The 72,089-nt window shown below is 39.2% G+C and overlaps 1 long non-coding RNA gene and 1 pseudogene across 1 annotated transcript; one reads left to right on the top strand and one right to left on the bottom strand.

The window, feature by feature from the left end:
• Positions 1–29,056: 29,056 nt before the first annotated feature.
• Positions 29,057–29,870, top strand: LOC140515399 (small ribosomal subunit protein eS6-like; annotated as a pseudogene).
• A 1,606-nt stretch (positions 29,871–31,476) lies between these two features.
• On the bottom strand, positions 31,477–70,610 carry LOC140515409 (uncharacterized). Its single transcript, XR_011971014.1, has 5 exons — positions 68,301–70,610; positions 67,902–68,069; positions 66,707–66,839; positions 65,065–65,321; positions 31,477–31,642 (listed from the first exon to the last, which is right to left on the bottom strand). It is a non-coding gene; the product is annotated as an uncharacterized lncRNA (long non-coding RNA).
• Positions 70,611–72,089: the final 1,479 nt, after the last annotated feature.

The raw sequence follows: 72,089 nt of genomic DNA, 5'->3' as shown, positions 1-72,089 counted from the left end.
AACCGAGGTTTAAAACCAAGTATGATTTCTACAAGTCCAGACTCTTGCCTTTGCCTTGTACTGCATCTTGTTCACAAAGAGAGAGCTTTCTCATCTGTAAAATGGTGATTGTGGGGATTCCATGAGATCAGTTATGTGTATTCAGAATTGCACACATGTCAGTCCTTAGCATTGTTATCATCTTCAGTATTTCACTCTCTTGTCTATAGTCTCAAGTGTCCCCTGTTCTTAAAAACAAGCCTTTCTTTCTACCCCGAAACAGACAAATTCATGAAAAACTTGTCTATACCTCAGTCCTTTACTTCTTTTTATTAATTTATTTAACTTTTGACATTCATTTTAACAAAATTTTGGGTTCCAAATTTTCTCTCCATTTGTTCCCTTCCCCCACCCCAAAACACTGAGCATTCTAATTGCCCCTATCACCAATCTGCCCTCTCTTCTATCATGCCTCCCTTCCCATTGTCCCCATCTTCTCTTTTGTCCTGTAGGGCCAGATAACATTCTATACCTCTTTACCTGTATTTCTTATTTCCTAGTAGCAAGACAGTTGTTCCTAAAACTTTGAGTTCCACCTTCTCTTCATCCCTCCCTCCCCACCCATTCCCTTTGGAAGGCAAGCAATTCAATACAGGCCATATCTGTGTAGTTTTGCAAATGACTTCCATAATAGTCATGTTGTGTAAGACTAACTATATTTCCCTCCATCCTATCCTGCCTCCCATTGCTTCTATTCTCTCTTTTGATCCTGTCCCTCCCCAAGAGTGTTGACTTCAAATTGCTCCCTCCTCCCATTGCCCTCCCTTCCATCCTGCCCCCCACCCTGCTTATCCCTTTCTCCCCCACTTTCCTGTATTGTAAGATAGGTTTTCATACCAAAATGAGTGTGCATTTTATTCCTTCCTTTAGTGGAATGTGATGAGAGTAAACTTCATGTTTTTCTCTCACCTCCCTTCTTTTCCCCTCCACTAAAAAATCTTTTGCTTGTCTCTCGTATGAGAGATAATTTGCCCCATTCCATTTCTCCCTTTCTTCTCCCGATATATTTCTCTCTCACCTCTTAATTTCATTTTTTTAAAGATATGATCCCATCCTATTGAATTCACTCTATGCTCTCTGTCTCTGTGTGTATGCATGTGTGTGTGTGTGTGTGTGTGTGTGCGTAATCCCATCCACTACCCAGATATTGAAAAGTTTCAAGGGTTACAAATATTTTCTTTCCATGTAGGAATGTATACAGTTCAACTTTAGTAAGTCCCTTATAACTACTCTTTGCTCTTTACCTTTTCATGATTCTCTTCATTCTTGTGTTTGAAAGTCAAATTTTCTTTTCAGCTCTGGTCTTTCCATCAGGAGTGCTTGAAAGTCCCCAATTTCATTGAAAGACCATTTTTCCCCTGATGTATTATGCTCAGTTTTCCTGGGTAGGTGATTCTTGGTTTTAGTCCTAGTTCCTTTGACTTCTGGAATATGATATTCCACACCCTTTGATCCCTTAATGTAGAAGCTGCTAGATCTTGTGTTATCCTGATTGTATTACCACAATACTTGAATTGTTTCTTTCTAGCTGCTTGCAATATTTTCTCCTTGACCAGGGAACTCTGGAATTTGGCCACAATGTTCCTAGGAGTTTCTCTTTTTGGATCTCTTTCAGGCGGTGATCTGTGGATTCCTTGAACACTTATTTTGCCCTCTGGTTCTAGAATCTCAGGGCAGTTTTCCTCGATCATTTCATGAAAGATGATGTCTAGGCTCTTTTTTTGATCATGGCTTTCAGGTAGTCCCATAATTTACAAATTGTCTCTACTGGATCTATTTTCCAGGTCAGTTGTTTTTCCAATGAGATATTTCACAATACCTTCCATTTTTTCCTTCTTTTGGTTTTGTTTTGTGATTTCTTGGTTTCTCATAAAGTCATTAGCCTCCATCTGTTCCATTCTAATTTTGAAAGAACTATTTTCTTCAGTGAGCTTTTGAACCTCCTTTTCCATTTGGTTAATTCTGCTTTTTAGAGCATTCTGCTCCTCCTTGGCTTTTTGAACCTCTTTTGCCAATTGAGTTAGCCTAGTTTTGAAGGTGTTATTTTCTTCAGCATTTTTTTGGGTCTCCTTTAGCAAGGTGTTGATCTGCTTTTCATGCTTTTCTTTCATCTCTCTCATTTCTCTTCCCAGTTTTTCCTCCACCTCTCTTACTTGATTTTCGAAATCCTTTTTGAGCTCTTCCATGGCCTGAGCCCATGGTATATTTATTTTGGATATGTGGGGTACAGAAGCCTTGAATTCTGTATCTTTCCTTGATGGTAAGCATTGTTCTTCCCCATCATAAAGGAAGGGAGGAATTATCTGTTCACCAAGAAAGTAACCTTCTATAGTCTTATTTTTTTTTCCCCTTTTCTGGTCATTTTCCCCGCCAGTGACTTCTGAGCTTTCTTTCCACACCCACCATGCCTCCACATCTGCTCAGCCAGCGCTTGGGGTCTGAGATTCAAATGCTGCTTCCCAGCCTCAGGGCTTTGGGCGGGGTCAGGGCTGCTATTCAGTGTGAGATTAAGTTTAGGTCCTCAGGTGGGGGCAGGGCCTCCACATGGGGCTCAGTTCCCTCAAGGGGTTTATGCTAAGACCTTCAACAATGGATCCAAGCTCCTGCCTGCTTTGGGAGCCCCTGTCCGCCACCCCACTGCTGCCTTCCGAGGGGGCCTGAGCCACGGGAACACCCCACTCCCCTCTCAACCCGCCAAAGAGACCCTCTCACTGACCTTTGTCAACTGTGGGTGGAGGGACCCGCGCGGCTACTGGAGATTCTGTCCCTGAAGCCTGCTCGGATCTTCTCCTCTCGGTGCCACGCAGCCAAGGCAGGGCTGGGCTCTGCTACGAGTCTGGTGTGCAACGGACCTTTCACGTCAGGTGTTCAGGGCTCCCTGGAACAGAAATATCGTCTGCTCTGTTGTTCTGTGGCTTCTGCTGCTCCAGAATTTTTTGGGAGTTCTTATTTACAGATATTTTATGGGCTGTGGGTTCGGAGCTAGCATATGTGTGCCTTTCTACTCTGCCATATTGGATCCTCCTCTCAGGCCTTTACTTTGGCAATAAGGAGGATCTCCTTATATCTTTACAATCAGATTCCCCATCCCACGACGCTAGTGAAACTGCTCTCTCCCAAATCGTCCATGACCTCCTATTGGACAAAAGAAATGACTTTCTACTCTTTCATTTTTGAAAATAAATTTGTTTATTTTTAATTTTGAACACTCACTTCCATAAGTTTTAAATTTTTTCACCTCTCTCCCCCTCTGAACACGGAGTGCAATCAGATATAGGCTCTATATTCTAATTAAACATGTTTACATATGTTGTAATATACACATATATATCTATATACATTTTAATTTACCATATTTTCACATTAGTCATGTTGTACAGAAGAATTAGAACAAATGGGAGGAACCACGAGAAAGAAGAAAAGTAAAGAGAGAGATCAAATAGTGTGCTTCAATCTGCATTCAGATTTTATATTTCTTTCTCTGGATGTGGATGGCATTTCTCATCAGGAGCCTTTCGAGTTGTTGTAGGTCATGTATTCTCGCGAAGAGCTAATCAATCAAAGTTAGTCATCGAACAATGTGCCTGTCACTGTGTACGACGTTCTCCTTGTTCTGCTCCCTTCACTAAGCATCAGTTCATATAAGTCTTTTCAGGTTTTTCTGAAGTCTGCCTGTTCATCATTATTTACAACACAATAGTATTCCATTACATTCATGTACCACTACTTGCTCATCCACTTCCTAAAAGACTGGCACCCCCTTAATATCCAGTTCTTGGCCACCATGAAAAAAGCCACTACCAGTATTTTTTTGCATCCTTTTCCCATTTTTATGATCTCTTTGGGACATAATTCTAGAAGTGACATACACATTTTTATGTTCCTTTGGCCATAGTTCCAAATTACTCTGAAGAGTGGTTGGATCAGTTCATAATTCCACCAACAACGCATTAGTGTTCCAGTTTACCCACATCTTCTCCAGCATTTATAATTTTCCTGTTTTGTCATGTTAGCCAATCTGACAAGTGTGATGTGGTACCTCAAAGATACTTTGATACACATTTTTCTAATCAAGTGATTTATTCAATTTCCTCTTTGTATTCTTCCAGATTTAAAAAAAAAATGTATTAAATGGCTCCTGTATGCCAGTAACCAAGTCATGTCGCTTCAGTCTCTATTGCACCCATCATCACTCTCCCAAAGTCAATTTTCTATTATATGCCCTCATTACTGCAATGGATGATGTCCTTTGTTTTCGAAGAGGATCAAAATCACATCACTATCATAAAGTGAAGTGTCAGTGTATCTGACTTTGGCTGATCAGACCAATACGAGCCCGGAATGCTCTATCACAAGTTGGACACAGAAAATCCATGTGAATATTTGAAGCAAATACTCCAAATTTGCGCCTTCTACTTTACTTTTTGCTGTCTCAGTTCTGCTTTGCTCCTAGAGCACAGCACCATTTCTGATGTGAGCACACCGTACTGAGTCGTCCTGTGCCAGTGACTCCCTTGTTGTACAGTCAAATCCAAAGTTCTTGAGACACTGAGAGTGTCCTTATGTTGCTTCTTCTGACCACCATGTGATCTTCTGCCCCATGTGAGTCCTCTCTAAAATAGCCTTTCCATCATCACTGATGATGGAACCACGTTGATTACAAACTGTTGGGAGGGTTGGTTTAACGTTAACTGCAGATCCAGACCTTGATCCAATCTCAAGCTCACTCCTTGTGACTCTCATCTGCATTGGGGATTATTATTATTTAGCCTACGTGACGTCGTATTGGAGCCACTCTCTCTTCATGGGACACAAAACTACATGAAGTTCAGAGTGACCATAATCCTCTCTCTTGGCTCCAAAGACCGTTAAACTAACAATAACTGGATAATGAGTTTTCCTAAGGATTTCAGAGAGAAACTTGGTGGCGATAGTCCACAAAACCTAATGACCTTCTCTAGCAGACCACCAGCCCAGCGGTCCCACCTCGTCCATCTCTCCCCAGCAGCAGGATTCCGGGAAACAGACACTAATCCGAGGACAGTGCCAGGGCTGAGATCATTGGAAACTTCTCAAAGCCATTCAGTCCTTAGTTTGTCTGGTCCAGTCCAACATCCCGAGTGTTTGGCCACCCCATGCTTCAGCAGGCACTCTGCAATAGCCCAGCAGAGAAGACCTCAGCCCTATTTAGGCGAAGAGCTCACAAAGTAACCCTCAACACCCCCTCCCAAGCTCGGACCTGGCCCTCAGCACGGCCCCCCGCTGCCACAAGCCTCCCCGCCAGTATTGAACCTGGACTGGTAACTCTAGGAGCGAACCACCTGAGTGACCCATGGTCTTAGTCACTGGACTCTCCTGCCACCTTCCTCGACCTCGGCAGGCTAGGGCTGAGGTCAGCAGTGGCCCCTCTGCTCTATCTGGGCTCCCTACTCAGTGGTGGCTCAGGGTCCCTCTCCTTGGTTCCAAACTAGATCCAAGTCCCGGGGAAAGGGCAGGGCTGGGGCGTGGGGAGAGCCCAGGGAAAGTCCTTAGGACAGGAAATGAGGTGGACCAAGGGGAGTGGGGCTGGGTGGCAATAAAGGTCATTCCCTTGTCCAGAGACAAGGAGAGGCCAGAACTAGCCTTTCCGATGCTCACGGGATGGACTTGAGTTCCCGGGACCTTCTGTAGTCCTTAGCTGGTCTGGTGGCTACCTGGTCAATTGTACAACTCACTGCACTCTACAGGAGTTCTGAGACGTTTGCCTCCTTAGGGCCGGGAGAGCCTGGGAAGGAGACTTGCGGAGGCCAGGCTGGCCAGGCCTAGCACCCAGGCATCGTGGTAACCATCGTGACGGGAAGGGAGGGGGTAGGGCGAGTCATGCTTCTCTTTGTCTGAGCTGGGTACGGAACGTTGAATCCACCAATCCCGCCACCTCTGGGAGTCGCTAAGGCAACCTCAGGTGCAGGAGTGGGGCGAGAGGAAGGTGGAGTTCAGGTTGGACTGTGAGGGCAGAGTTTCGGCTCCTATTCTGCCCTCAGGAAGGCTGGCTGGCAAGCTGCCTCAACTTGGAGCCCCTGAGTCTGCAGATAGTCGCCCTACAGGAAAGGCTTATAGCTTGGAGGGGCACTGCCTCACTGGGGCAGTTGGCTGTGCTCAGGCAGCGGGGGGCTTGGGGAACCCACCAGTCTGGAGAGAGGGATTATCAGCTGACCCTTGTGGAGGTTTTCTCGGGGCCACTGTGTCCTGATTCATAGTCAGACAGAGAGACTTACTCTATTTGTTCATGTGCTCCCTGAATACAAAAGCAGGTAAGTAATCCATCCCAGCCGTGCTCTCTGAAACCGTGGGAGCTCTAAAGGTGCTCCCACCACCCACTGGTGCCATTCAACAGGATAGGAACAGAGGGCAGTGTATCGTCAATACCATATGAGCTACTGCTATAAATTTCTTCAGACATCAGGGTGTGTGTGCGTGTGTGTGTGTGTATTTATATACACACACACGTATATATATATATATGTATATATATGTATGTATGTATTATGTATATGTATATAATGGATGCAGATATTAAGAATCTAATAGCTTAGTACAATAAGCAATCTTCATTCAAAACCAAACCAGCATAACATTTATTCTGCACACAAGGACAATATAAAACCTCATTACAGAAGTATAGAAAAACAAAGCTTAACAGAATAATGAAAATAGTTACATACATGACCACACTTGGTATACTTCTGAGTTCTCATTCACTGGAGTGGGGTAAGTGTATGAGGAATCTTGATACCGGCTACTCTGTGTCCCTAATATCTTAAATCAAAAAGATGTCAGGTGAACCACCCTTCCCTTCTGTGAGCCCCTAGGCAAAACCAAGCTTCAAAATATATATAGTTTTCAAACAAAGACTTGGAACCTGATTGGCTCAGTGCAGAAAAGCTTGAAACCCTACTCGGCCTAGCACCTTATTGGCTTAATCCCAAAAGGTGCAAGTGCCTACATGATTCACTGCCTAATTGACTCAAATTGACTCAGCACTTGATATATACCAACTATGAACTAGACCAGAGGTCAAAGGACTAAGACTTCTGTGATTGCTGGGGCAAAACACCTGTGTACCTTCAGACCTGGGAACACAGAAGGGAAGATATGGAGTCACACAGGCCCATAAATACATAGGGAAGATCTTTATGTTCCATTAACCCTTCACCCAGTCCTAGCCAGTGCACAGCCGGCACTGGTACCCTGGGCGTTCCTGCAGGTATCACTTGGTACCACTGGTTCCCCTCAATGCTATCCTATAGCAACCATAGAATTCAGACTACAGGTCCTATAGGAGGACCAAAAGAGGAAAAAAAAAACACAAAAAGGTTGTCAGGGGAAGCTGGAGAATAAAGTATTGGAATGCTTCCAAAAACACAGTTAGGTACCACACCTCATCCATGCCTGGCCTGAAGGGCATTAGCTGAGATGACCCAAGTGGTAGGGTATGAGAGGTTTTAGAAAAGTCCTTTCCCTTCTGTTTATCCTGCCTGAATTAGACTGACAAAGAAGGGTTAGAGTTGGAACATAGCATAAATGACTGGGCAAACATTTCTTCCTTTGTTTTAATATCGATCTTCTGCCTTCTCCTCCTAAGAATTATGCTGTGTAAGAAGCCATCCTACACCCATAGATAAGACAAAATATTCATAGACAACAAGAGCAAGAGCCGTTTTTGTAACTATAGATGTAACTGGCTTTTATTTACCCTATACTCGTCTCTGAGTACACCTAGTATAGAAGAGAGAAACATTGTGGTTTCTTCTTGTTTTACTTTTCTCTAAGATATTTCACAAATTCATTCAAATGGAAGAATGTCATTTGCATGGAAATAAGTTTTTGTTTGCGGACTATGTTTAAAATTCATACTATTATGATAGTATTATGCCTGATTTCTTCCATTGTGATTTTGGGAAGCGTTATGTAAGAAATAGGACTAATTGGAGAGAATGATACCTGGAGTGAAATGCCTTTATTGGAGGTTAGCTGATGTTTGGATCTAAATGCTGAATACAATGTTGTAGTTCAAGGTTGTCCTTAAAGCAGAGAGGGCTGTGCTCTGGTTTGTATACTTGGGGAGAACTGGTAAATCTTTTATCTAGATAGCCCTGTTCTCCCTCTACCTGCATCACACAGCAACCTTTCCTCCTTTCAGATTAATGAAATTTATCTTTACCAGCTAATCAAAATCCTGGTACCTATTGTTTACAGCCCTGCGTCTGGGTCTCACACCCCCACTAGGTCATTCGACTTCCTTCTTCAGTTCAGTTCATTTTCTGCTTCGCAATCTTACTCTCCTCCCCAACTTCTGCCCTCACTCTATGGGACTTCCCTATACGTGTGTCTGTCTGTCTGTCTGAGTCTAGGTGTGTATGTATATAATTATTGTTTGTTTTCTTTTCTCTCAAAAACCCTACCCACACAAGGAGTACGCTTTCCATGACTCCATCCCACTTCAGCCACACACAAAGATGGTCAAACTTGTGATCTTGCCATTACCCACAAATGCATGACCTCCCTATTCAAGAATTCTGAAATGTCTTTATCTTTCACCTCTCCCACTACTTTCCCTTACAAAACCCTGCTCTTCTTCCACACCATGACCTTTAATTCCTTATTATCTCAGAAACCATTTCGTCTGCACTGGCCACTGTATCTTGACCACTTGGAAAATCAATTCAGCCGTACATTCTTCTTTTCTCTTGAGTCCCTAGCCCGGATCATCCTTCAAATATTCCCACCAACCACTGCTGCTGAATGAAGTAGGGGAATATCTGGAAACCATTTTGACTGGGTCTACTACAAATGGGTTGCCCAACATCAACTAACCTAGGTGTCCCTTGGACCCCTTCCTTATCAACTCCCTCTCCCTCTCTCCGTAGTGGCTCTTCCAAAGAACACCTCCTCAACCCTCCCATGGCTCCCCTTCCTCTGCCCTACTAGCTCAGAACCTTGCTCGATATTTTACATAAAAGTGGAATCCATTGGCCATGATCTCCACCTTTTCCTCTCTTTTCCATGGCCTGTCACACAGATGCTTTCTGCTATCTTTACTCCTATTTCACATGAAAAGACAAGACCAATCTTCTACCCTCCCTCTATGTATCCTTCCATACCATCTACTCCAACATATTGCTCCTTCTCTGTCACTTACTGGCACATTTCCTAATGCCTACAAAGGTGTCATGTACAAAGGGAAGTAAGTTATTAAATCCTCCAGAGTCAATATGAAATCAGACCAAATCATCTACATTAAAACTGCCAGTTGCATTCTTATCACTGTCAAATCTGATGTAGGATTAGGCTCCAAGCCAGTGGAGATGATATTGAACTGATTCCTGTCTGATGTGAAGAAAATTAAAACACAAATATCACAAGTTTGACTGAGACTTCACCAGTGTTAGATCAGACATGGAGGTGAACATTTCCCTAGGTGCACAAGACTTATCAAAATCTACCTCGACCTATTTTGGAATATTCCAGGATGAAAAGTCACATATTAAGTGAGGTTACTGCTGTAGTCATTGTCCTTGGTAGTCAACTCAATTTCTCCTCTGGTGACAACATTCTTCATTTTCCTCCAACACAGAAGCCAGCACTACATACCGAACACCTCTCCACCTCTCTCTCTCTCTCTCTCTCTCTCTCTCTCTCTCTCTCTCTCTCTCTCTCTCTCTCTCTCTCTCTCTCTGTCTCTCTGTCTCTCTCTCTCTGTCTCTCTCTCTGCCATTTTAAATTTAGTGACCTATAGACAACGTAGTCTTCACAGAATTCATTATCTTTTCCCCAAATCTATTCTCTTTGGACTTTCCCCCTCAAGGATACTCCATCCTTCCATTAAAGCAGTATTGCGGTCTCGAAGTCACCTTCCCATAGATGACCTACTCTCACTTAATCTTACATGGAATCAAGTCTTTACCTCATTTCCCAGTCATCAGCTCTAAACCACCCTGCTTCCCTTCCCTGTTTGTAGCTATCCTTTAGACAGTCTCCTCACTGACTAGAGAGTGAACTCTTTGAGAGTGAACTCTTACTTGTGGGCATTTATTTTCTCACTGCTTTGCAGAGCATCTGGTATGTAGTAAGGAGTTAATCAGTGTGCTCTCTTATATAAATTCCCTCTCCCTTCCCCTTCCTCCCTCTCTTTCTTTTGCTCATTCCATCACTTGCTCCTCCTCCCCACATTCAACCAGTTGCCAACCCCTATCATTGCCATCCACACAATATCTCTGGCGTCTCTGGCATTCTCTCCACTCACAGAATCTCATCAGTTTTCACCTGACATACTGGATATTCCTGGTGGGTCTCCCTGCCACTACTTTCTCCCTCTCCAATTCATCTTACTCTCAGCTGCAAAAGGGATGTTGTTCTTAGAGCCCATGTCTGACTGCGTACATTCCCTGCTCAGTGAGCTCCAGAGGCTACCTAATAATATATCCAAGATCAAATAAAAATTCCTTAGTCCTTTAATATGATCCAAATCCTGGCTATGCCCTTCCTTTCTAGCCCTGTCCAATATTATTGCCCTGCATGCAGTCTGCAATTCAGCCAGATTGGTCTTTTTCCCTGTTTCAAATGCAAAAAACCCCCAAAAAACTGCCATTTAGCGGCCTTGGCAAAGGCTGTCCCCTATGCTTGGAATGCATTCCATCCTCATTTCTGACTACGAAAGTCCTGAATTTCCTCAGTGGCACCACTTATGTGAAGCTTTTTCTAACATGCCAACACCCAGTGGTTGGATCTCTCCTACTTCACATCTGCCTTCCCTCCACCTTGCATTTTGTTTATGTTTTGGATCTATTTCTACATGTACCTGCTGCATCCAACACTGGGATGTAAGCTCCTTGAGGACCAGGGCATTTTGCTTTTTGGCTGTGTATCCCCAGCACCCCGGGACAGGGCCTGACATGTACTAGGGGCTTAATAAATATTCTTTGACCAAGTCCCACAAATACTGGAGTATTTGGTAGATATCTAGAGGCTATACCGGATATTGCAGTTTGACTTTTTCCCTCATCTCATTCAAGAACTGCAGAATCCCACAACTAGAAAGGATTTCCAAGGCCACTATTGCAATCTAAATGAGAATCTCCTCTAGGCTATCCCCTAGGAAGTGGTCAAACAGCTTTAGTCCCCATCTCCCAAGATACCTAATTCCACTTTGAGACAGCTTACTAGGTATGTGACTCTCAGAAAGTCACTTCACCCTGTTTGCCTCAGTTTCCTCATCTATAAAATGAGCTAGAGAAGAAAATGGCAAAGCACTCTGGTATCTTTGTCAAGAAAACCCTAAAAAGGGTCAAGAAGAGTTGGACACAACTGAAAATGATTAAAGAACCTCAACCTGTTTAAGGCAGTTTGAGGTCTGGAAGGATTTTTACGCATTTTCCATTAATTCTTATCATCTGCTCCCTTGGTGTTCTCCTTCCCTTTAAAAAAAAAGTATTTGTGCTATTTGCCACGGTTATTTTTTGAGGGGTCAACAACCACTTTAATCAAACACATTTGTCATTGATGTAGTTCAGGGTGAGAAGTCGGCACCCTCAACTTCAGAGAAAATACAGAGAAATAAAGATCAACAGATTGGGCTTCCAACTGTGTGACCATAAGCAATACATACATAGTTACCAGAGAGAGAAGCAACAACATTTTGGTTGTCAAAGCTAGGGGGTTCCTTAGCAGCTTCCCAGAGTCTCATATGGCCAAATAAACACTTGCAGTGTGTAAGCCACAAAGCACAACTTTACCTCAGAGTATTTATATATCCTTCAGAACCAGAGAACAGGACACTCTGACCTAGTGTCTCATTAGAAATTTTTTTTTATCATTTTTTATTATTATTTTTACTTTATTTCTTATATTTATTTTCAGTGTTCTACAATCACTACCATGTAGCTTAGATCTTTTTCCCTCCTTCCCTTTTCTTCTCCCCTCCCTCCACCCTCCCCCTCGAGAATGCATGCAAATTTATGTAGCTTCTACACATACATTCCTATTCAATACATTTTCACCATAATCATGTTGCATGGAAGAATTCAAATGAATGGGAGAAATCATATAACAAACCAAAATGCAGTACAAAAGAAAGTGTTGTGCTACATTCTGTGATTGAATTCCATAGTTCTTTCTTTGAACGTGGAAGGCATTTTGCCTTAAAAGACAATTGGGAATTATTAAAGTCCTTGCATTGCAATGAAGTTCTAAGTCTACCAGAAAAAATCCTCGCACACTGTGGCTGTTTGTGTGTATGAAGTTCTCGTAGTTCTGCATTTTTTACTCACCATCAGATCATATAAGTCTTTCTAGGCCTCTCTGAAGTCTTGCTCTTCATTATTTCTTATAACACAATAGTATTCCATTACATTCATATACCATAATTTACTCAGCCATTCCTCAGCTGATGGGCATCCCCTTGATTTCCAGTTTTTGGCCAACAAAAAGAGTGCTCCTATAAATATTTCTGTACATGTGTGGCCCTTTCACATTTTTATGATCTCCTGCGGATATAGACCTAGAAAATATATTGCTGGGTCAAAGGATATGCACATTTTTGTAGCCCTTTGGGCATAGTTCCAAATTGCTCTCCAGAATGGTTGGATCAGCTCACAGCTCCACCAACAATGAATTAGTGTTCCAACTCTCCCACATGTTCTCCAACATTTATCATCTTCCTGTTTTGTCTTGTTAGCTAATCTGACAGGTGTGATGTGGTATCTCAGAATTGTTTTGATTTGTATCTCTCTAATCCCTAGTGATTTAGAGTATTTTTCCATATGACTACAGATATTTTTAATTTCTTCCTCTGAAAAGTGCCTGTTCATGTCCTTTGACCATTTATCAATTGGGAAATTCGTCAAGGTTTAAAGTATGCCTTTGATAATTTGATCGGCATAGCACGAAAAGTATGAATTGACTTTGGTACTACATCTAGGATCTGACTAGTTGGAAAAATGAATGTCAGGCAGTTGTATGTCCTGGAATTTGCACTATTAGAAGGTACAGTGATGCAAAATATGATTAAGTGGTCCCAGTTCAATCAAATATGCGGTGCAAATTCACACAATATGACCACTTCACGAATTTTTTTCTTTGCACTAATCTGCACCTCAGTTATATTGTCATTTCTACTAGACTGGTATAGCTCAGCCATGAGCATGGAAAGTTCCTTCAATTATTTCCCCTTGTTCTTTACATCTTCAACGATCATTTTGTAATTGAATCTATACAAATCTTTTCTGTGCTTTGGCAGATTGACTGTCAGACACTTTATGCATCTTGAATGTATCTGGAATGGGATTTCCCTGTAATGGCCTCCGACTTTTTGTTACTATTTAGAAATGTTGTTAATAATTGAGTATTTATTGTGTAGCCTATATCTTTGCTGAAGCTATTAATGGTCTCTATTTGTCTTTGCTTGTACTCTAGGATTTTACAAAGAAGCTACACTGTCAGCAGTTCTCTTTTCTGGCTCCTCAGGAAGTCATGGGCTATTTTCCTTACATGTTAAGGCACCAGAAGGAGTCAGAATAGCTGTAAGCAGAACCCTTTCATTGCATGCCATCATGCCTTTTTATAAGCAGCTTCTCCCACATGTACTAACAGCAGGAAGAACATGTTGATCTTGGTTTTTGGAAGGAGTTGCCACTGGCTACCACCCTAGATCTAAGATGGTAGATTAAGAACAATTGGTTTTTAAAAATCCATATCCTTGTCTCCTCATATTGTGGTTGTTAAGTCGTTTTTCAGTCATAGCCAACTCTCCATGACCCCATTTGGGGTTTTCTTCTGTGAGATAATGGAGTCGTTTTCCATTTCGTTCTCTAGTATACAGATATTAGTGTGTGTGTGTGTGTGTGTGTGTGTGTGTGTGTGTGTGTGGAGAGAGAAAGAGAGTGCGAGAAAAGTCAGAGGTGGAGATATATGTATATATATATGTATGAATATGTATTTGTATAGACACATATGTATATATGCACATACATGTTCCCTAAGCAGAAACATGCTCTCTGGTGAGTATATGCAGAGGCAGTGGAATGAGGGCTACAGGTTAGATAGTACGTGTGACAAAATGAGTCATTACTCCCAGCTCCTGTTTGCTGGAAGTTTTTTTTTCCCCATTTGTAGGAGCCTCACACATTTTCCTATCAGAATGCTGTAGCTTTCTGCTGGGATCTTTGTAGATTCTAGAAGGGTGCTTTTCTAGAGAAAGTGTACTCTGTCTTCAATACGATTTCATATGCACTTCATAAGCTTTCAGTGCAGATGTGGTTTTGGACACAAATCTTTCCTGTCCTTGAAATAAGGTAAAAGGTCGTATCTGATCTATCAAGCTTGAGGGTGGGAGTGAGACAGAGAGTCTCTCTCTCCCCACAAAAAAATTCCCTCTTAGAGCTTTAGCTGAAGCTTCTCCATTAGTAGGATCTCTTGCCACTGGTATGCTGGGTTTCATACTATCTTGTTGCTGTTATCCAACCTCCATAGGGCGGGATGAACTCTTCGATCAGTTCCACTTTCCCCTCCCTAGCTTTGCATCTAGTGTAAATGTTTGATTGATTGGTTCAACATAGTTCTGGAGCTTGTTCATGACTCTGATTGATTGGCTCAGTGGAGAAGCATTGGCTTTCTATTTTTGACTGCAGGGGAGTGGGTGGCAACCTTCATATGATTATAGTGAAGAAAATCAGACTTATTTTGCATTGTTCACGACTGAAAATGCTTCCTCCTTCTGGATATACAGGACATTACTTCCTTGGAAAGAGGCAGAAATCATATTTTATCATCAGTCTTCTGAAGGTATCATTAAACATTGCAATACATATCTGTAATGGGTTTGAAATTTATTGCCTAGTCATTGGGCAGGGGATGGGGTAGGAGGAGGGAGAGAATTTCGAACAGTAAAAAAAATAAAATACAAGAAAGTCTAAGTGCTTTGAAAACAAATGTATAAAAATAAAATGTAATGCATTTTAAAAGTAAAGTGCAAGTGTGAACATATCAGCTCAATAAACCCCAGAGGTTCTCTACTATCTCCAGGATCTCATAGAACACCTTGATGTATTTGAAGCCTTTTGTAATCTTGCCTCTTCCTTTCCTTCCAGGCTGCTTATCCTCCCTGAAAACATCTTGGTTTTCTTGCTGTTGCTCACACACAGCACATCATCTCCTGACGCTGTACTTTTTCTATGGCTGTTCTCCCTGCCTGGAATGCCCTCCCTGCTCACCTCTGCCCCCTGAATACTATCGCTTTCTTTAACATTCAATTCAAATGCCACTTTCTGCAAGAGGACGTTTTCTGCCACAGCCCCTTTCCCCTACCCCATCCTGGTGCTTTCCTTCTGAGACTATGTCCTGTTTACACTGTACATATCTTATGTGTGCAATAGTGGTTTGCATGTTCTGCTTTCCCCTATCCCTCCATTGGAATGTAGGCTCCTTGAGGGCAAGGGTGGCAGTCTTTTGCCTTTCTTTTTCCCTTGAGAGTTTAACATGATGACTGGCAGTTGGTCAGATAGTCAATACACATTTATGAAGCACCTAGTATGTGCCAGGCACAGTGGTAAGTACGAGGGATACAAAGAAAGGCCAGGGAGAGTGGAGAAGGTGGAGACAAAAAGCAAATAATGGTGTAGCAAAAGTTATATACAGCATAACTAGGAAATAAGTAGAGAAGACACTCGATTGTGAAAAGTTTCTTGTAGAAGGTGGGATTTTAGGTGGTACTTAAAGGAAGCTGGGGAGGTCAGTAGAGTAGTGGAGGAAAAACTTTAATGAGATGAGAGATAGAGTGCCTTGCTTGTGAAACAGCCAGGGGACCAGTGTCCCTAGCCAACTCATAATGTGGTTGGGGGGTTGAGGAGGGGGAGGTTTGGATGTAAGGAATAAAAAGATCAGAAAAGTAAGGTCACAAAAGTTCCCGTAGAGAGTTTGATATTTGATCCTGGCTATGGTAGGGAGCCACTGGAGTTTACTGAGTAGTTATGCGAGTGTGACCTGCTCAAACCAGTGCTTTAGAAAAATGCCTCTGGTGACTGAACAGAGGATGGGTTGAAGTCAGGAGAGATCCGAAGCAGACCAACCCCCAGCACGCTAATACAGTAGGTCAAGTGTGAGGTGATGAGGACGTGAAGCAGGGGAGTGGCAATGTCGGAATAGGGATGAGTTGGAGACATGCTGTTGCAAAGGTGAGAGGAACGGGCCATGACATCAGATTAGATTTGGGGCAAGGGAAGGGGAGAGAATATGAGGAGTCCAGAATAACACTTAGGTCCCAAGTAGATGACTGGGAGGATGATGGTACTCAGTACAGTAAGAGAGAGGTTAAGTGAGTGAGGGGGGTTTGTCTGCATGGATGATGATAAATTGCATTTTGAAGATGATAAGTGTAATATGTCTTCTGGGACTTCCAGGTTGCAATGTCCAGTACTCAGTTGGAAATGTGACCCTGGAGATCAGGAGAGAGGTTAGGGTTGGATAAATAGATCTGAGAACCGTTAGAACAGACAGTTGGGCAATAAAAATATATAAAGTGCCTACTGTGTGCCAGGCTAATCCCCGAGGATATAAACATGAAAAGGAGAGAAACTTTATTCTGAAAGAGTCTACAATTGAATGGAGAGGGAGACAATACCAAAAAGAAAGCTGAAAGTGCATGGGGGGTTGGAGGGAGTGGTGTGGCAGCCTAATGTAGAAGCCCAATGCAACATATCTAGATGGGAAACGAAAAGATGGCTAGCCTGGCCTCTTTTCTTCAGTGGCGATTGTGTTAGGAAGAGATGACAGATAAACCTGTGGGAACTGATGAGAATATCAAATGAAAAAGTATAGATGTAGAAGAGGGCCAACGATGTTACAAAGTTAAAATCAGCAAGTCTTGGTCATTTTGAATATGGGCAGGAGTGTGGTGGCATGTGAGAGACAGGGAGGAATCCAGGATGACTTCTAGGTTGGGAGCACAAGGAATGGGAAGATGGCGTTGCCCTTTAGGGAAGGTAGTGGTAAGGGGAGAGTTTTGGGGAAAGAAAATGAATTCCATTCTGGACATCTTTAGTTTAAAATGTGTACTGGTCATGTAGTTTGAGATGTGTGAAACGCAGTTGAAAATATGAGACTAGAGGTCAGCAGAGAGGTTAATGAAGGATAGGTCAGTCTAAGAATCATTAACATAGACATAGTAAATAAATTCATGGAAACTGATGAGAGCACCGAGTACAGTACAGAGAGGGAGAAGAGGAGAGGACCCAGGAAAGGGCCGTCGGGGTCATCTATAATTAGAGAGCATGATCTGGAGGAGAAAGGCGAGGTCTGGAATTCCCCCACCTGGTGAACTGTGTACCTCCCCTGTAACTGTGTGGTGTTGTTTACATAACAAAGGAAGAAGACAAGGAGCTCCATACTGATTATTGATAGTAGTTTAATCAGTTGGGGTTACTTACATCTGAGGCAGTAAGATATTAAGTAAGATATTAATCATCCTCAGTATGGGGATGGCAGCCAGACCAATTCTGTGAATCTCCACTGAAGAACCCCCGAATTGCTGTGGCGATTATAGAAAACAGACAAAGGCAGCAGGAGCTAGAGAGCACAACGCTATTGATTGGTGGTCGTTTTTGGTTTTCTGCTTGGTAACAAGCTTGGTCAATGAGCCAATGTTATGCCCAAACATGCATTTGCGTATTGATTAGTATTGACCTGTCATATATGGGTCACGATATTCTTCTGTGACTTTTGAGGATCATAGTATCTAAAGTTTTGACTCAATGACTAAAATATAATTTAATTAGGTCCCCAAGTTTAGGTTTTCGCCTTTTACAGAGTTTAAATTTTTATGGCTTTTCCCTTGTGTAACACAGGAAGTCAGCTTGAAGCAGGTTCACACTGGATTCAGCCACACCAAAGAAAGGCAATGGAGGAATGACAGATGACAAGGAGAAGTGTGGAAAAGACACCCACGACCCTTATCCTGTGTCGACTTAACTTATAGGGTAACAGCCAAAGAAGATATTTTGCCAAGGAGTAGCTTCATAAGGTAACTTTAAATTTAAGCAATATCATGTGAATTCAGCATAGCACACACAAACAGGACATGTTTATATCTTTAAGTAAAAATGTTTGTGTTTTGCAGGATCACATAAAAATGTGGAAGTGTAGTAAAACTTTTTCAGGCCAGAAATCCTGGACAAATTGTCTGAAAAAGTGTAACAAAAATCGACGTTGCACACGCTAAAATCCACCTTACGTTCAATTTAATTACTGTATTTTAGGACTTTTTTAAAAAATTCGAACCCTACAAAGATGCAGCAACGCAGAGTGAGAAGGAGCTGTCATATAGGTAGGAAGAGAACTAGAATAGATTAGTGCCCCTCACACATAGAAACAAGACAATATCAAGGACAATGAAAAGGGAACAAGTTCGTATTGATCACGTTGATTTATTTTAGTTTGATTATAAGATAAACCTCCATTCTTTAGGGAAAGCTAAAGGATGGCAACTAGAAGATGGGGGAGGGGTGAGGTAGGGGATGACTGCTAACTCCAAACAACGAGTTCCTCTTTCCACTTGAGCTTTGTATCTTCAGACAAATTCTAATTCCGTGTTCTAAGGTTTTAGTTCTAATTCTGTGGTCTAAGACTAATTCTATTTCTGTTTTCTAGGGCTAACTCTGATTCTCTATTCTTAGACCTTCAATCTAATTGTGTTCTAAGATTTTAATTATAGTTCTTTGTTATAAGATTAATTCTAATTCTGTGTCTGAAGACGTTAATGAAACAGACCATAGATTCTTGCTTTCTTGGTGAAGAGGTATTTTCTTATGACACTGGTGACAAGGAAGATCAAAACATCTAGCCAGAAGAAGACAGCAGATCCAAAGCTCCTGTATTCAAAGTCTCCAAGAAAAATGCTAATTTGTCTCAGGCCATGGAAGAGCTAAAAATGGATTTTGAAAATCAAGGAAGAGATGTAGAAGAAAAATTGGGAAGAGAAAGGAGAATGATGCAAGATAATAGTGAGAAAAAAGTCAACGACTTGCTAAAAGACACCAAAAACAAATGCTGAACAAAATGACGCCTTTAAAATTAGACTAACGCAAATGCAAAAGAGGTCCAAAAAGTCAATGAGGACAAGAAAGCTTTAAAAAGCAGAATGGGTCAAATGGAAAAAGAAGGCCCAAAGCTCACTGAAGAAAATAATTTCTTATGAAGTATAATGGAGCAAATGGAAGTTAATGGACTGTATAAGTAATCAAGAAATTTTAAAATAAAGCTAAAAAAATGGAAAAAAAATAGGCGACAATGTGAAGTGTCTCTTTAAGAAAACCAACTGAGCTGAAAATGGATCCAGGAGAAATAATTTAAAAACTATTGGACCACTTGAAAACCATGATAAAAAAATAGCCTTGACATCATCTTTCAGGAAATTTTCAAGAAAACTGCCCTGATATTCTATAAAAAGAGGGTAAAAAAGAAATGCAAAGAATCTGCTGAACTCCTCCTGAAAGAGATCCCAAAAAGAAAACACCTGGGAACATTGCAGCCAAATTTCAGAGTTCCCAGGTCAAGGAGAAAATATTACAAGCAACCAAAGAGAAACAATTCAAGCACTGTGGAAATACAATCAAGATAACACAGGATTAAGCAGCTTCTCCTCTAAGGGATCAGAGGCCTTGGAATTTGATATTACAGATTTCAAAGGAGATAGGATTAAAACCAAGAATCATCTATCCAACAAAACTGAGTATAATGCTTAATGCAAAAAAATAATGGAACTTCAATGACATAATGAACTTGCAAGAATTCTTGTTGAAAGGACTAGAAATGAATAGAAAGCATAATTTTGAAATACAAAAATCAAGACGTGTGTGGAAAGGTAAACAGGAAAGAGAAAACATAGAAGGCTTATTAAAGTTTAACTGTTTATATGCCTACATGTAAAGATGATATATATAATTCATGAGACCTTTGTCAGTATTAGATACATCGGAAAAGTTGAAAGGAAGGTGCTTATGTCTACATATGTGTGTGTGTGTGTGCATGGTATATGGCATACATACACATACGTATGTATATATGAAGAGAGGGAGAGGGAGAGAGAGAGAGAGAGAGAGAGAGAGAGAGAGAGAGAGAGAGAGAGAGAGAGAGAGAGAGAGAGAGAGAGGGAGGGAGAGGGAGAGAGAGAGAGAAACGGCATAGAGTGAGTTGAAAAGGAATAGAAGATATCTAAAGCAGACAATTAAGTGTTGATCGAAATATGCTAGGAGAAAGAGAAAAGGAGAGGTAGAGTGTAGTCAAGCATGCCTCATAAAAGAGGCAAGAAAGAGATTTTCCAATGGAGGGGAAGAAAGGGAATATGAGAGGGAATAATGAGCCTTACTTTCATCATATTTGGTTACAGGAGGAAATAACATCCACACTCATTTGGGGATGGAAGTTTATCTTACCCTACAGGAAAGCAGGGAGTAAGGGGTAAGAGAGGGGGCACAGTAGAAGTGACTGTAGATTGGGGGAAGGAGTAATCAGAAGCAAACACTTTGGTGGAAGAAGAAGTTATAGGAGAGAATAGATTAGATGGTGGGTGGGACAGGATAGAGGAAAACTCATAGGAAAAAAAACTCCCAGCTCAAGGATAAAACATTACGAGCAAAAAGAAAAAAATTACATTAGGTAATACCACAACTGTAATCACACAAGACGTGGTGGTAACTACACTAAAAGATCATAGGTTTTGGAACACTGTATATCAAAGAGTACAAGCACTGTGTTTCTGGACGAAAATATGAAACTCAGCCAAGTTAAGCATAATTCTGAATGAAAAAGGGGATATTTAACGAATTGTCAGATTTTAAGACTTGGTTTAAAAAAAACCTGAACTTAATAGAACATTTGACATAAAAAAGTAAAAAGAAATATCGTATATATACCAGTGACCAATTATAAGGGTCTCAATAAGAGCAGACTATTTTGATTTTATGCCTGCCAATTCTGTGTCGTAAATTATTAGTTATTAGTAACTATAAACAGTTAGTAATTTCTCACAAGAAAGTTGAAATGATACGGCCTTATTGAGCCCTGGCAGCTTTTGAGTGATCTCAGTCCAGTAGCTCCAATTTCCTAGGTCAACTCTCCAGGAACCAGGTTCTCTTTCATTTAAAGCAGAGGTTGCACCCTTTGATCTGACAGGAGCCATCCACTTTGTGGAGGATCTAAAAAGTCTCTTCAGTCCTCTGAGACTCCGTTTCTCTTTCTGTGATAGCATCAGGTTGAAAACTATGATTTCATAGGCACTGCCAGTTAATGGGGGATCTCATACTAGTCTCTTCAGCTTCCCAGGCCTGAGTTATTTTTGGTAACATCAGGGAGTTGGACTTCATGGACTGAGATGTCCTTCACTGCCACTCTCTGGGGGATATCATGCCATTCACCTGAGCATTCTAGGCCTCAATTTTCCTTTCAGTAACAGCAGGGGGTTAGACTCCATGATCTTAAATGCCCCTCCTTCCCACCCTCTGAGTGATACCTCACCAGTAACTGCAACTTCTTTGGCCTCAGTTTTCTTTTCAGTAACAAGAGGGATTGGGCTCCAAGGTCTGAGATGCCCCTCACAGACCCCCTTTGGGAGATATCACTCCATTTCCCTCAGTTTTCTAGGCCTCTGTTTCCTTTTTTGTAACAGCAAGGAGTTAAATTGTATGAGCTGAATGGGCCCCCTCAGTTCACATACTTAAAGCATGCAAGGTAATGAAAGGGAAGGTGACATCTACAACCTGAAGTCATGGGTGTAGGATCAGGAAGTATTTGGCAGACCCCTCTCACATAATGGACTTCTCAGCCCTGTTTCCACTGAAAGTCAGACTACTCAGCCCTGTTTTCACTGAAAGTCAGACTAAACCCTCTTAAGCTGAAGTGACTGTTGTGAGATCACTCAAAGGCTGCCAGGGCCCATTCTGCTCATATAATTTAACCCTTTGCTGTTCCTGAAAGGGAGACTGAGGTGTAGAAAGCTGAGGTGAATAGCCTCACCTGGCCGTGAATTTAATGCTCTCTAGTCTAGACTATCCCACAGCCTTGCTTCACTGGTGACAGGAAGTCTCTTAGCACCATGTCAGGTCTTTGTCTACAACTATCCCTAAATTGGAGCCCTGAGGAAGTGTCTTTGGGCCTTGCATTGTTGTGCTGCTCATCCTGCCAGGCTCCTAAGTCTCCTGTCTCCCATGGAGCAGGGAGCAGTAGGAGATGTCCATTTCCCACTGGGTTATGCTATCCTTCTGTGGCTGCTGTCCCTGCACTTTAGAGTCATGCTTCAGAAATGGTTCCCTCCCTTTCTGCCCTGCAGGGACATAAGAGGTCATCTAATACAGAGCACTCATGAGGTAGCTTGGTGAGACGGTGGATAGAATGCTGGATCTGGAGTTAGGAAGATCTGAGCTCAAATCTAGCTTCAGATTTATAATTGTTGCATGACCCTGGGTAACTCACTTAACTGCTGCCTGCCTCAGTTTCCCTATCTGTAAAATGGGGGTGATAATACTAATTAACTCACAGGGTTGGTGTGAGGATCAAGTGAAATATAATATTCATTAAGAGTTTAGTATAGTGCTTGCCACATAGTAGGTCCTTTATAAATTCTTTATTCTCTCCCCTCCCCCTTCTGTACCCTGCCATGGGGTTTTTTTCAGAGTCGTATAACTAGACAATAGCGGAGCCTTTGTAGGAATTCAGACCGTGTGATGCCAATCACATGTTCTAGCTTATTCTGTAAGGAGATGCAAGTGGAGGATCCCAGAATATGCTAATGTCAAAGGGATCCCAGTATTATAGAATGTGAATGACGAAAAGTACTTTTAGAGATCGCTAAACATAGTCCTCTTATTTTAGAGAGGATGCCACTGAGGTCTGAGATGGAAAGAGACTGAGTTAAAGATATGCAGCTAGGGCGATGCAAACCCAGGCCCGTTTTCTTCAAATGCAACAGCCCTTCCCTCTGTGCCCTATCTCTAAGAGTCTGCCAGTCTTGAACCAAAGTGGGAGAAATTAAGGGGTCCTATGAGATGATATAACCTACCCCTTCCTCAATTTTTTTACTTTACAGAATTAAAATAGTTTTCTTTTAGCCTCCCTGATAGAAAGATGTATCATATTTAAACATGAAATGAGAAGACATCTCCACTGGGTAATCTGCATTATATTTTCAACTTTGTAAGGCTTCAAAAACTGTATTTATGACCTATAGTTTTTTACAAAAATGCTTTAATCTGGAGTGGAGATTTCTTTTTAATGATCCCCTGAATGACAATGAGGCAACATGTCAAAACCTATAGGATGCAGTAAAAACAGTAATCGGAGGAAAAGTTAAGTCTCAAAATGCTTATATAAAAAAAAAATTGTGAAAGAGCAGACCAGTGAATTGGGCATACAATAAAAAAAAAAAACTAGGAAAAGAATCTGTTAAAAAAAACCCAGTTAAACATGATAAATCTTAAAAACTAAAGGTGAGACTAATAAAATTGAGTGTAAGAAAACCATTGAATTCATAAATAAAACTAGAATTTGGTTTTAAGAAAAAGAATACATAAAACATTGGTTTATATGAGTAAAACAGAGAAAAAAAACAAACCACCAATACTAAAAACGAAACGAGTATATACTCTGCTGATGAAGATGAAATCAAAGCAATTGCAAGAAAGCATTTGAATAAAAACTGCAATTTTACCTGAATTAATCTATTTATTCCATGTCATCTGAATGAAATAACCAGAAAATTATTTTATTGAGATGAAAAAGAGATAATCAAATTCATTTGGAAGAAAAAAAGATCAAGACTATCAAAGGAATTAATGAAAAGTGTAAAGAAAGTAGGTTTAGCGGTGCTGGATCTTAAGCTACGCTATGAGGCGGTAATTGTAAGGATTGTCTGGTACTGGCTGAGAAATAGAAAGGTAAATCAGTAGACGTGCAATACACAGTAGCAAATGATTACAGTAAGTTTCCTAGCTGTGTGACCTTGGAAAAGTCACTTTGCCCATGTCTGCCTTAGTTTCCTTTACTGTAAAATGGGGATAATAATACCACCCAGCTGGAAGCATTGCAGTAAGATCAAATGGGATGGAAACTTGAAAGCTCTTAGCACAGTATCTGGCACATTGTACGTACTGTAGAAATGCTTCCCTTTACAGTTTAGGGGCCATTCGAAGTAACTGTCCTAATTATGCATACACTATTACACTTTCCAGTTATAAAAAATAATTTGACTGTCCCCACTCTTACTTGACCCATTTTTAGCAGGTGAAACTCAGGTGCTTTACAGTGAGGAGTGTGTCGTATTTTTGTTGGGGAGGGACCCAGATGGACATATCTAAAAGTGATCATAAATCTGAAGCCTTTCAAGGGAAGACTTATGGGAGTAAATGTGGAGGGAAAAAATCAGAAACAGAAAAAAAATATACATAATGACCACAGTGATGGAAGAGGAAAGAAGAAAAGAAAGAGCTCTATAATTATGAGCAAGCTTAACCCTAGTGAAGGGATGAGAAAATCCATTTCCCTCTCTTTTTTGCAAAAGCCATAGACTATGAGTGTGGAACACTGAAGTGTCTGACACCCAGTAAGTGCTGTATAAAACTTATCCCCTTCAAACCTCCTGTTAAACTCAGATATTAAATTTGCTAAACAAACATTTTTATTCAATTCGTTTTGCTCACTGTTACAAGGGATAGCATCCTGAGATGAAATGGGACCACCTCTTCTGTTTCCTGAGAACAGCAGGAAATTCTGGTCTATGCCCAGTTTCTGTCAGACTGCCTTTCAGTTGTCCCCAAAATTTCTACCAAATATTGAATTCTAATCCGAAAAGCTTAAATCTTTACTTTTGTCAAACACAAGTCATTCAGAAATAAGGGTAGTGAATAAACAAAAATTATGAATAAGAAGTTTAAAAGCAGAGGAAAAAAAGCACAGAGCTTTGGTAAAAAACAAAAAACAATTGCAGTGTGAGGCTCTAGGAAGAACTCAGCAGTAGGCTGACCTCTGAGCTGAGCAGAAGAGTAGAATGAGAGAGAGAGAGTGTCAGTCCTCTGGCATAAAGCTTCTGTCTCTGGGCAGAGTCCAGCACAGTAGCAGCCCTGAGTGCCTTGAAGGAATGGCCTCTTCGTGACCACACTCAGAACCAGGCATGACGATCCATCACGCTGGTGTGAAGTTTGACCTGAGCACAGCCACATCCCTCCTCTACAGCCTAGACACTGAGGATGCTCAGACAAGCAAACCAACCCCACCCACTCACCAGAATACTGTAAAGAAATACCTTGAAGGCAGAGAGGCCCAACGGCTCAATCTAAGGAACAAGAAGGCTAGTGATGTCTCTACAAGTGAAATGTTAGGGGGGGGAAAGTATCTTGGCCCAAAGGACTGTGATAGCATTTCGAAGAAATAAAAGAAGAGATGCATAATGAAATCTATAGAGAGGATAGAAGCCAAGGAGAATTGATAACTTAGGTAGGAGCTAGATTCCCTGGAAATTACAACAGATCAAAGAGAAAACAATGACTTAATAAGATAACAAAAACATTAACTGGAGTAACTAATAAGAAATAAATCATATGTAAAAATAAATGAATAATAAAAAGAAATAAATAATAAGAAAATGTAAGAAACAATATGAAAAACAAATAAACTGGCCAAGGAAAGATAATCTAAGACATATCAGACCATCTGAAGACTACGATTCAAAAAGTCTTGACACCCAAGTAGACATTGTGAAATTGAAATATTAGAGTCAAGAGAAACATAGAAAGCTACACATATTTGTTTAATTGAAAGGGGATTACGTGAGGAGGAATTGTATGTATACTGATGAAGGGATGGGAAACAAATGTGTCCTCAGAATACTAATATCTTTAGTGGTCATAAGAAAGGAAAATAAGACAGAGGGCCTGTGAATGTTTTTCTTCTGTTTTGATGGTCTCAGGGGTAAAAATAGGAGAGAATGGGGGAATTGTACTTGGAAGGAAAGGAGAAGGAAATCACCACCATGTATACAATAGAAAAACGAGATGAAAAGTATTTAATTATGGAGGAAAGGGAGGGAGAAAAGTGTGTACCAGAAACTTCACTTTCATCTGAAATCGATAAAGGGAGTTAAACACAATTACATCCCACCCCCAAACACAACACACACACACACACACACACACACAAGCATACATACACACACAGATCTCAGTACAGAAATACAATAAACTGAAAATAAAAATAGCAAGTGACAAGAGAATATCAGAGAGTAATTTTAAGAGAGAGGGCAGGATAGGTAAGAGAATAATCAAAAGCAAAATAAACTGAAATGCCGGAGAGGCGAACATGAAGGTGGGGTTAAAAAGAAGAGTAAGAGCCTGGGATCCTGGGTGAGACAAGGAGAAAAGAGGGTCAAAGCAGAAGTTTAATCTCTAGATCACAATTGAAAGGAAAATCAGTATTAATACTTAATTGCTTCAAGGGTAGGTAGACCTAATATAATAAAAATGACAATACTAACATAATTATTCTAGGTTGTACCAATACAACTCCCTAAAGAATAGATTGTAGAGGTAGAAAAATAACTTAACCATCACTCTGGAGGTACAAAGCAGTCAAGAATCTGAAGCATAATAATGGAAAAATGGGAAGTGAGGAGGCCTATCTGTCCTGGATAACCAACTTTATTACAAATCAGTAATTATTAAAGCAATTTGATATTGGTTAAGAAAAGGTCTATCAGCAGAAAAGTTTAGGTACAGAGCTTAGAGAAACAAATCGTTTGATAAACCCAAAGGTCCCAGGTTATGGGAGAAAGGACATAATAGTTGACAAATACTTCAGGAAAAATTAGAAAGTAACCTGACAGAACTGAGCTGTAGACCAACATTCACAGCGTCCACCAAGGTGAGCTTCAAATGGATGCATGAATCAGATATAAAAGGTCAAAGTATAAACAAATTAGGACAAAGGAAAATGGTACATATGGCATCCACAGAAAGAGTTTTTGATGACAAAATGAGAAACCACTAATGAATACAGATGTAACCTGCAACTAACGTTCAGACAGAAAGATGATGGACTTAAAGTGTAAAAAGAGGAATATATTTTTAGACATGGCTTATGGGGGAACATTTTTTTTTTGGCCAGACAGTGTAGTGATGCCGAGGATCTCCAACAGGATTCCACCCCAGGAAGACGTGAAGTCCAGGTCGACTTGCCCATGTCCCTGAGGCTCGTGCTAGACTGGGACATGGTGACCCTCAGGAAGATGCTCTGCAACCTGCCAGCCAAGGTCAGCGCCCATGCCATCCTCTTTGAATATGCTGCCTTCCCTCTGAAGGACCGCACCAGAGATCACAACTGCGCTGTCTGGGGCCTGGTGGCTGTGCTCAAGGAATACTTTAATGTACTCTTAAGCACCCAGCTGCTTTATGATTTCGAGAGGCCACAATATGATGAATTGGTGGTCAGCTACCCCTCAGGCCAGATGTGTGAGCTCTATGGAGGTATCCACCTGTTGCCCCTCTTTGAGCATCTGGGCCCAAGGCTCACCTGCACTGCTCTGGATGAAAACAGCATGAATGTGCTGCTGAGCCATTTGCAAGTTTTCCTAGATTATATTGCCGACAACATTTCCCTGCTGTTTTTTGATGCCAGCGACTACCAGTCGGCCTCTGAGGAGCGCCTGAAAGTAGTTCCATAAAGGCATGGTGGTTTGGGCTTCTGCTGCATGAGCATTTCCTGGAGCCAGTTCATTGGCTATATGAGCAAATATCTTGCTGAAATGATCTGTTCCTATAACGTGCTTTGGGGGGTTGATGTTTACTTCTTTAATTTTTACCTTAACTGCTTCCTTGGAGGAAGCCTCTTCTTGCAAAACAGTCACGAGTGTTTGCAGCAAGGGACATAGAGACTGAGATGTCAAGTGAGACCTTTCCCGCCTGGCTGGAGGACCACATTGGACACTGTCGACTTTGCATTCTGATGGCTCCAGCTCTAAGGACCTGTGGGAAAGTTCAGCGTCCAACAACCTTGACTGATGATTGTTAGTGTCAAAGATACTGACATGTTAACAGAGTTACCTTTGACATGGGCTGGTTACCTGCCCCTTTTGTAACGTGGCTATTTTTCTCTCCCAAGTGTTTTATCTCTATGTGCCAGTGACTGAACTGGTCTGAGATTTGCCATGGTAAAATTCCAACGAATAAGTGGATGATAAGAGAAAAAACACTCATCTGAATTGAGGGATGTATAGCAAAGTTCTTCCTTCAGAGGACTTTTAAAAGCGTCCAAAAATGCATTGATTTTCCTGCCCAAAAAGGGTATGCATATTTTGGTGGTTCTGTGCTTTTAAATCCCCAAGCTTAGAAAAGTGAGCTGGAGAGAGAAATGGCAAGCCATTCCAGTGTCTTTGTCAAGAAAACCCCAAATAACTGAACAACCAAAAGTAGTAGTAGTAGTACAAGTAGCAGTAGTAACTAGCATTTGTAAAGCAGTGAACAACCACAATGTAGTAATAGTAGTGACAACTAACATTTATAAAGCACTGACAGTGTTGATAAGTACTTTATCACCATTGTATCATTTGATACTCACAACAACCCTGGGAGGGAGGTGCTAATATGATCCCCGTTTTATTGTTGAGGAAACTGAGGCAGGCAGAGGTTAAGCGACTTTCCCAGGGTCACCAGCTAATTAAGTGTCTGAGACCAAATTTGAATTCAGCCCTTCCTGATTCCAGGCCTGGTACTCTATGCCCTGTAGGATGCAGCTGTCAAAGGTACTAGGAACCCTTTGTGGGAGGGTTTGGAGTAGGCTACCCAATGAAAAAGTGAAAACAAGCTGGCAGTCACCTCCTCCTCCTATACTAAATACTTTTCTGAGTGCTGCTATATTGGAGAAGAGAAACCCTGCTGACTGGGGGACCTAGGACACGCAGTGTGATGTCATAGAATGGGTTCTGGCTCTTTCCTGTGGCAGGTCTGAAGCATGTGGCTGTGCAAAGATGAAGCTCAACATCTCTTTCCCAGCCACTGGCTGTCAGAAACTCATCGACGTCGACGATGAGAGAAAGCCGCGAACCTTTTATGAGAATCGGATGGCCACTGCAGTTTCTGCTGGGGGATGAATGGAAGGGTTATGTGGTCCGAATCAGTGGTGGGAATGACAAAGAAGGCTTCCCCATGAAGCAGGGTGTTTTGGCTCATGGACGTGTCCGCCTGCTGCTCAGTAAAGGCCATTCCTGCTATCGCCCTAGAAGAAGTGGAGAAAGAAAACGTAAATCTGTTAGGGGCTGTATTGTGGATGCCAACCTGAGTGTCCTCAACTTGGTTATCGTGAAGAAGGGTGAGAAAGATATACCAGGACTGACAAACACCACTGTGCCTCGTCGTCTGGGGCCCAAGAGAGCTAGCAGAATCCGAAAACTTTTCAACTTGTCCAAAGAAGATGAAGTCCGGCAGTACGTTGTGAGAAAGTCCCTCAACAAGGAAGGTAAGAAACCCAGGACCAAGGCTCTTAAAATTCAGCGTCTGGTGACTCTCGGTGTTTTGCAGCACAAACTTAGACGCATTGCTTTGAAGAAACAACGTACCCAGAAGAACAAGGAAGAAGTAGCAGAATATGCTAAGCTTTTGGCCAAGAGAATGAAGGAGGCTAAAGAAAAAAGACAAGAACAGATCACGAAGAGACATCGTCTGTCTTCCCTGAGAGCCTCCACCTCGAAATCTGAGTCCAGTCAAAAATAAATTTTTTAAAATTGTGCTAGAAATAAATAAATAACTTTTGTCAAGTGAAAAAAAAAATAGAATGGGTTCTGGTGCAGGAGGCCTGGGTTGAAATCTCACCTCCTTGTTCTTAATTTATATATCCAGATCTTGTTTATGTTGTTATGGGGAAAAGAGTGCTTTGAGACTGCGTGGCAGGTTACTACTGCTGAAATAAATCTACCACGATGTTGAAATTACACACGTAAAAACTTAGGTTTTATTAGGCTTAAGCGCAGGTTCAGGAGGTGGAAAAACAATCCTGAGAGAAAACTAGGATTCTAAAGAGTCTTTTTTACAGACATAATTATGCCAGGGGCAGAGAAATAATTCTTTCACATATCATAATCTTCGACATTCTTTTAGTATGGAAAAGGTTTTTTTTTTTCTTTATGTTTTTAAAGACTGCTAAGTCACACAATGGATAGAGCAGCAACCTGGCCTCAGACGCTTACTAGCTGTGTGACCTTGGGCAAATCCCTTAACCTCATTTGCCTTACCATAAATAAATAAGTAAATGAATGAATGAATGAATGAATGAATGAATGAATGAATGAATAAATAAATAAATAAATAAGTAAATAAATGAATGAATGAATGAATAAATAAGTAAATAAATGAATGAATGAATGAATGAATGAATAAGTAAATAAACCAGCAAACAAACAGACACATAGACTGATGGATAGATACGTAGATAATTAGTAATAGGAAATGAAACATGAGTTTCTATGACAATTTCCCCCATTTTTATGGATATGTTCACATTTGACTACGGGCACATACCTCTGCAGGTAAACAGAAGAACAGGAAATATTAAACAAAAGTCATATAATGATTATCCATATTAAGTAACGCAAGGTTTCCTTGATCAGCTTGTTCCTGGTACCTCACTCCAAATGTGCATTTCATCAGTTTAGGATTGTTGTCGAAGAAACACTACATCGCCCCCTAGTGCTTGGAAACATTATCCTTCAGCAATTCTGAAACAGACCTCAGCACCAGGGCAGGTGCAGGGGTTCTTCCTAGTAGATCTGCCTCCCTACTTCTAACTCACTTGCTGAGGTTGTCAGGTTAAGGTTGCTAAAATCTGCTAGTGATTAGACTTACGACAATTTAGCAAGGCCTAATATAACTTCCTAAATTTGGTTTTCCAGTAATTAGCTCATATGGTGAAATCCAGTTTAAATATTGTTGGGGTAATTTTATTAACAACAAAGCTACATGAAGAACATTATAATCATCAGCAACCCGGAATTTTTCTGAAAAGGCAGAGAATTTCAGTTTTACACGCTTGCTCATTCTGTCTTTACTTGAACCCTGTACCTGATATGGACAATGCCATTAATGCGATGCAAGAAGAGTCTTAAAAAGGATCCTTGAGGGCCTGACTTGGAAAATAACCCTTTCTGTCTCTTAATATTACCTAATAATATTAGTCTGCCTGTAAATAGGAAAAAAATACAATTTATAATTTTATTTTTATTATTATATATATTTTAGAATTATAATATATAATATATACATGTTATATATCATATGTAATCACATATAATACATTTTTTCTGTATTATATATTAAATATATTTTTAAAAATTATTTGTAATTTGTATTTAATTATTTTTAATGAGATTTTACACTTAAAATACTTAATTCAATTTTGAGAACTTATCAGTAAATATGACAAATATCTGTAGATTCCAGAAGAAAGAAAGAAGAAAAATTTTTAAAAATTCATCCAAGTATATTCACTTGAACTTGAAGGATGTTTGCCACCTTTTTCAATACCTTTTCAGTCTTCTTCTTCATTACTGTCAGGAACAAAAGAAAAAATATTTAAAACATATCATCCATCATGTTTATTTGTCTTTTTGTCATTATTCTTAGTGGAAACAGTTTGGGAATACAATCACATACGATACAATCATATAGTGAGTGTGTATGTATATATACATATGTATGTATATGCATGCATATATATAGTATTTCTTAAAAACAGTCAAATTTTGTTGCTTTTCTCAAAGTGAAGTTTACTCTTCAATTAAAATTGGACATTTTTACATAAAATTTGAAACTTATGCCCTCTTTTTACATCTTGATCATATCATATTTTTGTTTTAATGTCCACTTTTAGGATATATCTGTATCTTTCCATCTATCCATCCATCTATCCATCCATCCATCCATCTATCTATCTATCTATCTATCTATCTATCTATCTATCTATCTATCTATCTATCTGTCTGTCTGTCTGTCTGTCTGTCTGTCTGTCTGTCTCTCTCTCTCTCTCTCTCTCTCTCTCTCTCTCTCTCTCTCTCTCTCTCTCTCTCTCTCTCTCTCTCTCTCTATTTCATTACACCATGCAGAAAAGAGGTGATGTTGTGCAGACCTGATCCTAATGCATAATCATTAACCAAGGGATGGTGTGCAAACCTAAGGATTTATATCTAGCTGCTTAGGTTAGGAAGTGGAAAGAAATTAGCGACCACAAATTCAGAATAGGAAAATGAAAAACGTTCATCTTTTTCATACTTGCATCCTATTATACTCACTGAGAGATGTTTGAGTATTGCAACAATAAGATGAATCATATAGAAACAACAACAATTTTTACAAGTCTCCTGCCCTAGTTAGGGAAATTTGCTATGAAAGGAAGGGAGAAGGACATGATTATAAGAAAATCAAAACTATCCCTTTGAGGGCATAAACTGACCTGACATAAAAATATCAGGATAAAATTTCTTTAATGCTTTTTGTTTCTGTGGAAGAGTCATAGATAACAGTGAATCAGTGAATCATGTAGCAAAATTCTACCTTATTCACAGAATATAATATATATATATACAATATAATATCTTCCCCGGCTATAGCCTGGCTCAGGATTAACCAGGTGGAAAAATTTCTTCTTCAGAAAAGAAATAGCAAGATGAGGAAACTGAGTCATAACCCTCTTACATTTGCCTATGCAAAGCCATCCTCTCAGTGTTCACCAGGCACATAGCTGTAGCATTTCTCTGATTTCCCTTTGAGCAGCCCATGTCTTTTCCCTTGAGTGATAGACTATTGACTTAATGAAAATTCAGACGATCATACCCGAAATCAAAACTCAGAACAATATAACAAAATATATTTTCAAAAGATTGTATCTCACCCCAAATTAGGATTGGGTACAATTACCATTATTTTACTCATATAAGGACATACATTCATCCTTTCCAGTTTAAATCCATCCTGAAGCATAATCATTAGAAATTAAGAAAGTAGTCACGTTCTGTAATTACACACATACAGTGTGTATAATTATGCACTTGAGAGTTCGCTCAAAACTCAAAAATACTACGACCACCTACAAGCTGTCATGCTGACATATATTCATATCTGAAGAGATTACATACTAACCCCTAATAAGGTAAATATAAAATCTTTAAATGTGGGGTCTACCAAGATTTAGTTTACTTTAATATATACTGTTCTAGATACAATTTCATAATTTGTATAAGCAATGGCCAGTCTCTCAGATAAAAATTTCTTCTTAGAAATCAAATTTGTAAGTCCTCTCATTTCACCTGTGAGAGGTCCTAGTTTCTCACTAACCTACTTCATTCCTTTACAGGGGTGGGGAAGTTGTGGCCTTGAGGTGACAGGTGGCCCTCTCGGACACCAATTGCGGCCCGTTGACTTAATCCAAACCTCACAGAACAAATCCCCTTAATAAAAAGATTTGTTCTGTCAAACTTGCAGTCCAAGTCAAAAGGATGCACCTGAGATCCTAGAAGGCCACATGTGACCTCGAGGTTGCGGGTTCCTCATCCTTGTTTAGAATTTCACAACATGCTGTCAGAAAAGCTGATGGAATTTTATGATCCTACCCAAACAGAAACTGCCAAGGAACCTGATAACTCCCCAAGGAGCTTCACAGTTAAAACGTTAACAAAAACATCTTAACTTTCAAGTTATGCCCAAATTTTCTAACAGCTCAATTAATAATCTATCAGCATCCAAATTATAATAGAAGTTAATTTTCTGAAGACACAATTACATCACTCTAGCTACATTTTTCAAATTCTCAGCATTTCTTATTTTCTCCTCCTTTTAATTCTATTCTCCCTTTGGGATCTACATGTTAGGTACTGAAGCAATGTCTTAATGGTCAAAAAAGGATAATGAAAACCAATGAGTGTGCTTTCAATTTCAAGACAATTTCTAGAATACATTAGTAAATAGGCCTTCCCTGTTACTGTAGAGGGCTACCCCATCTTTCCATTTGCACTTATCCAATCTCACAGATTTCTTCCTTTCTCCCTGATCTTTTAGATATCCCCAACATGATTCAGCAAAAGTCCTGCCTCTGTTTACTCTCTAGTGGCTATAATGACCATTTTAGCTTAATGTTGTGATTCTCTAGTTGTTTCAGTAGCCTAAGATGTAGATATCTACGTTAGGGACTTAAACTCATCAGGGTAAATTAAACGTTTTGTTATTATCTCCCTATTGTACGTGTGATCAGATCATAATTTCTTTTATGGTTCTCTTTCCTATTTTGTTTGAGATGTTTGTGATGGTTAATAATTGTCAGTTTCACAGACACACACACTCCTAGTTCTTTCTAGTCATTGCACAAGTCATTATTGTCTGGCATATAGACAGCTAATGAATGCTTGACCTCATCCTCAAAGTATTCATTCCACCAAGGTTACCATCTTGTTTTAAAATAGTCTTATTCATAGTATCTGGCTAGTGATAAGCACTGCCTCCACTAAGGTGAAGAGGGTAATCATTGTTACTTTTGAGATCTATACCATAGCTAGATATTATTTTTTCTGAGCAGTTTGGATTTCCATATAAACAGAATGGAAAGCACAAAAATAATGACACAGCCTAGAATGTCTCTGCTAGAATAGAAGTCCTATATGTGCCTTGCCCTAACGAGGGGCCATAGGTGCCTGTGATGACTCGAGTTCTACAGTTCAAATTCTCCAGAGCAGTGGTATCAAACTCTGAACCAGAACAAGGTGCAATTGAAAAATATGTATCAAAATAAGTAAAAATACAGTACAACATAGATAATGTTAATATGTGGTTTTTTAGAGTCAACATACAGCCCACAGGAGTCCGTTTCTACACTACTGCTGCAGAGGACACAGCTCTTGGGCCTGATGGAAAAACACAAGTATATGGAGAAAAAAGTTGATACAGTCCAACTGTGTTATTTCTTCCCTTTTATACTTTTGTTTTGAAGCATTATCTCTACTTCATTTTTCTCAGACTATACTTTAGGACTTCTGGGTATGCCAACTGCTTAGGACTGAGGGACTTTGCCTGCGGTTGGTTCCTTTAAAAAAAAGAAATACATTATTATATTTATCTTTTTCGTGGGCCTTATCAGATTATGAAGCTACCCACATCTATAATTTTACATAAGAGGCTCCTAACATGTACATGTCTCTTACTTTCTCTTACTTGGTCTCTTATACTCTTTTGTCTTTTGATATTTGCTTTCTCACTATGACTATCTACAAAATGCTGTGGTGGGTGCTGAGAACAGAAAGATAAAAGTGAAACAACTCCTTGTCTTCATGGAGCTTGTATTCTAATGGGGCAAACATGCATATATGCAAAAGAGAGATACAAAGTAAAATGGAGAGTTGGCGAATGGGAGGCATGCATTAGCAGAGAGGGTTAGAGTAGATTTTAGTTATATTGGAAATGGTCCATCATTGGGACAAAACTCAATACCTCTTAAGCATAAAAGAATCTGCCTGGCTGTGTTCTGCTGAAGCAGTTTTTGGAAACCTAGAGTCACCTGTTTGTCAAAATATGGCATTGAATTATGGAGTTATTGTCTTATTTTTATACCTAATGAATTAAATTTCCTGAATTCTCTTTTGAAATAAACAAAGTATTTTAAACTGAATTATAACTTTCATTGTATAAAGGTCCAGAAGCTTGAAAGTACCAGATACAATCTTTTTTTCATGCTGTAAGACTGAAAAATACTAATATGGTAAATTTCTATTTTAGGGAAGACCAGGTCTTCAGAACCATGAACCAAAATCTGTGTGATTCTCATGATATTTGAATAATGCATTTTTATGCTTACTGGACTTTACTATGCCCACAAGATAATCATCTATTATCCCTTTCCTTTTTCAGCTGACCTCAAAAAAACATCTGTTAGAAGTAGTGAGTTCTGTCACTACTTTTCTCATTCACTTATCAACTGTCTGCGACATGGTTTCTGATCTCCCACTCATCTGAAACTACTTTCTTCAGAGTTACCAGTGAAGTTTTCTTAACTAGCAAACCTAATTGTCTTTTAAAAATCTCATCCTTTTTGACATCGTTTTATAATGTTGATCATTTCTCCTTTCTGGGTTTTTGTGACACAGATTGTTTTAGTTCTCCTCCTATGCCTATCTGACCACTTATCATTCTTCTTACTTGTTGCATTTTCACCCATGTCACCCTCACTAGCTGTGGTTATTCTCTGAAGTCCGTGTCCTAGGACTTCTTTTTAATCCATATATTCTCATTTGATTATCTCATCAGCTGTCATGGGTCCATTCATCATTCTAGATCTATGTATCCATCCCTCCAATCAGTCACCAAGCATTTATTAAGCACCCACTATGTGCCAGGCAGTGCATTGAGCACTGGGATACAAAAAAAGTTTAAAAAAAGAAACGCAACCCAGCCCTTGTCCTCAACGAAATAGCAGTATAATAGGAGAGCCAACACGCAAACAACTATGTATAAATAGGATATATAAAGGGTATATTGGAGATGATCTCAGAGCAAAGGCACTAAAATTAAGGACTAAGAAAGCACTCTTATTCTTAGATGAGAGTTTATACAGGGAAGCTAGGAGGCAGAAATGAACAGAGAGAGAATTCTGGTTTCAAGGATAACCCGTGAAAATGCCTAAAGTTGGGAGATGGATTCACCTCATATATGAAGAAAAGCAAAGAGACTAGCATTATTGGATCATATAATGCCAGAGGGGTGGGAGTAATGTAAGAAGATTGGAAAGGTGGGACAAGTTTGGGTTATGGGGGGCTTTACAAACCAAATAGAGGATTGTATATTTATTCACAGAGGCAGTAGGGAACCCCTAGAGTTTATTGAATGGAAATGAAGAGAAAACAATCAGACTTGGGCTTCAGGAACTTCAGTTTGAGAGTTGAGTGGAGGATCACCTGGAGTCAGGAGACTTAAGACAGGGAGTTCAACGCAAACACTATTGTATTATTCCAGGCATGAGATGATGAGGGTCTTAACTGGGCTGGTGGAAGTGTCAGAGGCAGAAAGATGGTGTATACAAGATTTGTTACAGAGCTAGAAGCGACAGGACACGGCAACTGATTGCGTATATTGGGTGAGATAAAAAGGAGTCGAGAATGGGTTCAAGCTTAGGTGATCATGAGGCTAGTAGTACCTGTGACAGTAATACAAAAGTTAGGATGAAGGAACTTTTGGGAGAAAGATAATATATTCAGTCTTGCACATGCTGGGTTTAAGATGTCTATGGGACATACAGTTTGACATATCTAGTCAGCAACTGGAGATGTGATATTAAAGGTCAAGAGACAGATTAGGACGGGAGAAATAGACCTGAGAATCATCTTTATAGAGATGATTGGAATTATGAGAACCGATAAGATTACCAAGTGAAATAGAATAGAAGGAGAAGAGGGCCCAAGACAGAGACTTGGAGGGGAGAAATTTTGTGATCACCACTTTGATAAAGATGAAACAAAAGGAGAAAAAGAAGGAGATGTCAGAAAAAAGGAAAACCAGGTGAGTGTAAACCTAGAGAGAACAGAGTATCATATAAATGAAGGAGATTGACAGTGTCACAGGTTGCATAGAGGAAGAATAAGGATTGAGAAAAGGCCATTAGATTTTACAATTAATAATTCATTGCTAACCTTGGAGAAAAAAGTTGCAGTTGGATGGAAAGGTCAGAAGACAGACTGGAAAGAGTTAAGAGAATGACAAGAAAGGAACAGGAAACATATGCATTTGTCAAGGACTTTAGCCATAAAACAGGAGAGGTAGAAGACGATAATTACTGGAGATGGTTGAATCCAGAGAGGGTTTTTTTAAAGGATGGATGTGTCTGTAAGCCATAAGGAAACATTGAGGAAACTGGGAGAGATTAAAGATATCTGACACAATGGGGGTAATAGAGGGTGACAGATCTTTTGGAGGCATGGAATGGAATGGAATATGTGTATATATATATATATATATATATATATATATATATATATATATATATATATATATACATATATATATGTATATATATATATACGTATATGTATATATATATATTTATATATATATATGTATATGTATATATATATATTCCATTTTCTTTAGTTTTCAGTTTCAAATTCTCTTCCTCTTTTCTCTCCCTTCCCCACCTATTCAGAAGACAAAACCAAAACCCATTAAAATGTGTATAATCAGGCAAAATTAATTCCAGTTTGTATCGTATCTCCCGCTGTCCCAAGGAAGCAAATAAAATATGCTTCTAGTCTATTGGCTCTCAATCTAGAAGCAGAGAGTATTCCAAGTAGCTTGTAAAGTAAGTACTTGGTTTCTCTCACACTACAGCATATAACTCCATAAGAGTAGAGTCTCCTTTAGTCTTTTTTTCTTTGTATTCTCAGTACTTACAAAATGTTTGCCATTAAGCATCTAACAACAGCCCCTTTGATAAATTGCATTCTTATTCCCATTTTGTATAGATTTAATGCAAGAACTACATTTTCTATCCTACTAGCTACCTCTTCTCTGAGCAGTGGAAGACAACAGGATTTCTAGTTGATGAAATTCTACCAGCTTGCATACTAGATAAAATAAGTCCAAGCTTGTTTTATGCATTACCAGTTGAGACTAGAGGAAAGAAACTAAATTTTGAAGACTAGTATTTCTGAAAGTTTGCTTAAATATGCACACACACACACACACACACACACACACACAGTAAAACCTGAGTTATTTTGTTTTCCTTATTTAAAACTTTGCTGTGCCCTGGATTTTTGGAGAGAAATTTGCCTTTGATTTGCCTGTCAGTAGTTTCGTTTACAAAATAGAGCAAAACAAACTCTTGTGGTTTTGTCTGAGTCAACATATTAACTTTGTTTTTGTGTAGTATATTATGATATCATTTAGTAGTAATGTTCAGAAAACTCAGTTCATCAAAGAAACTTTAAATTATTTTCAATGTGCTAAGAAAGGCAGGTGTATATCTCAAAAATATTTTCAGCAATGAGGGTTGAAATGGAAAGGATTTTCTAATTAATCAAAAGACATTTGCCAAAGATTCCTGATTAATCAAGGTTTTTAGTGCATCTAGGTGTTTCAAGCCAATGTTTTCTAACTTAGCCATGAAAATTTTACTACTACTCATGCCTTTCTGTATGGAAATTTGTGTTTCGAAGAATTAAGCGTTTGATTAAGAGGTAATAAATTGTCAACAGTAGTTAGACAATTATAAGTTGTATGCAGCTGCTTTAAATATGCTGCAGAATAGGCCTCAAATAAGGCCTTTATAAAATATACCTATATATATATATATATATATATATATATATATATATATATATATATATATATATATATATATATATATATATATATATATAATTTAAGTTTAGAAGCATGTTTTAAGGTAAAATCTGCTCTGTACCTGATTTCATATTTTTAACTAATACTGATGTTAACTTTGTATAGACAACTGTACCAAAACATCTAGAGATCAAGAATTGACAGCCCTGCAAGTAACAGAAGTCGAAATAAGAATGAATATCTCAAAAGAAACTACAGAGCACAACATAGATGCATTTGTTTAAATACAATTGAAATGATAGATTAACTTGTCTTCCTGTTACTCTTTATTAAAATGTAGTGTGTACAAGTTAAACTGGCTCATAGAAAAACTTTTTATGTATTCTAAACAGACCAAGAAAAATTAATTTTGATGATAGTTAGCTTAACCAAACATTGCAACTCTCAGAAAAATAGAGTATTCTTTAAATCAAGAATAGGAGATGTGTGCTGTGCCAGATTGACAAGTAAGGATCTTATCATTAAATCAGTAGCTGTTTGTTTCTTTTTATAAATAAGGAGAGATTTGGGATATTTTAAGTACTGCACTTCTGAAGGTAAGGGACTCTGTGTCCACACACTTATACATAGGTTCTTTTGAAGAGTATTAACAAGATCAAAGTCATGGGTGTGGCTCTAATTTTGGAAAGCTTTATTGGTCTGTTTTGTGGCTAGCTGTTGCAGAAACCTGTGCCTTCGGTCACAGTTGGACGTCGGGCAAGAATATAAGGTGATTTGTACAAACCCATCAAAACGTCTGGAAATGTAATTTGTCCATGCCCTACTAATAGTAGATGAGAAATATCGTATTTGTATATGAAGTTATGTGCATGTAAACAATGAACGATGTTCCATGTCATACTGTGTACAATGGAAAGTAGTTGATCTTATTTAAAAGGATTGAAAAAGTAGAGCCATATAAACAAATCTAAATAGTAATATTTACATTAGCAAATGTGTTGGGTATCACACATGTTGTAGCATGACAATCAAAATGATGCTGATTTTTTAAATAAGTGCATAATGCATTCTAAGTTACACGGTTGTTTGTTGACTGTATTTGGTGTTATTGTATAAAATGCTGATAAAAAAAAAAAAACCTAGTGGGTTGATAACAATAGAAGCCCATGATTGTTATGCATAAATTTGTTTTTTTTAAATAAAATAAACAATTTGGAATAAAATGAAAGTGTAATCTTTAAACTTCTCAGATATAGATGTATTTGTAGAGAAACACAGAGACTGGCTAATCTCTCAAACTTTAGTACAGGCAAAAAGTCTTGTATGCCTATAGGTTCAACTTCCTGTTGTCTGCTGTAGCAGGCTACAAATTTGGTAACATTGCAGAGGATGAAACTGTTTTAGTATGTCAAGTTAAGAGTAAGAAAATATGTAGCACTTTTCTTTTCTTCATATGTATGGATTGAAAAATTTTGAGTGATTTAAAATTAGTACTGGCCAGCTTTCAAGGGATGAGAATATTATATGTAATTTCTTATTTGAGGTTTCATCTTTTAGGGGACAATTATTAGTACTCTGTTCTCATCCTGAAGGTCTCAGGATCAGAGATAAAAGTGCTGTATGCTGACTATGGAAACATTGAAACTTTGCCTGTTTCTCGGGTTCAGTCAATCAACACCAGCTTCCTGGAACTTCCTTTTCTAATAATGAGGTGCTCATTTGAAGGTAAGGTTATAATAGCTCTTTTCCAAATGCAAATTTTTGCAAGTTTATTCCACATTGTTGACATGTTAGAACTGATGTTCTTCGAATCTTCCAAACGTGTCAGTGTTACATACAGTATGTTATAATAAGGCACTTGCCTTGCCAGTGAATATTTGAATGAGACAAAGTTGTTTTTATTTCATGCACACAAGTAAAATCCATTATTTTTGACATTCTAGTTATAGATCCAGCTATATAAAATTAGGCTGGTTCACAGTACAATTTTTTTTGAAAGGAGTCAAATTAATTAATATATTTTCTTAAATAAGAATATAGTACATGGAGGTAGCTTTATAAACTCAGCTAAAAAGATGTCAATTTATTTTAACCATCATGAGTAGATTTAGAAAATTACCCAAATTTCATCTGTTTTATAATCAAGATCGTGCTTCACTGAATAAGAGAATTTAGAAATGCTGTCATTTTTGTCACCTAATTATTATAACTATATTTTTTACAGGAATAATGGAATTGGATGGGGGGTGGTCTCCATTAGTAATAGAGCAATTTAAAAAAAAACCTCATGCTGAATCAGAATGTCATGGTTTCAGTACACGGTATCATTAAAACCGTCCATGCAATGTCCGTCGAAGAACACTCTGAAAATGGTACTATTATCACACCTAATGAGCTAGCGATGGAAAGTCTGGCCAAACACATCTTACCTAAAAATCAAAGTGTTTTGAATAAAGGTAATTTCCCCCCCAAACTTCAATTTGTACTTTGAGATTCGTTTGTTAGGAAAAATTCAGTTGAATACCTCTCAGAACTTTTTTTAAATGTAGGAATAGTTGCAGTGGAAGATGTATCTGTGTTCAGAGTATTTTTTTTTGCTATTATAGCACATTTTATTGGTTTGCTAATAGTTTCTCGTATTTCTTGTATTTCCTGATAGGACAGACTAATTGTTGCCCCATAGAGTTAAAGAAACATGAAGCTAAATCCCATTAAAGTGAAAAAGAACTTCACAAGGTTTGAGTAATAGTGAATATAATTTTGTCCTTTATACCCATAGGTGGAAAAACATGAACAGATGCTACTCTTTCTTTTAAACAACCCAACATATCAAGATAAATTTACTGAAATGAAGAAGTTGCTAAAAACTTAAGTATGGTAAATGACATGTAATTCAGTTTTTGAACCTGCTGCATAAAATCACATTGAATTCTGTTTTTGGAATGTATCTTACTGAATAACATTTTGGACCAACTTTGTTCTGAAACCTTATTACCTAGACTCTGGTTTCAGGTTACCTTAATTTTTATAGAATGACATGTGTTACAATTTACTATTGCTCATGATAATCCTATACAAGAGAAATTAGTATTGTAGTAGATAGAATTTACTTGTTTAAAAGCACACAGGTAGCACGTATTTCCTATCAAAACAAATCCATTTGTGGCTTCATTGATTCAGGTTTAATAAATCTCCACATCTAGGCACTTAATAAATGTTAGTTGAATAGTGTGGTGGGATATTCCCACTATTTTTGTTTTCTGGCTCTCTTTGTTTCATTTTCTTTTTCAGGAAAACTATCCAAATTCTAAACCAATCCAGTGGATAACTAATGAAAGGTAAATCATATTTTAGGATCTTTGAGTTTTTTTTTTGTTTTGTTTTACTTAAGATCATAAGATCGCTGATTTAATTTAATTAAGGGTTTTCTGTCTTTAAAAAATACATATTGCCTTCTGTAGAGTTGTAAAATTTATCCTTTGTTTAGATACTTGCAATTAAGATACATATTAAAAATAAAAGCCAGCTTCATGAACAATACCGTTGACCCATATGACCATGGATGGTAAGAACATAACTATTTTGCCACTAAATCACAGTAAAACATGGAGCAAGTCATTGAATTTTGCTGTGCCTCAGTCCTCTCATCTGTAAAATGTGCCTGTCTCTCAGGAGTGTTGTGAGGATGAATTTTAAAACAATCTATTTAGGTGGAAAATAGTGTGTATTTTCAGTTTTGCTTATCTTTATAAAGGCAGACTTTGGACGAGACTGGTAGATTAGCAAGAGGTCTGTGTAATGGAATGCTGTTTTTTCAGTACATCAAAAGAGCTCTGATTTCATCAGTGTGAGTATGTCCATTATTCAATTCTTTCATGTCCAGTAGATGGCTTCTTGACTTGCTGTGGCCAAGAAGGTCATCACCTGGTGGCTGATTTTCTGATGATGAGCCTTCCAGATAGCTAGGCTGGGCCTCATGGTGATGACAGTGCATCACAGGGGCTGAACTAGAAGCTTTTCTTGCTTGGTTGTAGGACCTGTCAGAACGTACTCTCTGCTGATGTAACTTTCAAGAATCCAGGTCACTTCTGTGACATGATGAATTACGGAAGTAGGACTTTAATGGAGAATGCCCCTCCTTATTCAACGAATACATCCAGGATTTCATCTGCACACTGGATGTAATACTAGAATAATGTTTTTAGAAGAAATTCATGTCAGGCCATGAAACCAAGATCTGTGTTCTGAAAAATATTTACGTGTTTGCTCAAACATACTTTCTCCTTTCTATAAAATTCATTAATTTTCAACCTTCCAAAGTATACCATCAGGGTGTATGAATGAGAGGTATGAAATATATTATCAAAGCTTTCTAAAGATTGGAGAAATTTATGAATTTGTGTCACAGTGTATTCTATATTTTGGGGTGTAACGTGATGAAGAATTTCACTAGTAATGTGTATTTCGTTTGAGAATAACTGTTGTAAATATTTCATTTTTGGTTCAACCTTTTTATGCACATAATTTACCAGAACAAGAGAGTGCTGTGGTGATTAGGACACAAATGTTACTGAAACCTGGCTGTCCTCTCTTAGAACAGGTGGAATTATGACTGTGATTATGCATATCAAGATAAAATGTATTTTCTTTTATTTAATCATGTAGAAAGTGGAAACCTCTATTGCGTATTCAATATAAAACCATAATGATGGAATAACGGAATTATTTTCTATCTGCATGGCAGACCTGTCATATGATATAAGCTGCGTCACTTAGACAAAACTGATTTCTGCTCAGGGATGCTTGTTTACATGCATAATATGGAGGAAATTAGAATTCGAATTGGTTTTAGAACACAGAATTAGAGTTATCCTTAAAGAGAAAATAAGAATTATATTCTCAGAGCACAGAATTAGAATTAAAATCCTAGAAAGCAGATTTAGAACTGAAGTCTTAGAATACGGAATTGGAATTAAGATCTAAAAACACAGAATTGGAATTAAAATCTTGGAAAACAGATTTAGAACTAGTCTTCAAACTCAGAATTGGAATTAGTCTTCCAACACAGAATTAAAATTAAAGTTTTAGAACACGGAATTAGGATTAAAGCTTTAAAACACGTATTTAGAATTGAAATCTGGGAACACAGAAGCAGAACTACACTTAGAACACAGAATTAGAATGAAAGTCTTAGAACATAGTATCAGAATAAGTCCTAAAAAACAGAATTAGAATTAGTCATAGAACACAGAATTATGATGAAAGTATTAGAGGACAGAATTAGTATTTAAATCCTAAAACACAGAAATAGAATTAAAGTCTTAGAATGCAGAATATGATTTAAAATCTTAGAACACAGTATTAGAATTTCAGTCTTTGAACGTGGAATGAGAATTAATCTTAGAACACAGAATTAGAATTAAAGACTTAGAATACAGAGTTAGAATTAAAGTCGTAGAACACAGAATTAGAATTAAAACCTTAAAACACAGAATTAGGTTTAAAATCTTAGAACATGAAATTAAAAGTAGTCAAAAAACAGAATTAGGATTCAAGTCTTAGAACACAGAATTCGAATTAAAGTGTTGTAACACAAAATTAGAGTTAATCATAGAATGCAGAAATAAAATTAATGTCTTCTTCAAAAACAAAAGTAGGATTAAAGTCTTAAGACACAATTAGAATTAAAATCTTAGAACATAGAACTGCAATTAGTTTTAGAACACAGAATTAGAATTAAAGTCTTAGAACACGGAATTAGAATTCAAATATTAGAACAAAGAATTAAAATTAAAGCATTAAAACACAGAATTAGATTTAAAATCTTAGAACACAGAATGAAAATAGTCTAAAAAAGCAGAATTAGTATTAAAGTCTTAGAACACAGAATTCCTATTAAAGATTTGGAACACAGAATTAGAGTTAAACAAATGCAGAAGTAGAATTAGTGTCTTTGAACACAGAATTAGGATTCAAGTTTTAAGAAACAATTAGAATTAAAATCTGAGAACACAGAATTAGAATTAGAGACTTGGAACACAGATCTGAAATTAGTCTTAGAACACATACTTAGAATTAGTCTGAGAGCACAGAGTTACAATTAAAGTCATAGAATACAGAATTAGAAATCATCGTAGAACACAGAATTAGACTTAGTCTTAGAATTCAGAATTAGAATTAAAGTTGTGGAATAAGCCATCTCATTTGATCCTCACAACCACCCAGGGAGATAGATGCTGTGATTATCTTTGTTTATTCCAGTTGAGGGCATGAGTCAAGGGATGCATTTAGTGACTATCCCAGGGTAAAACAGTTAGGAAGTGTCTGCGGCCAAATTTGACGCCATTCCCAGGGCCCTATGCACTGACCCACCCAGCTGCCACTATCCTGCCAAAAGTGGGATTCCAACACATGCTTCCATGTAGACCATGTGGGTGTATGGTGGAATGAACCCTAAAAGTCACCAGAGCACAATATCTTTCCACGTGTGCTAGTAGTAAGCCCATGTCTTGGTATTTCTGTCTATTTTCATAGACCCCAGTATGGCGATCAAATAATTCTTAGTTCTAAGTATCTATAATTTCCTATTCAAGGTAGTGAAACTTTTGAGAGCAATTACTTCTCTTGTTCCTCACATAAGGGCTCCCAAACTCCATTTAAAAGCAAAAGTTCACTGATGTCTTTGGTTTTATACACCATCAAGGTTTAGCCCAATTTCTTTCCCCTCCCTCTTCCAGAGAGCAGTATGACACATAGAACGTAAAAGAATATGCTTTCAATTTATTTTTCTTGTCTTATAGCCCTTGCTAACAATTCTGCAGTATCAAATAGCATAGAGAAAAGCGTGGGCATCCTTGTTTTTGTCCCATTCTTTTTGAAAAGACTCTGGTGTGTCTGCATTGCATATGATCATTGCTTTTGGTTTTCGACCCTTTTAATGTTCTTAAAAAATCCCTCCATGCCTGTACTCTGTAGGGTTTGTGGCACACGAGTATTATACTTTGTCAAAGGTTTTTATGCTTCCAGTGAGACAATTATGTGGCTTAGTTTCTTTCATTTTTACAATGGTGAACTACTCTGAGTGTCTTCCTAACGTTGATCCATCCTTGAATCCCTGCTATAAAACCAACTTGATCATTATTAGTAACTTCTTGGGTGATTGACTGTAGTCTGACAGAATCAGTTTTCATGAATGATATCAGCTTCTAGTTCATCTATGTTTTATCCTTCCATGGGTTAGGTATTAGGAGTCTATTTGTATCATAAAAAAATTCTTGTAGGGTGCATTCTTTCTCAGTTTTTGAGAACAATTTGTATCGTATGGATACTAATTGTTCTTTTACACACTGGATAAAATTCTCTCAAACCACAACAACCAAGGTGTTCCCCCCCTTCCACTTTGGTAGTTCCTTTACAATAAATTCTATTTCTTTTTATGAGATAGGGTTTTTAAGATGTCCCTTTGGTCTCTCTTGTTTTGGTATTTGGAAGTTTTGAACGTTTCTCTTTTTTTGTATTCTCTGGTTTGTTTGTTTGTTTGTTTTGCTTTTACAGTTATACCTGTAACTGATTATTTTTTTTTAAATTACTTCTGGTTTTGTTGTGATTTTCCCTTACTCTAGCGTCAGGCACTGTGTTACGTGCCGGGGATGTGAAAGGAAAACAAAGAGAGTCCCTTGTCTCAAGGATCTTACAATGTATTGGGAGAAAATAATGTGGAATAAGGGGATGGGGAAATCGATAACCAGCGGACAGCGCAAAGAGTGCCGTTGGTGGCAAATGAGGAGATAGTTGACCTGGGAGCCCTCTTTACATGGATGAGTTCCTTGCTTCACACTATAGCCTCCAATCAGAAAGTACTGTGACGTATTGAACACCAAAGCTGGTGAAGTCTCCCTGGATAGTAAGTATCCTGATAGGAAGTTTCCTGGGGCTTGATGGTGTCCAAGGAATGCAGGACTGTGGGAAATTTCAGTAGTGATTTATTTTCAAAGCACCAGCTTTTAGTTACCCTCTCTTGAGAGATTTCTTTGTCTTTTGGTTTGCTTCCACTTGATGTCCACTAATTTCTAATATCTCTTCTTGTGTGCTTATTTTAAGCTTCTGTGTTTATTTTCCAATTGTCTAACTGCATATTCAGTTCACTATTCTTCTCTTTTTCTATGTTTGTAGAGTCATCATTTTCTCCCTGAGGACTGATTTGGCAGCATCTCAAAAATTTAGGTATGTTCTTCAACTGAGATCATTTTTGCATATAATTATTAACAGTTTCTTTCGTTTGTTATTTTACTCAAACTTTAGAATTTCCTTGCTGTCTTCATGTGGACCTGCATATTTTTTAGGATCCCGAAATAGAGCATAGTCTTCTTTTTCATTTTGGTGTGTAAATTATGGCTTTTCCCGCACCTAATAGTATTTCATTTTTTTTCCCAATTATATGCTAAGATAGTTTTCAACATTCACGTTTACAAGATTTTGAGTGCCAAAGTTTGTTTGTGTTTTCTCCCTCCCCAAAATAGCAGGCAATCTGATACAGGCTATACATGTACAGTCATATTAAACAAAATTCCACGTTAGTCATGTTGTGAAAGAAAAATCAGGACAAATGCAAAAGAAAATCATGAGAACAGAAAAAGAGAGAAAATAATATGTGTTGACCTTAAAAACAAAATTCCCATAGAGGATTAAAAAATTAAGCATATAATAATAAACATTTTTTTCTTTGCATTATTGAGAAGAACTAAGCCTATCAAAGTTGGTCACTGCACAGTGTTGCTGTTACTATGTTCATTGTTCTCCCATTTCTGCTCACTTCACTTAGCATCACTTCATGTACATCTTTCCAGATTTTTCTTCTCATTATTTCCCCTAGAACAATTGTATTCCATTACATTCATAGACCACAATTTATTCAGTCATTCGACAATTTAGGTATATCCGCTCACTGTGTAATTCTTTGCCACCACAAAAACAACTGCTGTGAATGTTTTTGTAGACGTGGGACATGTTTCCTTTTTTATGATCTCCTTGGGATACAGACCTAGCAGTGTTATTGCTGGATCAAAGCTCTGCCCTTTGGTCATAGTTGCACTTTACTCTCCAGAATGACTTGATCAGCTCGAAATGCCACCAACAATGCTTTAGTGTCCCAATTTTCCCACATCTTTTCCAACTTTTATCATTTTCCCCTTTGTATCATATTAGCCAATCTGATAGGTAGGAGGTAGTACCTCAAAGTTGTTTTAATTTGCATATCTCCAGTCAAGGGTGATTTAGAGCTTTTTCTATGTGATTGTAGATAGCTTTAATTTCTTTATCTGAAAACTACCACTTCATAACGTTCGTCTTTTATCAAGTGGGGAAAGACTTGTATTCTTATAAATTTGACTCATTTCTCTATATATTTTAGAAATGAAGACTTTATCAAAGACCATGATTTTAAAAACTGTTTCCTAGCTTTCTGCTTCTCTCCTGGTCTTGGTTGCATTAGCATTGTTTATGTAAAAACTTAAATTTAATGCCATCAAAATGATAAATTTTGCATTTCACCATCTTCTCTATCTCTTGTTTGGTCATAAATTCTTCCTTTAGCCATAGATCTGAAAGGTAAACTGTTCCTTGTTCTTCTAATTTGCTTATAGTTTCACACACAGATTTATGTCTAAATAGGGTACCCATTTTTACTAAATCTTGATATATGGTGTAAGAAATCGGGCTATGCTTATTTTTTGCCATACTATTTTCCAGTTTTCCCAGCAGTTTTTTTTCAAATAATGAGTTCTTTTCCCAGAAGCTAGAGTGTGCTCTTTTGTCAAACTCTGGATTACTGTAGTCACTGAATATTATGTTTTGTGTACCTAACCCTTCCACTAATCCACCACTCTGTTTCTTAGCTGGTACCACACAGTTATTGATGATTGCTGCATTGTATAACAGTTTTAGATCTGATATGGTTAGGCCACCTACCCTTGAATTTCTTTTCATTAATTCCCTTGATGTTCAGGAACTTTTGTTCTTCCAGACGAATTTTGCTGTTATTTTTTCTAGCTCTATAGAACAATTTTGGTAATTTGATTTTGTGTTTATCCCTCGTTTTCTAAGAAGAGTGTAACATAAGAGAAATGATGAATCTAAATCCACCCCTCCAGTCAGAAAAAATTCCTCTAATGCTTCCAACACACACACACACACACACACACACACACACATCTTTCACCCTTTCTCTACTCCCAACTTTTGTCTCTTCTCTTTTTACCAGTTGGAATGCTCCATGTGCCCTTTTGTCCAAATCCTATCCATCTTTCAGGGTCTAACTCAAGATCCATCTGTACCACAAGACCTTCCCCAACCTTCCTAGCTTGCATCAACCTTACCTTTCTTCTAGAATTGAATGTCTATATCAGTCTTTTTCAAAGACATCCTTCCTTGTATCTGTTACTTAACTGTTATCCAAATGTACGTCTTCTTTCCCTAACTAGCTCCTTAACAAAGGACAGGGTATGTGTCTTTCATTTCTTTGCTGTCCTCCACACAGTGTTATAAAAGGGAAGGAAGTCAACTATTTGTGAATTCAATGATTGAATTAACAGATTAATTTTTAAGAGACTTGGTAGTAATTGCTTTTGCTAATTGTTCTTGAAAAAGTAAAAATGACATCACTATATTGGGATAAAGATAAAGTGTTTCCAGTTGTGATGAATCAAATGAATATGAGCTTGGAGGACTCTAACATAGTTTGGACAACAGTCCATGTAAACATTCGAAGTACAGATGTTTCTAAATCTGAACATTTTGTGTTTCTTTTGAGCTCCTCCTCTTCTGCTTTGCTCACAAACTACAACACCTTCTCCATGCTGGGTGATTCTGTGCCAGTGTCTCCAATGTCTCACAACTGATTCCAAAGTTCTTCTGAGAGACCTTGAGCATGTCCTTGTTTCACTTCCTCTGATCTCCATGTGAGCTTTGCGTGAGTTCTCTGTAAAATAGTCTTCTAGCCAAACATTTGGACAACACGCTCAGACCATTGGAGTTGCACTCTGCAGTGGAATTTGAATAGTTGACAGTTCAGCTCCAGAAAGAACCTGGGTGTTCAGGAGCTTATCTTCCCAGTTTCAATTGCCTTAGAAAAATTTGTAAGATCATCTTGTGAGATAAATTATGTGACATAATACTTTTTTGGCCATTCTAGAAGTCTGATTAAGAATTTAATATCATAACTATATTTGAGTGCCAGCATAGTGTAACAGTTAGAGAGCTGCCTCAGAATCAGGAAAATCTAGGTTCAAAATCCATCTCAGACACACACTAACTGGATGACCCTGGATGACCCTCATAGTACCCTCAGACAATGCTTCAACGTCTGTGATTTCATCATGGGAGTGGCTCAGATTAAAGTCTCTGGGAGAATTGAACAGCTGATCTATACCTCAGCCCTGAGTGGTGGCCCTACCCTATGGCTAACTTCCCTGGGGGATGAGCAGCTGACCTGAATCTCAGCCTTGAGCATTGTCCTGGGGTAAAGAGGAACAGTAGGACAGTCCTCTTGATAAAAGATTCAGAAATCAAGAAACTGGCTGGGAAAATGCCCAAAAAGGGTAAAAATAAAACCATAGAAGGTTACTTTCTTGATGAACAGTTATTTCCTTCCATCCTTTTGGATGAGGAAGAACAATGTACATGGTTAGAAGAAGTCAAGGCTTCTTCATTCAGTACCTCCAAAATGAATATGCAATGGGTTCAGGGCATGGAACAACTTGAAAAACGAGTCAACAGGTTGCTAAAGGCGATCCAAAAATGCTGAAGAAAATAACACTTTTAAAAATAGGCTAACTCAATTGGAAAAAGAGGTCTAAAAAGTAAATGAGGAAGAGAAGGCATTAAAAAGCAGAATCAGCCAAATGGAAAAGGAGGTCTAAAAGCTCACTGAAGAAAACAGTTCTTTAAAAGTGAGAGTGGAGGTGAGGGAAGATAATGACTTTATGATAAAACAAGAAATTAAAAAACAAAACCAAAAGAATGAAAAAATAGAATGTAATATGAAATATCACATTGGAAAAACAACTATCCTCGAAAATAGGTCAAGGAGAGACAATTTAAAAATTATGGGACTACATGAAAACCATGATCAAAAAAAGATCCTAGATATTATCTTTCATGAAATTATCAAGGAAAACTGCTGTGATATTGCAGAACCAGAGGGCAAAATAAATATTAAAAGAATCCACTGATCTCCTCCTGAAAGAGATCCAAAAAGAGAAACTCCTAGGAACATTGTGGCCAAATTCCAGAGTTCCCAGGTCAAGAAGAAAATACTGCAAGCAGCTAGAAAAAAATAATTCGAGTATTGCGGAAATACAATCAGGATAACACAGGATCTGGCAGCTTCTGCCTTAAGGGATTAAAGGGCTTGGAATAGGATATTCCTGAAGTCAAAGAAACTGGGATTAAAACAAAGAATCATCTATGCAGCAAAACTGAGTATAATACTTCAAGGGAAAAAAAGTTGTCATTCAATGATATAAAGTACTATCAAGCATTCCTGACGAAAAGACCAGAGCTGAAGAGAAAATTCGACTTTCAAACACAAGAATGAAGAGAAGCATGAAAAGGTAAACAGGAAAGAGATATCATAAAGGACTTTCTAAAGTTGAACTGTTTATATTCCTACATGGAAAGATAATATTTGGAACTTTTGAGATTTTTCTCAGTATTTGGTTAGGTGGAGGGATCATACACATGCACATACACACACAAAAAAACACACACACATAGACAGAGAACACAGCTGAAGGTGAATCAGAAGGGATGATATCTATAACAAATAAAATTAAGAGGTGAGAGAGGAACATATGGGAGAAGAAAGGGGGAAATTGAATGAGGCAAATTATCACTCATAAAAGAGATAAGAAAAATATTTCTTAATGGAGGAGAAAAGGGAGGAGGTAAGAGGGGAAAAGTGAAGTTTACTCTCTTCAAATATGGCTTATGGAGGGAATAACATGCTCACTAAATTTGGTATGAAAATCTATCTTACACTACAGGAAATTAGGGGAAAAGGGGACAAGTGAGATGAAGGGGATAGTAGAATGGAGGGCAAATGGGAGAGGGGAGTAACTAGTGGTAAACACTTTTGGAAAGGGACAAGGTCAAATGAGAGAACAGAATAAAGGGAGGACAGGGTAGAAGGGAAGGAAATATAGTTAGTCTTGCACAACATTACTATTATGGAAGTCTTTTGCAAAACGACACATATATAGCCTGTATTGAATTGCTTGTCTTCACAGTAGGGAAAGATTGGGAGGGAGGAAGGGAGAGAATTTGGAATTCAAAGTATTAGAAACGAATGTTGAGAATTGTTATTGCATATAACAGGGAAATAAGAAATACAGTTAATGGTGTATAGAAATTTATCTTGCCCTACAAGAAAAGAGAGAAGATGGGGATAAGGGAAGGGTGGGGTGGGATAGAAGTGAGGCTACATTGAGGGAAGGGGAAATCAGAATGCAAGGGGCTATGGGGTAAGGGGAAGGGAGAGATGGGGAGAAAATTTGGAACTAAAAATTTTGTAGAAATGAAGGTCGGGAATCTAAAAATAACTAAAAAGAGTAAGAGAAGGATTAATGGGGGAAAATAGAATTAAGTGAAATGCATAGAAATCGTAACTGCGACTGGTATGAACTCACTGAAAAAACAAAAGCAGGTTCAGGATGGAGTAACAATCAGAATCTGACAATGTGTTGTTACAAGAAACATAAAAAATTTTGGTTTCCTTCAAAACTTAGCTCAAAGCTTTTCTGTTGCTCCTCCCCTTATTTTCATGTGTGTGTGTGTGTGTGTGTGTGTGTGTGTGTGTGTGTATATATATATATATTGTATATGCTTATCATTGCATGTTGTCTCCTCTGATAGAAGATAAACTTCTTGAGGACAGATTATATCAAGTCAAACATGGAAACATTTTCTGTATCTACGATGTGCCAGGTGCTGTGCTACATTCTGGGGCTATCAAGAAAGGCAAAACAAAACCAAAATATCCCTAATATCAAGGAGTATAATAGAGGAGAAAACATGCAAACAACATGTACGATAGAAATATACACATAGGATAAATTGGACATAATTCCATAGGAAATACACTAACATCAGGGGGTTGTCAGCAAAGCTTTCTTGCAAAAGATGCAAGTGTAACTGAGACTTGAAGGACACCAGGAGGTGGACACAAGGAGAGAGAGTTCCAGGCCTGGGAAACACTATTGAAAATGTAAAGTTGGGAGATGAACTTGTGTGAAGGACATTAAGGAATATGAAGGTTACCATCTCTAGCTCCCAATATATACAGCAGAGAGTAAGGTGTAAAAAGACCATAAAGTAGGAGCGAGCCAAATTTTGGAGGACTTTAAAAGATGAGGATTTCACAGTTGATCTTGAAAGGCATAATAGAGAGTCAGAGTTTATTCAATAGACAGATGACATGGTCAGACCTGTGCTTTAGGAAGAGCTATCTGAAAGCTGAATGTAAGATGGACTAAAGTAGAGAGCCATTTGAATCAAGGAGGCTATGCACAAGGCCCTTGAAGTTGTCCTGGTATGAGGGCATTCAGATTTGCAATATGGTGGTGGCAATGTCAGACTGATGTGACTAAGGTTAAACAACAATATTTGGCAACTGATTGGATATGGAAGATGATAAAGAGATCGAAGTCAAGGATGATCTTAGATTGCAAGCCTGGGTGACTAAGAGAATTGTGGTACTCTTGACTGTGGCAGCAAAGTTGGGAAAAAGGTACAGTTTGAAAGGAAGGATATTAATATAACTGAGGGACATCCATTTCAAGATGTCCAGTGAGCAGCTAGAGATGTGATACTGAGAGGTCAAAAGAGAAGTTAGGGCTAGACAAAGAGATATTTCCTTTTTGTCTTGGCATGCACAATGTCTGACACGTAGCAAGTACTTAATCAGTCCTTGATCCCTACCACTCCTTTGTTTCTCTTATGGAAGATTGTCAACCTTTCCTTCCCCTCTAAATTTTAATATCTCCTTGTCTGCTGGCTCCTGCTACACTGCCAGGTAGGACTGGGTCTCCCCAACAGTAAGAAACTCTTATTTGACTTACTCTTCTTAAATACTATATATCTCCCTTTACAGCCAGTCTAGAAAAATCTTAACTTGAATTTCACTACTTTTCCTCATTTCTTTCATTTCTTATAGTGAACTTAAACATATGAAAAATCAACATTTTCGTATTCACAACAAAGCACAAAAGAAGATTGCATTTAAAAACTGTAGATCTCTACTTCATGCTGACTTTTGAAAAATTTATGTAATCAATACATTTTCAAAACTTTCTCTTTTGTATGTTTTCTTCTCAACTTCATTTCATTTTTCTCTAGCATTTTAAAAATGTTTCAGTGGTCCTATTTTTTTCCCTCATCATTTTTCCTGACCCCTCCCCTCCACTATTAAAAACAGGAAGAAAAACACCTTTTAACAAATAAGCATAGACAGGCAAAACAAATCCATATCTTGATTATGTTTGAAAATATATGATTTTTCTGCACTGTGTCCATCACCTCTGTCACCAATGGCATGACATACTTCTACATGGGCCCTCTGGACACATGTTGTTGGGCATTGCCTTGACCAAAATCTTTAAGCCTGTCAAAATAAGTTGTTTTGTACTTTCATAAACTGTTCTCAGATCAAACAAGTCTGCCCAGGTTTCTCAGGTTACTTACAGGGCAATAAGGTTCCATTACATTCATACACCACAGTTTATTCAGCCATTCCTTAATTGATAAGCATCCTCTTAATTTCCAGTTCTTTGCTTTTTCCTCTTCCTTTTAATGCTATTCTCCCTTTGGGATAAGGATATTTGTTTTGCCTCTAACTCTTCTATCCCTGGTATCAGCCTCCCTCTCAACACCTTCCATGCTTTTTCTGACATGTTTCCCTGTTAATGTATTTTCTACACCAAAGTCTGTGAGTCTGTTCAATTCTCATTTTTCCAGTTCATAAATTCCTTTTACTTATTCATCCCAATTATGAATAACATCAGTTTCCACTTCTTTTTTCTTCCTTTATTCACCAGTATATTTCCTTTGCCATTCTTTCTCTTTCCTTTAGGAAAATTCTCAAAATAGACTTTATCTCTCTAATCACCTTCTCAGATTGCACTAAGAAAGAAAAAAAATCCCTATTACAAGTATGTATAGAGAAGTAAAACAAGACCATGTTGGTAATATAAAAAACAGTGATTTTGAAATCGTACTGCATTTCTGTATTTGTTCTTTTTTTTCCTTTGGAAATTGATTTATGTCTTGCTAATTCTTTTCTTCTAATCCTGGGTTCTTTAAGTAATCTAATTCTCTTTTGTTCATCTGGGCATTTTATATTTTTATCAGTTTGCATCCATTTCCTCTAATCAGTTATGTTAGTAAACGACTGCACAGGATAGATTTTTAAATTTCTTTGGAATTATTGTGAGTGTTTCTTTCACTTCTTTGATATGAGCCATTTGATATTCCTCTCTGAAAAAATCAGATGACCTAACTACTTTTTTATTTTATAATTTTTCAATTGTAATTATTTTTATTTTTCAAGTTTTAAATTTAAATTTTAAATTTAATTTTTAAATTTAATTTAAATTTTAAATTTAATTTAAATTTAAGCCATTTGTGTCTCCCAATACCCACCCTTTCCACTCCCCAGTTGAGTAAAACATGTCCCTCCACACATAACTACAAAAAGTTCCCCCACTAATCATGTCTAAAAACGTATGCCTCTTTTTGCGCTTTAAGTTCATCACTTTTCTGTCTGGATGTTAGCTGCAGATTTCATCTTTATTCATAAGTGGTTTCTCATTTTGTCGTCATAAACTCTTTCTGTGGATCCCAAAGGTTCGTTGTTCCTTTCTCCTCTAATTTCTTTATACTTTGACCTTTTATATCTGAGTCATGCATCCATTTGAAGCTCACCTTGATAGATGTTGTGAATGTTGGTCTACAGCTCAGTTCTGTCAGATAACTTTCTAATTTTTCCAGAAGTATTTGTCAGCTAACGAATCCTTCCTCCCATAACCTGGGACCTTTGGGTTTATCAAACAATTTGTTTCTGTAAGCTCTGTACCTACACTTTTCTGCTGATAGACTTTTTAAAAAACCAATATCAAATTATTTTAGCGATTACTGATTTGTAATAAATTTTGAGAACCAGGACAGATAGGCCTCCTCATTTCCCAATTTTCCCTTATGCTTCAGATTCTTGACTGCTTTGTACCTCCAGAGTGATGGTTAAGTTATTTTACTAGGTCTACAATCTATTCTTTTTGTAGTTATATTGCTACAACCTGGAATAATTATCTTAGTATTGTCATTTTTGTTATATTAGCTCTTCATACCTTTGAGCAATTAAGTATTGATACTGATTGTTCCTGACAACTGTGATCAAGAAATTAAACTTCTGCTTTGACCCTCTTGCCAGTCTTTTCTCCTTGTCTCACCCAGGATCCCAGGTTCTTACTTTTCCTTTTAACCCCCTCTTCATGTTCCTCTCTCCAGCATTTCACTTTGTTTTGCTTTTGATTATTCTCTTACCTATCCTGCCCTCTCTCTTAAAATTACTCTCTGGCCTTTTCTTGTCACTCACTATTTTCCTTTTCAGTTTGGTGTATTTCTATACTGAGATCCACGTGTGTTTGTGTGTGTGTGTATGTGCATGTGTGTGTGTTGTGTTTGGGGGTGGTGTGATATTGTGTTTAACTCCCTTTTTCGATTTCAGATGAAAGTGAAGTGAAGTTTCTGGTATTCACATTTCTCCCACCCTTTCCTCCATAATAAAATACTTTTCATCTTATTCCTCTATTGTATTCATGATTGTGATTTCCTTCTCCTTTCCTTCCAAGTACAGTCCCCCCTTTCTCTCCTATTTTACCCCTGAGACCATCAAAACAGAAGAAAACCATCCACAGACCCTCTCTCTTGTTTTCCTTTCTTGTGACCGTTAAAGATATTAGTATTTACTACCACTAAAGACACATTTGTTTCCATCCCTTCATCAGCATGTACACAATTCCTCCTCACATAACGCCCTTTCAAATAAACAAATATGAATACCTTTTTATGTTTCTCTTCACTCTAGTATTTCCATTTCTAAATATCTACTTGGGCGTCAAGAATTTTTGAATCACAGTCTTCAGATGGTCTGATATGTCTTAGATTATCTTTCCTTGGCAAGTTTCTGGATCACTTGCTTTTCATATTGTTTCATACATTTCATTATTATTTCTTTGTATTATTCACTTATTTTTACATACGATTTATTTCTTATTACTTCCTCCAATTAATATTTTTGTTATCTTATTTAGTCATTGTTTTCTCTTTGATCCATTGTAATTTCAGGGAATCCAGCTGTTGCCTAACGTCAATTCTCCTTGGCTTCTATCCTCTGTATAGATTTCATTATGCATCTCTTCTTTCATTTCTTCCAAATACTATTATAATTCCTCGGGCCAAGGCACGTTTCTTCCTGATGTTTCACTTGCAGAGACATCACTAGCCTTCTTGTTCCTTGGGTTGACCCGTTTGGCCTCTCTGCCTTCAAGGTATTTCCTTACAGTATTCGGGTGAGTGGGTAGGGTTGGTTTGCTTGTCTAAGCAGCCTCAATTTCTAGGCTGTAGAGGAGGAAAGTGGCTGTGCTCGCGTCAAACTTCACACCAGCACTGTGGAACGTCATGAGCAGGCCTTGCCTGGTTCTGAGTGTGGTCACGAAGAGGCCCTTCCTTCAGGGTAGTCAGGCCTGCTCCTGTGCTGGACTCTGCCCAGAGACGGAAGCCTTTTGCCAAAGGACTGATATTCTCTCTTATTCTACTCTGCTGCTGAGCTCAGAGGTCACCCTACTCTTGAGTTCTGCGTGGGGTCTCACACTGTAATTTTTTTTAATAAAAGCTTTGTGCTTTTTTCCCTGTGATTTTAAACTTTTTATCCATAATTTTGGTTTATTCACTACCCTTATATCTGAATGAATTGTGTTTGACAATGTAAAAATTTAAGCTTTGGGGATTAGAATTCATTATTTGGTAGAAAATTTTGGGACAAATGGAAAGCAGTCTCCCAGAAACTGGGCGTAGACCAAAATTTCATATTGTTCGCAGGAAACAGAAGAGGTGGTCCCATCTCATCTCAGGATGCTATCCCTTGTAACAGTGAACAAAACGATTGGGATAGAAACATCTGTTTAGCAAGCTTACTACCTGAGCCTAATTACTAGGTCTATGCTGATGATCTTTAGTTCGAGCTATCGTGCATTAACTTCTGTGCTGACCTCTCACATTTTCTGACTTCTCATATTTTCAACTTCATTTGACGCATCTCAAACTACATGTCCAGTACACATTTTAAACTAAAGATGTCCAAAATGAAATTCATTACCTTTCCTCAAAATTCTCCCCTTGCCACCACATTCCCGACAGGGCAATACCATCTTCCTATCCCTCGCACTCCCAACCTAGGATTCATCCTGGATTGCTCCCTATCTTTCACATGTCATCACACCCCTGCCAATATCCAAAATTGGCAAGACCTGTTGATTTTAACTTTGTAACATCTTTGACCCTCTTCTCCATCTATACTTTTTCATTTGATATTTTCATCAGTTCTCACAGATTTATCTGTCATCTTTTCCTTACACAATCACCACTGAAGGAAAGTGGCCAGGCTAGACATCTTTTCTATTCCCTTCTAGATATGCTCCTTTGGACTTCTCCATTAAGGCTCCACACCACTCCCTCCATCCCTCCATGCCTTTTCACCTTTCTTTTTGGTTTTGTCTCCCTCCTCATTCAATTGTAAGCTCTTTGAGAAAAAAGGTTCTCTCCTTTTCATATTTGTATCCTCAGGGATTACCCTGGCACACAGTAGGCAGTTAATATATTTTTCTGGCCCGACTGTCTATTCTAATGGTTCTCAGATTTGCTAATCCAACCCTAAGCTCTCTCCTGATCTTCAGTGTCACGTTACCAACTGTGTACTGGACACAGCAAACTGGAAGTCCCAAAAGACATTACCATCATCATCTTCAAAATGCAATTCATCATCATCCATCCAGACAAACCCCCTTCACCCCCTTCACCTCTCTGTTACTGTAGAGAGTATCATCATCTTCCCAGTCATGCAGGCTTGGGACCTAAATGTTATTCTGGACTCCTCACACTCTCTCTCCTTCCCTTCCTCCAGATCTAATCTGCTATCATGGCCTGTTGACCTCACTGTTGCAAAAGTATCTCTCCAATTCATCCCTATGCTGACATTACCACGCCCTTGCTTCAGGTCCTCATCACCTCACACTTAGCCTACTCTAATGGCCTGCTGGGGGATTTGTCTGCTTCAGATCTCTCCCCATCGTAGACCATCCTCCATTCGGCCACTAAAGGGGTTTTCCTAAAGCACAGGTCTGACCAGGTCGCACTCCCATAACTACTCATTACACCCAAGTAGCTCCTTATCACAGCCAGTATAAAATGTCAAATCTTCTGTGGGGCCTTTTGTGACCTGGCCCTTTCGTACCTTTCTGGCCTTTGTATTCTTTACATCCAGACCTCTCCTTCCCCAGACCCCCAACCACATTATGAGTGGTATAAGGACACTGTCCACCTGGCCATTTCACAAGCAAGACTATCTCTCATCTCTGCATTTTCTTTGTTTCTTCCCTGTGCCTGGAATATTCTCCCTCCACTATTCTACTCACTTCCTTGCTTTCCTTTAAGCACAATCTAAAATCCTACCTTCCACAGGAAACCTTTCCCAATCTAGTGTCTTCTCTACTTATTTCCTAGTTGTGCTGTATAGGACTTGTTGCTACACCATTATTTACTTATGTCTCCCCCTTCTCTACTCTCTCTGGCCTTTCTTTGTGTCCCTAGTAGTTACCACTGTGCCTGGCAAATAGTAGGCATGTCATTACTGTGTATGGACTATGTGACCAACTGCCAGTCACTTTGTTAAAACCTTAAGGGCAAAAGAAAGACAAAAGACTGTCTAGCTTTCCCTCAAAGAGCCCACATTCCAGTGGAGGGATAGGGGAAAGGAGAACATACAAACCACTATTGCACATACAAGATATTTGGAGTAGAAGTGAGACAGAATCTCAGAGGGAAGGCACCGGGATTGGGTGGTGGAAAGGGGCGGTAGCAGAAAACTTCCTCTTGTAGAATGTGGTATTTGAACTGAATCTTAAAGAAAGCCAAAGAATTCAGGGGGTAGAAGTGAGGAGGGAGGGCATTCCAGGCAGGGAGAACAGTCACACAAAAAGTACAAGTCCAGAGGAGCCAAGATAGCAGAGTAGAAAGGTACACATATGCTAGCTCCGAACCCACAGTCCATAAAATATCTGTAAAGAACAACTCCCAACAAATTCTGGAGCAACAGAAGCCACAGAACAACGCAGTGGACAAGATTTCTCTTCCAGAGAGCCCTGAAAAACAGACACCAAAGGTAAGTCACGCTCCGGATCCAGAATGGAGCCCAGCCCTGCCCTGGCCTCGCAGCACCAAGAGGAGAAGATCTGAGCAGGCTTCAGGGACAGAATCTCCAGTGGCAGCGAGGGTCCCTACACCCACATGCACCAGGGGTGAGTGAGAGAGTCTTTTTAGCTCACAGGGAGGGGCGTGGGGTGTCTCCATGGCTCTGGCAACCTCGGGAGGCAGCAGCAGAGGCACAAGCAGACAGGGGCTCCCAAAGCAGGCAGGATTCCAGATACATTGTTGAATGTCTCTACATAAACCCCCTGGGGGAACTGACCACCGAGTGGCGGCCCTGCCCCCACCTGAGCACCTGAACTTAATCTCACACTGAATAGCAGCCCTGCCCCCGCCTAAAGCCCGGAGGCTGGGAAGCAGCATTTGAATCTCAGATCCCGAGCCTGGCTGGGAGGATCTGGAGGCGAGGTGGGTGTGGAGAGGACACTCAGAAGTCAAGTCACTGGCTGGGAAAATGCCCAGAAAAGGGGAAAAAAAATAAGACCATAGAAGGTTACTTTCTTGGTGAACAGTTATCTCCTCCCTTCCTTCCAGATGAGAAAGAACAAGGCTTACCATCAGGGAAAGATACAGACTCAAGGTTTCTGTATCCCACACATCCAGAATAAATATTCAATGGGCTCAGGCCATGGAAGAGCTCAAAAAGGATTTTGAAAATCAAGTTAGGGAGCTGGAGGAAAAAGTGGGAAGAGAAATGAGAGAGATGCAAAAAAAAGCATGAAAAGCAGGTCAACACCTTGCTAAAGGAGACCAAAAAAATGCTGAAGAAAATAACACCTTCAAAACTAGGCTAACTCAATTGGCAAAAGAGGTTCAAAGAGCCAAGGAGGAGCAGAATGCTCTAAAAAGCAGAATTAGCCAAATGGAAAGGGAAGTTCACAAGCTCACTGAAGAAAACAGTTCTTTAAATATTAGAATGGAAGAGATGGAGGCTAATGACTTTATGAGAAACCAAGAAATCACAAAACAAAACCAACAGGATGAAAAAATGGAAGATAATGTGAAATATCTCATTGGAAAAACAACTGACCTGGAAAATAGATCCAGGAGAGACAATTTGTAAATTATGGGACTACCTGAAAGCCATGATCAAAAAAAGACCCTAGACATCATCTTTCATGAAATTATCAAGGAAAACTGCCCTGAGAATCTAGAACCAGAGGGCAAAATAAGTATTCAAGGAATCCACCAATCACCACCTGAAAAAGATCCAAAAAGAGAAACTCCTAGGAACACTGTGGCCAAATTCCAGAGTTCCCTGGTCAAGGAGAAACTATTGCAAGGAGCTAGAAAGAAACAATTCACGTATTGTGGAAATACAATCAGGATAGCACAAGATCTAGGAGCTTCTACATTAAGGGATCGAAGGGCGTGGAATAGTATATTCCAGAAGTCAAAAGAACTAGTACTAAAACCAAGAATCACCTACCCAGCAAAACTGAGTATAATACTTCAGGGGAAAAATGGTCTTTCAATGAAACAGAGGACTTTCAAGCATTCTTAATGAAAAGACCAGAGATGAAAAGAAAATGTGACCTTCAAACACAAGAATGAAGAGAAGCATGAAAAGGTAAACAGCAAAGAGAAGTCATAAGGGACTTACTAAAGTTGATCTGTTTATATTCCTATATGGAAAGACAATATTTGTAACTCTTGAAACTTTTCATTATCTGGGTAGTTGGTAGGATTACACGCACGTGCGCGCACACACACACACACGCACACACACAGAGACAGAGAGCACAGAGTCAATTGAATAGAATGGGTTCATATCTTAAAAAAATGAAATTAAGCAGCGCGAGAGAAATATATTGGGAGGAGAAAGGGTGAAATGGAATGGGGCAAATTATCTCTCATAAAAGAGGCAAGCAAAAGACTTTTTAGTGGAGGGAAAAAGAGGGGAGATGAGAGAAAAATATAAAGTTTACTCTCATCACATTCCACTAAAGGAAGGAAGAAAATGCACACTCATTTTGTTATGAAAACCTATCTTACAATACAGGAAAGTGGGAGTGAAGGGGCAGCAGGGTGGGGGGGATGATGGAAGGGAGGACAATGGGAGGATGGAGCAATTTGAAGTCAACACTCTTGGGGAGGGACAGGATCAAAAGAGAGAGTAGAAGCAATGTGAGGCAGGATAGGATGGAGGGAAATATAGTTAGTCTTACACAACGCGACTATTATCGAACTCATTTGCAAAACTACACAGATATGGCGTATATTGAATTGCTTGCCTTCTCAAAGGGCATGGGTGGGGAGGGAGGGATGAAGAGAAGTTGGAACTCAAAGTTTTAGGAACACCTGTTGAGTACTGTTCTTGCTACTAGGCAATAAGAAATACAAGCAATGGGGTATAGAAAGTTATCAGGCCCTACAAGACAAAAGAGAAGATAGGGAGAAGGGAAGGGAGAGATGATAGAAGAGAGGACAGATTGGTGATGTGGGTAATTACAATGCTCGGTGTTTTGAGGTGTGGTGGGGACAAATGGGGAGAAAATTTGGAACCCAAAATTTTGTGAAAATGAACGTTAAAATTTAAATAAACAAAGTAAAAAAAAAAGTACAAGTTCAGGAGATGATGTACTTTGTGTGTGAGCAGCAGCAAGAAAGCCAAGATGTATGCAAAGAGGATAAGAAGCCTGGAAAGAAAGCAAGGGTCCAGATCTCAAAAGGCTTCAAATACCATAGGGTATTCTCTGGGATCCTGGAGATAGTAGAGAGGCTCTGGGGTTTATTGAGCTGATATGGTCACACTTGCTCTTTACTGTTAAAATATCTTACATTTTATTTTTACACATTTGTTTTTAAAGCACTGAGACTTTCACGTAGTCTTTTTTCCCTGTTCAAAATTCTCTCCATCCTCCTACCCCATCTCCTACCCAATGACAAGGTAACAAAATTCAAATTCCTTATACATATGTATTAAAATGATGAATGATAACTCCAGAAGACTGATAATAAAACATGCTTTCTGCCTCTTTCCACAGAAGTAATGTCCTGTGCACCCAGAAGGAAAAAACATTTTCAGGCATGAACAATACAAAATAAATCTGATTTTCTTCACTATATTCATATAAAGGGTTCCACCCATCCTCCTCCAGTCAAATATGGTAGGCCCATGCTTCTCCACTGAGCCAGTCAGTCAGAGGCGTGAAAAAGCTGCAGAACTCTGCTGAACCAAGTAATCAAACATTTAAGCTGGATGCAAACCTGCTGGGGAGGAAACTGGGACTGATTGAAGAGTTCATCCCGTCCTATGGAGGTTGGATAAAGACAGCAAGATCGTATGGTACCCAGCATCCCAGTGGGAAGAAAGCCTAATGGTGGGAAAACTTCAGCTAAAAAGATGAGAGAATTCTTCGTGGGGGAGAGAGACTCTCCCTGTCTCATTCCCACCCTCATGCTTGATAGATCAAGGACGACCTTTTAACCTATTTCAAGGTCAGGAAAGATTTGTGCCCAAAACCACATATGCATTGAAAGCTTATGAAGAGCATATGAAATTATACTGAAGACAGAGCAGACACTCTACAGAAAAGCACCTTCAAGAATCTACAAAAATCCCAGCAGAAAGCTACAGCATTCTGTTAGGACACTCTGTGAGGCTGCTGTAAAAGGGAATAAAAAACTTCCAGAAGGCAGGAGCTGGGTGTAATGACCCCTTTTGTCACACAGACTATCTAATCTGAGCCTTCTTTCCACTGCCTCTGCATGTACTCACGATAGAACATGTTTCTGGTTTGGGATCATGTATGTGTATATACAAATACATATTCATACATACATCTCCACTTCTGACTTCTCTCTCTCTCTCTCTCTCTCTCTCTCTCTCTCTCTCTCTCTCTCTCTCTCTCTCTCTCTCTCTCTCTCTCCACACATACACACTCACACACAAACATGCATATACACATGCATATATATATATGTTATATATATATATACATATATATATGTATATATATACATACATGTTGGAGAACGAAATGGAAAACTACTCTATTATCTCACTGAAGAAAACCAGAAATGGGTCATGGAAGTTAGATATGACTGAAAAATGACTTAATAACCACAATTGGAGGAGATATGGATATGGAACTTTAAAAACCAATTGTTCTTAACTTACCATCTTAGTGTACTAGGTTGGTAGCCAGTGGCAACTCCTTCCAAAAACTTAAGGCAGCATGTTCTGCCTGCTGTCAGTACATGTGGGAAAGGCTGGAGAGACTTCTTATAGAAAGGCATGATGACATGCAATGGAAAGGTCCTCCTTATAGTTATTCTGACTCCTTCTTTTGCCTTAACATGTGAGGAAAAGGAGCCAATCATTTCTCGCTGAGCCAGAACAGTGAACTGATGATATTACAGTTTCTTTGGAAAATCCTAGAGAATCAGCAAAGATACAAATAGAGACCATTAATAGCTTCAGCAAAGATGTAGTCTACACAATAAAAACTCAAATATTAGCAGCATTTCTAAATAGTAATAAAAAGGAGGCCATTACAGAGAAATCCCATTCCAGATATCTTCAAGATGCATAAAATGTCTGAAAATCAATCTGCCAAATCACAGAATAGACGTGTAGTGATTCAATTACAAAATAATCCTTGAAGTAACAAAGAAAAAGTTTAAATAATTGGAGAAACTTTCCATACACATCCAGAGCTGTACCAGTCTAATAGAAACGACAATGTAACTTAGGTCCAGATTAACGCAAAGAAAGAATTTCCTGAAGTGGTCACACTCTGTGAATTTGCAGTGCATATGTGATTGGCTGGGACCAATTAACCATATTTTACATTACTGTATCTACAAATAGTGCAAATTCCAAGACATCCAACTGGGTGAGTTTCACTTTTCACATTAGTCAGATCCTAGATGTACTACCAAAGTCAATTTATACCTCCAATGCAATGCCCATTAAATTATCAAATTATACTTTAAAACGCTGACAAATTCCTAAATTGACAAATGGTCAGATAATATGAACAGGCACTTTTCAGAGGAAGAAATTAAAGGTATCTGTAGTCATATGGAAAAATGCTCTACATCACTTTAGATTAGAGAGATACAAATCAAAACAATTCTGAGATACCACATCACACCTGTCAGATTGTCTAAAGTGACAAAACAGGGAGATGATAAATGTTGTAGAAAATGTGGGAGAGTTGGAACACTAATTCATTGTTGGTGGAGCTGTGAGCTGATCCAACCATTCTGGATAGCAATTTGGAACTATGCCGAAAGGGCTACAAAAATGTGCATACCCTTGGAGGCAGCAAGACCTCTTCTAAGAGTATATCCCTAAGAAATCATAAAAATGGGAAAGGGACCCACATGTGCAAAAATATTTATAGTGAAGTGGACATTATTCCCCGCCCCCCCCCCCCCAGAGCCCCTGGGTTGAGAAAATGTCTGTTGAGTTTCTAGGCAGGGTTAGGCCTAGTAGCCACTTTCTGTTAGTGGCTACCCTCTCTGTTGTACCCCTTTGCCTAGCAGCTGCCTGGGCCCCCATCTCTGTTGTACCCCTTTGTCTAGCAGCTGCCTGGGGCCCCCTCTCTGTTGTACCCTTTTGCCTAGCAGCTGCCTGGGCCCCCATCTCTGTTGTACCCCTTTGCCTAGCAGCTGCTTGGGCCCCCCTCTCTGTTGTGCCCCCTTCCCTAGCAGTACCTAGGAACCCCTGTCAAAACTGTTCTGTGAAAAATGTGTGCTATTGGAACCGCAAGGCTGTACCAGGAAGTGCTAAGATGCTTAAAAGGCACACACACCTTTGTTCGGGGCTGCCACTTTTGTGGACAGTCGCCAGCTAATAAAGACGCTCCCAAATTCTCAATTGACTCTTGCCTGTGCCTGTCTCAGTCTGTCCATTTCAATAGCAGCACTCATTGTGGTGTTCAAAAACTGGAAATCAAGGGGATGTCCATCAATTGGGGAGCGACTGAATAAATTATGATACAAAAATATAATGGAATACTACTGTGCTATAAGAAATGATGAACAGGAAGACTTCATAGAGGCCTAGGAAGACTTATGTGATCTGATGTTGAATTAAAGGTGCAGAATCAGAACATTGTACACAGCAGCAACCACAGTGTGCGAGAATTTTTTCTAATAGACTTAGAACTGCATTGCAGTGCAAATACTTAAAAACTTCTCAGCGATCTTTCAAGGCAAAATGCCTTCCACATCCAGAGAAAGAACTAGGGAATTCAATCGCAGAATGTAGCAGAACATTTTCTTTTGTATTACGTTTTGGTTTGTTATATGATTTCTCCCATTCATTTTAATTCCTCTATGCAACACGAGTATGATGTAAATGTGCTAAATAGGAATGCATGAGTAGAACCTACATAAAATTGTATGCAGTCTCAGGAAGGAGGGGTGAGGTAAGGTGGGAAAAAGGGAGAGGGAGGGGACAAAATCTAAGTTACGTGGTAGTGATTGTAAAACACTGAATATAAATTTTAAAAATAAAGTAAAAATAATAATATGGAAATAATAAAAAAAATTTCTAATGAGACACTAGTTCAAAGGGTCCTGTCCTCTAGCTCTGAAAAGTGTATAAATACTCTGAGGTAAGGTTGTGTTTTGTGGCTTATACATTAGAAGTGTTTGTTTGGCCTTATGAGACTGGGAAGCAGCTAAGGATCCTCCTGACTTTGACCACCAAGATGTTGGTGCTTCTCTCTCTGGTAACTGTGTATGTATTGCTTATGTTCAGACAGGTGGAGGCCCTGTCTATTGATCTTTACTTCGCGGTATTTTCTCTGTAGTTCATGGTGCCCACTTTTTTACCCTGAACTAAATGAATGATATATGTGTTTGATTCAAGTGATTGTTGGCCCCTCAGAAAAAACCTTGTTAAAATAGTAACACAAATACTTTAAAAAAAAAATGGGATTGAGAATGCTAAGGGAACAGATGGTAAGGATTAATGGAAAAGGGGTAATAATTCCTCCAAACCTTAAATTACATTATAAAGCTTGTTGTTCTTTAATCATTTTCAGTTGTGCCCAACTCTTTCTGACCACTTTTGGGGTTTTCTTGACAAAGATACGGGAGTGCTTTGCCATTTCCTTCTCCATCTAGAGGGGAGGTAGAAGGTTGGTCTTCTCTCTTCATGTGACATAGCTGTAAAGGAAGAGATAATAGCAGAAACCATCTGTGGGATAGGCCATGAAAAAGTCAGGAAAAGGTGGAGATCATGGCGAATGGCTTCTATTTTTATGTAAAATATGAAACAAGCTTCTGAGCTGATAGGGTAGAGGAGGCGGAGCCATGGGAGGGTTGAGGAGGGATTCTTTGGAAGAGCCACTATGGAGACAGGAAGAGTGAGTTGATAAGAGAGGGTCAAAGGTTCACCTGAGTTAGTTGAGGTTGGGTAACTCATTTGAAGTAGACCCAGTCAAAATGATTTCCAGATATTCTCCACCTTCATTCTGCAGCAGTGCTTGATGGGAGCATTTCAAGGCTGATTGGGTCTAGGGACTCAAGAGAAGAGAAGAATGTAGAGTTGAATTGGTTCTCCAAGAGGTCAAGATGCAGTGACCAGTGCAAGGGAAATGGCTTGGGAGATAACTGAGGAAGTAAAGGTCATGGTGTCGAACAAGAGTAGGGTTTTGTGAAGGAAGGTGGTGGGAGAGGTGAAAGATAAGGACATTTCAGAATTCTTGAATACGGAAGTCATGCGTTTGTGGCTGATACCAGTACCATGAGTTTGCCCGTCTTTGTGTATGGCTGAAGTGGGGTAGATCCATGGCAAGTGTAGTTTTTGTGTTGGTAGGGTTTTTGAGAGAAAAAAAAAACAAATTAATAATTATACCCATAGACACATAGACATAGACAGACAGACAGACACATGCAGAGGGAAGTCCCATAGAATGAGGGCAGAAGTTGGGGGAGGAGGGTAAGATTGTGAAGCAGATAATGAACTGAACTCTGGAAGGAAGTGGAATGACCTAGTTGGGGTGTGAGACCCAGAGGCAGGGCTGTAGACAATAGGTACCAGGATTTTGATTAGCTGGTGAAGATAAATTTCATTAATCTCAAAGGAGGAGAGGTTGCTATGTGGTGGAGGTAAGGGGAGAACCTGGCTAGCTAGATAAAAGATTTACCACTTCTACCCAAGTATACAGACCAGAGCATACCCTTTCTGCTTTAAGGACAACCTTGAACTCCAGCTGTGTATTCAGCATTCAGATCCAAACAGCAGCTAACCTCCGATAAAGGCATTTCACTCCAGGTATCATTCCCTCCCGTTAGTCCTGTTTCTTATATAACGCTTTCCAAAATCGTAATGGAAGAAATCAAGCATAATACTATCATAACAGTATGAATTTTAAACATAGATCCCAAACAAAAATTTATTGCCATGCAAATGACATTCATCCGTTTGAACACATTGTGAAATATCTTAGAGAAAAATAAAACAGGAGAAACAAAAATGTTTCTCTCTTCTATACTAGGTGTACTCAGAGACTAGTGTAGGATAAATAAAATCCAGTTACATCTATAGTTACCAAAACGGATCTTACTCTTGATGTCTATGAACATTTTGGCTGATCTATGGGTGCCAGATGGCTTCCTACAAAGCATAATAATTAGGAGGAGAAGGCAGAAGATCGATATTAGAACAAAGGAAGCAATGCGTGTCCCTGTTATCCCAGTCATTTGCACTAAGTTCCTACACTAGTCCTTCTTTGTCAGTCTCAATTCAGGCTGCATAACTCAAAGGGAAGGACTTTTCGAAGGCCTCTCAACTCCTACCATCTGGCTCATCTCATCTAACGTCATCCAGGCCAGATATGGATGAGGTGTAGTACCTAACTGTGCTTTTGGAAGCAATCCAATACTTTATTTTCCAGTCTCCCCTGACAACTTTTTTGTTTTTGTCCCCCCTTTTAGTCCTCCTATTACTGCACATAGTCTGAATTCTGTGGTTGCTATAGGATAGCACTGAGGGGAACCCCTGGTACCAAGTGATCCCCTGCAGGAATGCCCAAGGTACCAGTGCAGGCTGTGCACTGGCCAGGATTGGGTGAAGGGTTGATGGAACATAAAGATCTTCCCTATACACGTATAGGCCTATGTGACTACACATCTTCCCTTCTTCGTTCCCAGGTCTAAAGGTACACAGGTATTTTGCCCCATCAGTCACAGAGGTATTGGTCTTTTAAATTCTGTTCTAGTTCACAGCTGTTTCACATCAGGTGCTGAGTCAATTTGAGTCAATTAGGCACTGAGTCAGGTAGGCATTGCATCTTTTGTAATTAAGCCAAATAGGTGCTAGGCCAAGTAGGTTTTGAAGCCTTTCTGCAGTGAGCCCATCAGGTGACAAGTCTTTGTTTGAAAACTGTATATATTCCTGAATACTGATTTTGCCTAGGGGCTCACAGAGGGGAAGGGTGTTTCACCTGAAATCTTTTTGATTTACCATATTAGGGACACTGAGTATCCAGTATCAAGATTCCTCACCCACTTACTCCCCTCCTGTGAATAACTCAGAAGTAAGGGCCCAGGTCTGGTGCTGTATGTAAATATTTGCGTTATTCTGTTAAGCTTTGTTTTTCTATATTTCTGTAATGAGATTTTATATTGTCCTTGTGTGCAGAATAAATGTTGTACTGGTTTGGTTTCAAGTGAAGATTGCTTATTACACCAAGCTATTAGATCCTTAATATCTGCATCCGTATAGTATAATATATATATATATATATATATATATATATATATATATATATATATATATATATATATATATATATACATATGCATATATACACAAACGTCTGAAGAAATTTACAGCAGTAGCTCATGTGGCATTGACGATACACTGCCCTCTGTTCCTATCCTGTTGAATGGCACCAGTGGGTGGTGGGAGCACCTCGAGAGGACCCACGGTTTTAGAGAGCACGACTGGGATGAATTCCCTACCTGCTTTTGCATTCACGGAAGGCCTCAACAAATTGAGTATGTATCTCGGTCTGACTCTGAGGCAGGAGAGAGCGACCTCGGGAAAACCTCCACAAGGGTCGGCTGAGAATCCCTCACTCGGGACTGGTGAGTTCCCCAAGCCTCGCGGCGCCTGGGCACAGGCGACTGACCCCGTGAGGCCATGCCCCTCTAAGCTACAAGCCCTTCCTGCAGAGCTACTCTCTGAAGACTCAGAGGCTCCAAGTTGAAGCGACTTGCCAGCCAGCCTTCCAGAAGGCTAAATGGGAACCGAAACTCCGCCCCCACAGTTCAACCTGGACTCCACCTTCCTCTCGCCCCGGCCCTGCGTCCTGCGGTTGCCATAGCGACCCCCAGAGGTGGTGGAATTGGTGGATTTAAGGTTCCAGACTCAGTGCAGACAAAGGGAAGCAGGACTAGCCCTGCACCCGCCCTCCAGGGCACGATGGTTACCGCCACGCTTGGATGCTCCGCCTGGCCCTCCTGGCCTCTGCACGTCTTCTTCCCAGGCTCTCCCAAACCCAAGGAGGCAAACTTCTCGGAACTCCTTTAGAGTGCAGTGAGTTGGACAATGGACCAGGTGCCCACGAGACCCACTAAGGACAGGAGAAGGTCCCGTGAACTCAAGTCCGTCTCCGTCAGTGTTGGAAAGGCTAGGTCTGGCCCCTCCTTGTCTCCAGACAAGGGAATGACCCTTTTTGCCCTCCCAGCCCCATCCCCCTTGGTCCACCCCGATTCCTGTCCTACGAACTTTCCTTGGACTCTCCCCACGCACCAAGCCTGCCCTTTCCCCGGGACTTGGATGTAGTTTGGATTGTAGTCAAGGGGAGGGAACCCGAGCCACTACTTAGTAGGGAGCCCAGATGGGGCGGAGGGGTCACTGCCCACGCCAGCCCTGGCCTGCTGAGGGAAGAGAGGCAGCAGAGCGTGTGACCGTCCTTCTGCCGATCCCGAGGTCAAGGAGGGTCCGGGAGGATCCAGTCAGCCTCAGCCGAGCCTGGAAATGAAGATAACTAAGACCGTGGGTCAGTCAGGTGGTTCGCTCCTAGGGTTTCCAGTCTAGGTTCAGTTCGGACAGAGAGGCTCGTGGCAGCAGGGTCCGTGTTGAGGGCAAGATCCGAACTTGGGGAGACGGCGTTGACGGTTATTTTGAGAAGTACGCGGGTAACCAGGGCTGGGACCCTCTCTGCTGCGGTATTG

The sequence above is a fragment of the Notamacropus eugenii genome, chromosome X (genome assembly GCF_028372415.1).
Source record: "Notamacropus eugenii isolate mMacEug1 chromosome X, mMacEug1.pri_v2, whole genome shotgun sequence".
In the NCBI taxonomy this organism is placed as follows: Eukaryota; Metazoa; Chordata; class Mammalia; order Diprotodontia; family Macropodidae; genus Notamacropus; species Notamacropus eugenii.
This window is presented reverse-complemented; position numbering and strand designations above follow the sequence as displayed.